We start from the raw sequence: 72,089 nt of genomic DNA on the forward strand, positions 1-72,089 counted from the left end.
ATAGCAGACGAACATGTAGATGGAAAAAATTAAATGAAGATGATATTGGAGTATATAAAACAATTAACAGAAAATCTAGGATGTAATAATCATGTGTAGATTACAACACTAGAACACATCAGAAAGAATAACACAAAATCAATTAAATGATTATATATAACTGGATTTTTTGGCATATAAAACACTTAACACCACACAAAAAAAATCATACATCTGATAAAAGTATTAAATTGAAAAAACATAATACCGCTAATGTTTTCTGATATTTCTGTCCTGTATCTGTCAATTATATCCTCCAGCAATAGGTGTGAAGATGATGCGGTCAAAATCTTTTGGGAAAAAAAAAGGTTAATTAAAATTTCCAGTTCAAATTTTTGTCAATATGTACGATTTTTAGTTCAGTTTTATTAACGTAGGAAATGAAATTATCGTAGATTTAGTTGAGACGTTATTAAAGGAAAAATTGTTGTATTATTGGTACCAGATGTATTGACAATTTAATATTTCGTTAAAACGTTTGGGCCTAGACTAACTTTGGAATCAACCTATTTCTTAGAATATTATTTAGATTCAATCTTGTGGTAATAAAAATATACATTGTTTATCATACCTTAATTCATTATATTAGTTAAGATTGGGTAAAACATTTCAGCTTTCTACTTAGCAGTATAGATGAATTATTAAATGTTCTCTTATTGTTTTATTAGAAAAAATATTCGTATGTTTTTAATCAAAAAATCGATACCGAGATCGCTACTTGATAAGAAATAACTGTTACTGGTAATAGATAACATTAAAATGGGGAAAATACGGGAAGTGTCATTAAAAAAAGATCGCTTTAATTTTATGTTATATTAATTTCATATGCTTTACCTTCAAAGTTCTATAAATTGAAGTAAACCACCTAAAAGTTACATTTTTCAGAGGAATAATGTACTTTATGCAGCCACATTTAATGGTAAATAACGTGAAATTGTTTTCACGTTATTTAAAAACGTTGAAAACGTTGTTTTCACGTTTTCAAGAGCTGAATGTTATTTGATTTGATGGCCATGGCACGCTTATTTGTTGTAGTACGAGTATATTATATGGTATATTAAGTATGATAACGGAAACCTCTCATTACACTCTTCATTTTTCGGTACTTTTATCTTCTTTTATCAAAATAATAACGGGGCCAATGGATATTTTTAAAAATATTTACTTTATTTCTTAATGTATATTTTTTAATAATATAGGAATCCTATTTGATTAAATGGCTTGAACAGAAAGGATAACATAAGAGTAAATTTCATTATCGCAATGACGTAAACTGAACTCGGTTTCTGCAGTTAATGTATTGCGTTTGTCATGAAAGCAGTTTAATTTCGCTACTAACGTTTAACATGAATGTTTGTCGACTAACGAACACGATGTCATTGAGTTTCTGTAACTGCGTGACATTCTACCTGGAGCCAAAACATGTCGCAGGGGACACTTTATGAAACTGACGTATGCGATGTATGGCAAATTTGCAAAAGAGATGTTATACGGAACTGAAAGCTTGTGGTGATAGCTGAAATGGGGAATAAAAAAGTAGGGCAATAGCTAGGTACCAATGAATCCTTTTGCCACATGAATCCTTCTTTGCCGAATTCATGTGGCGAAATAAAAGACCAGAACCCTTTCAGAAAATACTCGATGCAATAAGGGGCATCTGGCCACCTGAAGTCGTTATGTAGTAGTAAGTAACTCAAATTTCTGCTATATTTAAGTTTCTTTTTGAGTTCATCAGTTTTATCCCCCCTCCCACTGAAGCCAGACCCGAAACCAAGCATGAACTCAGCTCCAGGGGATGCCACATCGCCTCAAACTGCCTAGTCGAGAACTGCTGACCTCGTAGAGATCCCCCACCGGGTCTCCGGTCTTAACGCCACGCCTCAAATGAGGAACCCCAAAGGGATCCTCTACCGGGACAGCGGTCTTTCTTTGCCCCCCTCATCGAAGTTTGATCAGAACACTAAGGGAGTCCCTGCTCAATCACCGGCACCGGGACACTTAAGCGGCTCACCCCTCCTGGACAGGGCTGTCCCAACCCACGTCTTGCGCAAAATAAAGTACCCCATCTTTAAGTTGAAATAATGTAACAGCATGTAAATTAACAACGAATGAAGAAATTTGTTCGAAAAAGCCAACGATTTGAAGTAAACAAGTGGTGGCGCCAGTATTCAATAAAAATCAAATTTTCCTAATATGCTTGGCGCTTGGGATTTTTGATTTTGACCATCATTGCCACTTTTTTTATGAATTGTGTCTCGTGTTAGGCCGTCCCCGAGAAAATTGTAGTTACTAAAATGCAAATAAACATTAACTTCAATAATGAGGATATATAAACTTTAAAACAAGATGTACAGAACTTATCAGAGCTATGAGAGCACAATATCAAAATTTATTAACCATGTCCTGCATAAGAAAAGTCATTACTTAGAAAAAAATTAGATATTGTGCATAAAACATCATCGCATCTTAATACAATTATAGGTCCTATTTTAACTATTTTTCTAGTAAATAATGAAATTCAAAGGATGAATAAAATATGCTGTTTAACTACGCAAACTATAAGGAGAAAGCAAAGGAGAGATCAACAGTACATAGATGTGAAAGGAAGAATTTAGATTTGATTGGAATTGAAGCCATTTATTCAATTTTAAAATTAAATTTATCACTATGATTATTTTATTTTTATTTAATAAATGTAATAATAAAATCGAATTTAAAATTAGATTTTCACTATAATTATTATACTGTTATTTAATAATAAACAAAACGTATAATCAATTATAGTGTATATGATAAAAGCGATCTTAAATTGCTGTGGCTACTTATTTAAATTAAGCCTAAGGATGTTTTGCATCCTTCATCCCCTTCAGCCAAATCGAAGTAAAATTGGAAGGCGGCACAACGCAGTCAAGACCACCAGACAAGAAATAGCCTTAAGGGCTATGTAACCCCCTAATTGAACCCCGTTTTTCTTAACTGCCTCTAACCCGCCCATATTCACTTCCGTATTCTAGTTACACTCTCGTCTATAGCAATTATAACTCCAATCTGATATTTCCCCTTCATTAAATTCTTATCCAAATATTGCTTCCATCTTCATTTATAACAAATTGTTTTATTGATACGTAAAAAAAAATATTTTGAAGGAAAAGATATATTCGTTTTGCATAACCATCTGATTAAAATTTGCAGTTTTCTTTAGAATTATAAAAGGATGTAACATTAGAGACTAGATTTAAATAAGCTAAAAATTAAATCTAAGTGTGAAAACTGCAGAAAATCTTTACAATTTTATTATTATAACAAAATAATACATATATAAAATAATTATACAGATATTATCCTATATGTAAATCTGTTTAAACGACCGTCGTTATTTTTATACACGCTAAAGAGAAGTTATAATATTTGATGTCATAAAAATGCCTTAACAAAATACATAAAACAGGAAGAAAACTATTTTCTCGTGTACCCTCTCTCAAAGAGTAATAATCTTAAAGTAAATGTGAATTTTATTTTTTTTTTAAATCATTGTTATCAGATGACATAAAAGAATGATATAAAGATAAATCTAATAAAAATTATAACTTTCAAAACAATAAAATATTTAACTGCCAATAAACAAAATAAATATGAAATTAAATCAAACTCACCATGTACATTCAAAGGGAACACTAAAATAATAATAATAATGCCCTGAGGTAGATAATCCCCACATCCGGAACATAAAATCTACGTTCTACGTCTAGGGTGGAAACAACTCTACATATATACTATTCATAATGCTGGCTAACGGGTCTCCGAGTGTTTTTCGTCGGAAATGGAATTTTCTTAGGTCTGATTCCATCTACAGGCCGTAACACGAGGACTGGAATTTCGGCCACCTGCAGGTATGAAAACTGTAATGATTAATAAAATAGATTCATACCACTTTTAGAGCTGGTGATGTGGCGGCCAGGGACGAAGTTATTGCAGGTTAATGGAGGCCCTTCCGCTGTCCACATGACCCTCCGATGGCAAGCATGTAGTTAAGGTGCCCATGTATGTCGGTACATTGGAGCCCTGAAAACTTTGGTGTGTATGGGCCTGGAGTCAGTGCAGAGATTGCAATTTCTACGAGAGAAATACCGCCATGTCTTTTACCAACGGTAAACATTAGACTGGATCTCTCTCGTGAAGAAATAAAAAAGAAGCCAGCAGTAATCATCCAACAGGAATTTTTATCAACCGTCAGTAGTTACGAAGAATATATTAAAACTTATACTGACGGATCTAAAACTGAACATGGTTTGGATGCTTCACATATGTAAATGGAATTTTTTTTGGAAACTGCCAGATATGACAAGTGTTTATACGGCAGAACTTATTGCCATACAGCAAGCTCTTCGTTACTTGGAACACTACTGCGAAGAGAGAGTGCTAATATGTTCTGACTCTCTAGTGCACTTACTCCAATTCGGTAAAAGAACATTAAGGACGTCCTTATTGAAAAACTCCTGTTCATTTTGTACGTTTTAAATCAACGAGGACATCGAAGTGTATTTGAATGGACTCCAGGGAATGCTGCTATTACAGGGAGTGAAATTGCAGACAAAGCTGCCAGAAAGGCAACAGTCAGCGATAACCTGGATGTAATTTCTGTACGAGTGGTAGATGTTAAAAATTGTCTAATACAATAAGAAACCGGTGAAGTAATGATTGGAGAAGATTAAATACCAAACTCAGTTAAAACTTCTCCATATGAATGGAAGAGCGTCGTGAAGCTGACTCGCCGAGAAAAAGTGGCGGTGACCAGACTTGGAATCGGTCACACGCGAATAACAAATTCATATTTCTTAACCGGCGAAGAAAGACTAATGTGAAGGGTTTGTAATAAAGCACTTACAGTCAAGCCTCTAATGGAAGAGAGAACTTTATGTGAGGATCTCAGAAAGAGGTTCGGTCTAAGAAATAGTATTGCTGCTGATTTGGGAAATGGAAGTGAAGAAAAAACAGTTATGTATCAGCATGACAGTGTACTATTAACAAGTCTGTAAGGAAATTCAAGCTGTGTAAGGAATCTCTAAGCGAAGTAGTTAATTCTATATATGTAAAAAGGAGAGTCTTGAAGCGTGGCACGTATAGGGACGGGAGGTAGCCCTCTGCCTAGGGCGCTCGGGCTCGCCTGCATGCAAGAGTGGGAGTCGGGGCTTATCCGATAACGGAATGGGGGACCATTGAAGGTAGACAGAGGGCGCGGGGCAAAGGGTATGCGAAAGGCATGCATGGAGCCACGTAGGTCAAGACCGGAATGGGCAGTCTCCCCGCCGAGGGGTTCTTTGGCAGTCCTGAACAGATGGTCGAATTGCTCCTATGACCCGGGGGGGGGGGGACTCCGATTGGTTAAGTTCTACAGTACAATTTCTAGGGGGTAGTCAACTGCCACGGCATCCTGAGGCGACTGATGTAATGGTTAACGGCGGTTCCAGTTGCCGCGGGGTGCTTAAAAATGTTGGTCTTGTAAATACATTCTTTACATTTTTAGTTTGCGTTTTACTTACTTTTTCATTTTAATATCGGAGCCCTTTACAACCTGTAATTGTTTTTAGTGTTTGTATTTAAATCTTCTTCTTCTTTATTTTCGTCATCTTTATTTTGGTGTTTTTGGCCCTTTACACCCTTACATGTGTAAAGGCCCTTTACACCCTTACATATAACGAAGCTGACGGTAATAAACTTATTTTAAAGAATGTAACGAGGACTAATGACCGTAGAAGTCGATGCTCATATAACCGAAAAAAAATACAGATCTTGCTTTGAAATTACGGAAATGTGGAGTCAAAAAGAGGTTTATATAATCCCAATAATTATTTCTGCGGAGGGAATAATACCAACTACTTTGCACAACAGTCTTGAAAAACTGAAGATCCCGTGGAAGACCCTCGCGCCAATGTAAAGGAGCGAGATAATTGACATCTGCCATGTTTTTCGGAAGGCACTTAGTCAGCAATAACAAACCTAATATACTCGTAGATTACTCCGAGTTTAGAGAATGTCACCGGCAAAAGGATGTGAAAGTGTGGGATAATAATAATAATTTTATTTCCTATTAAATCAAATATTACAAACTATAATTTTATTCTATCTTACGGTAAAATTAATTTAAATTTCTTAATAATTTAGTTTCTAAACTGAATTAACTGGAACGCTGCAGACAGCGTTCCAAATTATTGCAAATTAGGTATCTCTAGAGACAAGTCTGTTTCAGAGATTACCAGCAATATAATTAATTAATATAAGAGCAAAAATAAAATTCTATTTACTATTAACTTACTTGCAGACGGCAAGTGGTATTCACCATAAACTTAATGTATGACATATTTTCCATTAAATAAACACAGAATTCCACTGAATTAATATATTGATCTTTATTACTGTAATGAAATTCGAACAAACAGCCATTAAAATATAGAAAACAAATCATATCACGATCGATATCATCAGATCAGTTATCCATCACATGTAATAAACAACATGAAAAGCCAGAGCGATTAACATATATTCGTCAAATAACTCAAGTAATCCTGTAATAAAGTTACAAATCAATAAAACAACACACGCATGGCAATTGGTCAATCGATAGGAAGAAACAATCTTGATCATATATCTCGAATATTTTATTCAAAAGGGATCTTTTTCTCGCAGAATAAGTTCTAGCTTCCCGGATATCATCAGATATTATATTATAAATCTTAGGAGCCATATAATCATACGATTCGTTTGAAATGTTTACTTTAAGGAAAAGGAACTATAGTTTTTCCCTCATTTCTATCAAACTGTACAATATTATGAATTCCTTTTACACAGTCCTCTTCTTCAAATTGAAGTTATACATTAATCTAAAGATGTACAATTGTCTTAGAGGTAATATTAAAAAAAAAAATATTACCTCTAAAAATAGAGGTAAAAATAGATAACGATGAATTTAACCTAGACTCATTAACAATCAACCTCACAATATGTTTTTGGATTATAATTAAAGGCTGAATAACCGATTTATATGTACCTTCCCAACATGTTATTAGAGCGTATCAAAGTTATCCTCGCGTTGTTACTGAGCTGCAGGTGGTGGGGGATTCCCCACTACTCCGTGGGAGCAACTTTGTGTTGAAAAAGCCCAGCTAATATTGGGTAATCGTAGCCCATCGGGCTAGTCTAGTGGTGAAATCGTCATCGCAAATCAGCTGATTTTCGAAGACGAGAGTTCTAAGGTTCAAATTCTATTAAAGGCAGTTACTTTTATACAGATTTAAATACTAGATCGTGGATACCGGTGTTCTTTGGTGGTTGGGTTTCAATTAACCACAAAAATCTCAGGATTGGTCAACCTTAGTCTGTACAAGACTACACTTCTCTTACACTCATACTTATTATCCTCATTCATCCTCTGAAGTAATACCTTACGATTTTAAGCGTAAAACGCTTTAAAGAGTGTATACACGCTTTAGAAAGTGGATATACGCTTTAATGCGTATATCAAGCGTATATTAATTTTCTATTAAAAGTTATCTGTTGTCATATGTCCTTTTCCACTTAAAACCAACAACAAAAATTTTCCAATAACTAAAAAAAAATGTCAAATAGTTTTGAAAAATACTTTTAAAACGCATTATTAAAAAATACGGTTTAAAAACGTAGTATTAAAAAACTACTGTGAAAACATTTTTTATTGAAAAATACTGTTAAAAATATAGTAATGAAAAATATTGTTTAACATAAAAATTACCTTTAATTTACAGTGAGATTTGCTTACACAACCTAACTCTATTAAACAAACCGTAATCAACTACACTTCAACGTGACTGTCTCCCACGTGTACTACACGTGTCCCACGTGTATAAAGTACACTCCCACTACTCTGCTCCTCTCTCACCAGACGAACGAGTGCGTATCCAGTTACTAAGCGAAGTTAAATTTGTTGCATTACACATACTTGATACTGGACTGCACAAGAAAAAATAAAATTTTAATTATATAATTTGGACACATATTCATTAAATAATAAAACTTTTTTATATAAAAAACCAATGAGTCCTAAGAAAATGAATACGATTCTACCATGTCAATTGGCTATCTAAGGTCATTTCAAGATAATTTACCAGGTAAATTTTCGTAAGCGAATTGTCATAAAATCTGCAAAAGTAACAATTTCATCTTCAAATTTGTCATTACAAAAGTCGTTCCCATACATAAGAAATAGGACAGGAACAAGTACAGACCCTTGTGGAACTTCATGATAATTTACCTGGCCATTTTACATTACCAACTGAATTTTATTTTGCAAATCTGTAGAGAACCACTTACTAGCAATCCCTCTAATACCCATTTTTCCCCATTTTGTATGATAAAATTGATTGCTCCACCTTTTAAATAACCTTTACATGCCTAAGAAAAAGCCTACTACTTTTTCATTGTTGTTAATACCTTTATTTATAGCAGAAAAAAAATGATTGCCTTTTCCGAGCTACGATCTTTAAAAATATACGATTGTGACTTAAAATTCTATTTGAATAAGATAATTCATATCTTATTTTTACTATTTTTTCGAATACTTTTGAAATTGATGGCAAAAGAACAGCTGGTTTGTAGTTAGAAATCCATTTACAATCATCCTTTTTTTGAATAGGTACAACTGATTGTTTTAAATCATTCATACCCTTTGTTATGATTTAAAACAATTTTTTTGTTATGGAAAAATTTCCTTTTCGAATTACAGATTAATTAAAAAGGCTTATATATCCGAAATCAGACAATTTCTTTTAGGTTTTTGTTATCTATACCGTCAAACCCAACAAAATATTTATCAGTCATTGATAGAATTATTTTATATACACAGTCCGTTCCACAGGAAAGGTACTCATGTGAAATAAAATACAAAACATTGTTTATTTTTAGTTTGTATGACTTTTTATTCAAAACAGGCTCCTTGTGAGTCAATACACAACTGGAAGCGTTGAAAACTTCTTCCAAAAAATTCTGATACTCAACCTTTTAAACTGCTTGCAGTTCCATGCTCGTAGCCCTCTGGATATCTGAAATCGTGTCGAAAGGATGAAAACACTCGAAATACTGAAAACACCATGTTTCATCACCCGTTACCGTTGCAAGACCTGAAGTCTAGGGGACCCTAGCGACCGATATTTTCATATTTCTGCAGTGTTCCACTCTGCAATATTTTTGATCGTCAGTGAGTGAGCGGGGCACAAAGCGAAAACAGATCATCTTTTCCCCCAAATTTTCAGTTAGAATGCGATGAAAAGTTGTTTTAGGAATTTCAGTGATCTTCTCAATTAACCTGATAGTGCTCCTTGACGTGGATCATCTTCAATGATCTCTTTACCATCAAGACCCTTAAAAACCTTTTCCAACTCATTGCTTCACTACCATAAACAGTTTGTATCATTTTAAAAGTATCTGTGGCATTTTTACACAGTTTAAAACAAAACTTAATATTTGCACGTGTCTCCTTTCACGACATAAGTTCAAAACATACTGTTAAATCTTTGGTTGTTACGAGCAGTCTGTAATTCCAGTGCTGTTAAATTTAAAATGGAAGGTAGTCGGAATACCGAGCTAGTTAATTCATGCATCCTTTCACAGATCGCATTAGTAGTAACACGAATATAAAATCAGTCACCGTTCCTGTGGGACGGACTGTGTACTTCAAAACAATTATTGGGTTTCAGAAGAATAAACTTTTAGAGTTTGGTTTAAAGTTTTTATTTACAACCGAAGACATTGGGTTTCAATCAACTATGACTTTTATTTATTTTTTTTTTTAATTTTCCTGTTATTTGTAAAATATATTTGTTGAAACGATTTGCATTATCAGTATCAAGCACAGATATTTTTCTTTCCCCCCGTTCCCATTATTTTGTTAATTTTTCAGATTTAGATGAATCACCAATCAGGTTACTGACAGTTTTCCATTGCAATTTAATATTATCTCTCTGCGTTAAAAATAATGATAATTCTTCCTGCTATTTCGTAAAGCATTTCGAAGTCCATTTTTATACCTATTATAATAATTTTTTAATTCAGTTGCCTACATGTTTTCTCGTTTAGAACCAAATGTACCGTTTTTTCGTTCCTCTTACCAAATGTATTTACTAATATCTCAGTTATCTGTGGTTTGCATTTAGCTATTCTGGTGCATTTTAATAATATTTAACTACACTTCTTAATGTTCATTTACTTTACTTACAAAAAAGTGAAAAGCTTCTTCAAAATTTTTAATTTCACACAGATTTTCCCAATTTGTAAATAAAAGGGCATCTTAATTTTTTATAGTTAACTCATACAATTGATTTCAACATCCCTTAGTTTTATTTTTAAATATCTTACAGATTAGTTTGTAACTCGCATAGTAAATAATCAGTAATATTCAAATCCGAATTTTACCGTAGACTTTTACATATTTATTTTTACCTCTAAAATTAAATTAAAAATATATATGATGAATAGATGTACCTGATAACGTTCTGGTAATACTATTAATGTTGGAATCAAATCAATAACTTTTTAATAAACAACTATACTCAAATATATAACTTCGTTAATTAAATAAATTAAGATTAATGTCTCCAATCAATATTATATTATCAGTATTTACAAATCAGATAATACATTGATTAATCTATGAATAAATATATAGTCTGAATAACGTTGGAATCTATAGAAAGCAATAATACAGCATTAAACCCATCCAAACAGAAATTTATTAATAGAACATTACCAGAAATCATATCAATAGATCTGGTTTTGCCCGTAACTTACTGTCAACAAAAACCATCATCCCACCTGGTCTTTTCATTATAACCAACAATTCTATAATTATTCAATTCACTTTCATAGATCCAAACTTCTGACAGAACAATAATGTTAGGAAGACAGCGTTACATTAAAATAATTAACTAATAGTTCAAAGTTTTTTCTTACATTTCTGATATGCTGATGTATTAAAAATACACTTCCCTTACTTTCCTACATCAAAGACATTACTTTAATTCGTAAACATACTTTACTGTTTTCAATATTATAATAGGTGAACAAACCGCCTTACATATAAGAATTTTTCCACTTCTTATCCACAAATACTTTAATTCTTTCACCTGGTTTGCCTTCCTAGATAATGAAAAAAAAAAAAATAATAATTCACCTTCCTAGACATAGTGATTCATTTATATATACAGGTTCATCCATAGTTAAATTCACGTCGAATAGAAAAATCCCTTTTCACTCGTTTTTTTTTTGCTGAATTTCTTCCTTAACATCTCGTTTTATAAATTTTACTATTATCGGTGTAGGACCTCTTGCTTCAGTTTTGATTTTCAGGCGACGACATGTTTCAATCATGTCTTTCTTAACAGCACATCCCAAAGCCTTGCCAAGCAAAAAAAATTTCTTCTTGTGGAACACCATGTATAACTACACAATTTTTACTATAATATCGATCAGAATCCATCAATTTATCTTCTAGTTCATAATTTTTTTCTTTCAGTATCTTAATTTTTATTTCGTACTCATTAATTTACTCATGGTAAACTTCAGTTAATCACTTTTGTTCTTCCACACCTTTGCTTATATCTTCCATGAATGAATGACAAAAATTAATAGACTCACCTAGATTTCTTTCCATTTTTTATTCTTTGCTTTGATATCATTAGCTTGACAATATCCTCTAGTGTAATTTTCCCTTCAGATGGAGCAGTCTCTAAGGACATGTTCTTTTTGCTGTCTCGTTGAGAAATGTTACATCTCAATTTCACAAGCCATTTCACTTGATTGATGATAGAAGGAAAAAACAACATTTACAATAAAAAATGACAATCGAGTGAAATCTGACATTGGTATAAATAAAATACATTAATATAAATTATTATAACAAATATAAACAGTAACTGATAATACAGTAAAATTACCTCGCGCACAACCACTCTACGAATACCATAACTAAATTCATAAGGGCATTACTTGTCTTCTTTAAATATTTATTATTTGATCAGTCTTTTTGCTATTTTATTTTAATAAACATAGCTGATGCTTTTTAAAACAAAAATGAAGTCGAACAGTACGTTTTTATTTAGCTGCAAATAATAACTTGTATAAATAAAATTCATGTATTATTAATTATTATCCAATAATTAGAAAAACAAAAATAATAATAGCCAAAATAACATTATAAAAAATATATAAAAACAAAAATCAAACAATGAGCAGAAAAGTAACTTCGCGCGCGCACGTGCATAAAATAGGAATAGGAATCCTCAAAAACCATTTACAAAGAGTAATAATCTCTTACTGGATATGAATATTACTATTGAATTATCATTATCATCAAAAAATAAAAAATAATCAGTAAAAGAGTCTTTACCAAATTAAGAAATGTACCACTGGTTGGAATGGTTTCGGATTTTGAGTGGCGATTTATCGTTTATCAGATCTGATAAAGGATAAAGGATAAATTAAAAATATTACATTTTCTAATAAACGGGAGATATCGTAGCAGTAAGTTTAAAATATTATTCTATTATTATTCTAAAATTGAAGTGATAATAGCTCAAAAATATTAAACTTTGCTTTAAAGTCATTGTTAATTAAAACCTTGATGAAAAAAAAAATTTATTTGTATTTTAACATTATTTTTAGCTACTCAAATATTATAATTTTTTTAAATATTTTTATTGATCTATTTAACACTTTCCACTATTACATTAAAAAAACAAACTTTTTTGAAAAACGACTACAATTTTCTATTATTTGTCAACCACCAACTTTACCTAAATATTAAAAGCGATTTTTTTTGTGAATTTTTTATGAAATTCAGTAAAAAGAAGGTTTTGTTCGACCATAATATATTATTTTTTAATGTATCTTTAACACTTATTGTTTACCAAATGAACCGATTTAGATGTCATTTTTAATAAAAATTACTCGTGTAATTTCTTTATAAGTTTTCTCAACTTAGAAAGAAAATTATGCTGCCTACGTATATTGTTTAAGGGAGATATTTTTAATTTTTTTTATTATTTCTACATATTACTGGATTTCATTTTAATCGTTAGTGTATTATAACGTGATAGCATTCTCAGATTCAGCGTATTTTCAGAAAAAATTAAAAAAGTTACTAGAAAAGTTTATTGTAAAACAATAATAATACATTTTTAATTCTATCAATCAACTCGTGATCGTTTACATTATTTTTATATCGTTTTTCTGCATTTCTCTTCTAGATTTTATCAAGACTTAGGTTTTCTCTTTAATATTTTTTACGAGTAGACTTTTTTTTTAGAACGGGATGCTCTTTTTGGAGGTCTATCCATATTTAAAATAAAAAAAATAATAATAATAAGAGTTCTGCCCAAAGGCAGATTTTCACATGGCCGCCCTCCATTCTGCTCGATTCCGTGCCATCCGTTTCATTTTATAGTAATTCTTCCCTTTTTATATTATCTATGTAAATATGTTATTTATATTAACACTATCGAAAAAATATTGTGTTTTTCGACTCCAATCTTTTGTCTTTTACGCCATATTTCTCAAAAACTATTAAAAATATAGTACTGGAACCTATTTTTCTCAATTTTTCATGTCAGATTTCATGTGAAACTACTGAATTTCCCAATAACATTCCAAGAATGACAGCCTGGCTTAATTTTACCAAGGGACAGAAATCACAGCGAAACCTTTCGCCAGTCATTAACGAAGTCGATCCGAATCTATGTTTATTTGAACTTTCTTCTTTATTAGCATCGTTAAAGCATATTCTAAAATTTTGTTACATTCTTTTTAAATCACTGTTTTTAATAAAAGGAACAATATTCAAATTAATCACCTTTATAACAGTAATTTACAATGTATTTTATTGTTTACATGTTGTATTAATACTATTGCGCAAAATTTAACGAAGTACATAAAAATATAAAACACAATATAAATAGTAGCAATAACTGTATTTAATTTATAAGTACAAATATTCTTTCTCTTATTGATTTGAACAAAATTATATTTATAGGCCATTAAGGACGAGTCATATATATTTTTTAATTATGTGAACAAGTTTATACAAACCAATGTATTAAGTTTATTATAAAATTATGAGTAAGGAGTAAGAAAAACAAAAAGAAGTTTAATTTATATACAATTCTCATTTCACAAATTTGGAGTTTATTTTCTACTAAAAAACTACAATAAGCTAAACTTTCAGTACAAAAATTAGTTAGTTGGACATTACTGAAGCAGACTGAATTATAAAAATATTATAAAGCAGTCTATTGTTCAATTCATCAGTTGTTTTTACAAACAGTAATAATGGTTTTCGAAGTAACTCATTATGTTATAAAATAAAAAAAGTTTTCAAAAATAAAGTAACATAAATTACCATCTATATAAATGTTAAAATTATGGGTTTTATACTATGAGACAAATACTGACGTTTATATATAAAAATCTGACCTTTATGAAATTGTTAAAAACGTAAAAATCAGTGGGTGTAAAAATGAATGAGTTCCATAATTATAATACAAAAAATTAAGAAAATTATTATTTGTAATTCAAGATCCAACATCAAAAAAATATAACTGAAACAACTCATCTATACTGTTATAATTTTATATTAAAGTTCATAATACATTTTCCATCCCTTGTCAAGTAGGATTTTTATTTTTTATTTTTATCTTTAAATTTGTAAACCCTATGATTTATGAAAAAAAATCTCGGAGTGGAAAAAATAATCATAATAAACTAGTATCCACTTATTTTTAATTTTTGAGATCCAATGCAGAGGTATCGTGGTTCGCACGGAACGAAGAAATTCACGACTACCTAGAATTACTTTACGTTCGCGAAGAGGTCAAACGGCGATCCGGTATATAGACGTGGTTAGATAATGGCATGAAATTTCCAGCAGCTAATCTGCTGGACAACAGCGGGGATGTCCGGCGATTGAAACGCCTAAATATTTTGAAGTTGGAGAAATTTGAATGGCTCTTAAGCTGGTTCAGTATCACGTATGTGGTGAATATCTTTCTACTCGTAGGTTTTGATGAGAAGCATAGCCTCTTTCTATATATCTCCTTGAACTTGTTACTATTTTTTTTTTTGTCTTTGCCTACTGTTTAATAATGTTATAAATTTTTGTTTGATTGTTTTTCATTTGATCTTTGTGAAATCTTTTACCTAAGCGGTCTCATTCAGTGCGAGTGTTTTTATATTATATATGTATGTATATCTTACTTTAAGTGTATATGTACTTTATGTAAATGTACATTTACATTTTATTGAGGTGTTTGTTGGAAACTGCTCATCATGTGTTTTTTGTAATATGATTTACTTGTGGTTCTTCAAATGAAACCAGATTGTGAGGCAAAAAAATGTTTATTACAATTCTTGCATTCATTACAAATCATGACATTCTAGTTAAAGTTATAAATGTAAGAAAAAAAAAATTAGATTCATAAAAAAACTATAAAATAGACAATAAAAAATACTTAAAACATGTTATGAAAAGTAAAGAATATTAGGTTGAAAAAAAGTATCAATAACTGACCCTAAAATGGCGTTGACTTTAAGAAGATAAAATTTAAAGAACTGAAAAGATATTTCTGATATACATACATAAAACATTTTTTCTTTAAAATACGAAAGGGTTAGAAAACGCTGGTCGTATGAAAAAGCCGTTCACAAAAAACGCAAACAATGAACATATTGTCTTGATAATAAGAAAAAGAGCGCAGTGAAAAGAAGAGTACAGTGAAATTTAAAGAGACTTTAAATAACCATAAGTTAATGTTCTCTAGAATGCCACAGTATAAATTTAGGATTAAATAAGTTGTTAATGACACAGAAGAAAAAGGTTTTAATTTGATGCAAGAGCGTCTATTACATGAAACCACTGAGAAGTTTTTCATAACTCAGCTTAATACTGGTGAGATTAACAAGTAAATCAATCTACGGAATGTTTGCGTCAATTGGGTGTCTTACACAAAACACTTTATCGATTAAGATCCTTTTTCAACATTCAGTATGTTCGGTAATTTACATTAAATTTTCAGCAAAGGTTCATAAGTACGGTAAACAAACAAATGAAATAATCTTCAATGTAACATTTTCTCCAAAAATGTGTTTTAATGTCTTCTATATAAGGTACACGAAAGAAGAGTCTCATTAAGAGATGACCGGAAGCTGGAAAAACCAAGTAAAATTTGGAAATCATGTCTATGGCCTACAGTATTATAACAACCTGATAAAGTATAACTTCAAAATCTATATTAACTACATTTTAGAATAGCTTTATTTCTCAAAGTAAAGCCTATTCCTTTCACAAGTAATTATTCAAACGTAGATGTGTTTTTGGTTGCGATTTCATGTTTCTATTACACTATGTAAAAATGATTAAAATTTATTGAAAAGCCATCATGCAGTGAAAAAAAAGGGTCAATGTATTATTTAGTTTAAAGCGAATTCTAGAGAAAAAGGGTAATTTTAATCAAATTTTAATTACCAATACTGGTTTAATGAATAATTACAATTGCAGATTACTTAACATTTAACCATAATTAAAATTTAGGTACCACTCACAATTTGTAATTTTTTAATTAAAATCTGACAATCTGTTATTAAACTTATTCCATTAATTCCATTCAAAAAAGACAGAACTAATTAGTATTACTGATTTTTACTCAAATTAGTTAGTGCATTAAAAATTAATTACAAAAAGTAAATAAATAAAAAATTCACAATAAATAAATATTTAATGTATAATCAGAGATTGTTTAAAACAGCGATAACGGAAATATAAATAAATAAAAATTTCAGTATTGAGTTTTCCGAGAATTTCAAAAAAATAATTTTTTTCAGTTATTAAATAAAAAAAGGTAAAATATATGAAATATGAATTATAATCATTCGCAATTATACAGAGCGTTTTATACTTCTCTTATAATCACAGAACTATACCAAACAAATATTAATTATGGATTTGCTAGGAAAATTAATCGCTATAAAATTATTTTTTTCCTATAGTATCAAACTATTATATAAATCTGAAAGTTTTTTTTTTATTTGTTCCTAAATCACGTAAAAACTGCTGCAGCGATTTCGATGAACTTTTTAAAAATTTTCTTTCTTTTTTATATAAAAGCATATTACCTACAAAACGTATGATATTACCGATGTCATAAGTTAATTTTTCGAGAAATGAAGAATTTATACAATTTTGAAAAAATCAGTTGCGATACGTGTAAATTTCTTAATTCGTACTAACTACAGCGATTTCTATGATTTTTAAAAAAAATTTTCTTCCCTTTCTTTTATATAGAAACATATAGGCTCTAGAAAAATTCACAAGTTGAATTTTAATATATATCCAGATTTGCCCTTTTTTTTTTTCCACTCAACTCCCCTGGGCCGGTCCGAACGGTTGGTATTGCGCCACCCAGAGGAGTGTCTGTTAAACTCTAACGGGCCTCCCCGCGTACCGGCTGAACGTCAGGTCGGCTCGCCGGTGTCAGCTCTTTTGAGTGATTTTCTGTTTGCCCATTGGGTAACCACGACATACCTCGAATACCCGTAACGTGGCACCGGGTCTTTTCTTACTCTTCTTCTTCATCGGAACCTATCTAAACCCTTGGAGTCCTCAGTGGATCATTGAGAACGACACACCTCAGCATGCCGTCTCTCACCACTGAGGCTCTCCACCCTACCCGATTCTACACTAGTAACCTAGTCGCCTTTCATCTATATCCTTCTCTATTAATACTGCTACTATAAATTCCGTAACCTTCTTCCAGTTTATTTCGCTCCTCAACATGTGCTCTAGGACCTCTGCTGGGCTCATACCTATTATGCCACAGTTCCTCCTTTTAATTGCCCACCTCTCACAGCAGAAAAATGTGTGTTCTGCATTGTCAATTCTCTCACAGTACATACATTCTGGACCTGGCCTTCTTCCAACACGATGGAGGTACTCATTGAAATTGCCATGGCCTGTAAAAAATTGCGTGATATGATAATTTAACTCACCATGTTTCCTGTCTAACCATAGTGCCAGATCTGGAATCAGCTCCTTCGTGCGTCTGGCTGGTCCATCCTCCTGCCATCTATTTTGCCATGTATGTCTACGTCTATCTTTTGCTTCATTTGCTTCGAGGCCTTGCGCCCTCTCGACTCTGTTTTGGGCTATTAAGTCTATTGGTGGCACCCCAGACAACACGCACAACGCCTCATAGGAGACCGTCCTGTAAGCTGAAACAACCCCCAGCAACAGCCTCCTATGAGTACTAACCAGTCTGTTCAAATTTCTTTTAACCCTGACTGAGTGCCACCACAACGGTACTGCATATAACATCATGGATGTCACTGTGGAAGCTATCGCCCTTCGCTTAGAGGGTCTTGGAGCTCTCTGTGAAGACATTATTATATTCAAATTCTTAGTTATCTGTTCACCTTTGTCACATATGTCTATTATATGCTGGGTGAACCGGCAATTCCTCTCATAAGTCACACCCAGGTATTTAATCTTTTCGACCTATGTTATTTGTTGGTTTCCAATTTGGATGGCCGGACGGTCTAAAATCCTCTTCCCTGTGAACATAATATATTTACATTTCTCTATTGCCAGCTGGAGTCCCCTCTCTTTCAACCAATTATCTATCGTCCATAACGTGTTGTTAGCACTCTCTTGTACATCGACAGTTGTACTCGACAGTTGACTCCTGTCCCCAGGGGTCTCCGTCTAACTCCTCGCAGAGTCTGTGCCATTGTTTTTTCCTAGACATACGAATAGCTTTGTTTAAGGCCCGTCTGGTCTCTATATAAGCCAGAGATGCCTCCTCGTACTCCTGTCCGCCTCGCATTCTGAGTCTCTGCTTCCTTCTTCTGCGCGATTGTAGGAGCCCTCTCAGTGTTTCAATCTCCATATTCCACCAATATACTGAGTGTCTATTAGCTCTTCTGTGAGCTACTCTGCCCATTTCTTGTCTTATAACGTTAGTCAGAGCAACTGGTGTCAGATTCTCTATGTTGATAATCCTTTCGGCCGTTCTATCGATTATGATCTCGATCTGTTCCGTTGTAAAACTACTATAGGGCATTTTCTCTCTAGTCACATAGTCTGAGCCTTTTATGGTAATCATAGTGGCATGATGGTCACTAGCTACATCATGTGGTAACACTCGCCAGTTCCAGTGTTTCCTACTCCATCTATCGTCTATGATTGTTAAGTCCAAGACTGACGAGTGTCCTCTCGCCTCATATGTAGGGGTGCCATCATTTACACAATGGCAGCTAACTGCCCCCATCATATCCGTAAGGATCTCACCTCTGCGATTGGTGTATGCGCTCACTGCTGCAATCGCTTTACTATTGAAATCACCTACAATAATGACTTTCTTCCTAGCGTTATTTACATAAAAATATTAAGTATTTATTTATTTAGAAATAAGATTAAATTTAGATCCAGGATTAATCAATGGTTTAAATTTAGAGACACTGCTAGACCTAGATATGAGACTAACTATTCTAAACTTACCACTTTTCGAAGGCAACTGAACTATATAAGCTCAAAATTAATATCCTTCCGGAAAAATTATTGGATGAAATTAATACTAAAAATTATGGACAATTGGAACAGAACAAATATGTTTTTTTTAGTTAGAATTTTTGAAACTGATATTATTTTACTGTTTTTGTGTTTTACTGAGTTTTGTATTATTTTTTGTTGAGATAACGGTGCATCTTTATTACTTTGATTTATATGAACATTTTTGACTCTCGCTGCCAGCGTTCAGGATTTTCTTCTGTTGGCAGTTTCAACTCTAAGTTCAAATAATGAGCGTCGAAAATCTCAACCTATACCTCAAGTTCAAGTGCAAAGCCTTGGGTAACCGCTTGTTTTATATATAAATGATATATTAAAGACTTTTATATGACTTTCTGACTTGTAGAACCTTCAAAATTGCAGTTAATTTTAGTTTAGGCTATGTAACTGACCGATTACAGTCTAATTTTTTGCAGTTCTTCTCCTTAAATTTTGATATTTTAATATAATTGTTTATTAACTTCTAAATTTTTCTTACTTCGTGCGTTACCTTTTTCTTTTAATTTGGTTTTGACATTTCGTCTACTTTCAACAGATATCTGACATATATTAGGTAAATTTTTTATCTGTTTTTAATTAATATATATTACGCAACTTCATGATTCCAGTAATATTCTCAGAAATTTAGCTGCTGGTAATTCAGAACTCACAAAGTTTCTATGACGATATCTGGATTTCATTATATTTTAAATACAGTAAAAATAATCTAATCTTTTGTGAAATTGTGGATGAAATTAGTATTTGGTAATTAGAGGCGCCTTGAAACATTTAAAAGAGTATTATAAATATTTATATTTCATTATTGTAATAGGTCCCTGCTCTGTTAAAATGAACATTGGGGATGCTTATACAAATTCCACTAAACAAGCCATAAAGAAGGTACTAAAGATAAGGGAAAATATGAACAAATAGGAATTAACCTGAAAGAGACAAACAGTAATCTACCCAATGAATATTTGAAGACGTCACCAAGTAATAAATATTAATCGCATCCATAATTAAACAAAAAATTAAAATATTTTTATTGAAAATACGAGCAGCGCAGTGCTGATCAATTATTTTGCGTTGAACGGATCAGGTATATGATTATTCTGTTATAATCGCTTTGGATTCAGTAAGAATCGTATGAGAACAAACTCAGAAATGAGTACTGTAACATTCATTAAATCTCATCAGTTGACTTCGTTAAATTTCAAGATTGGTCCACTCCTAAAACAATTCTGTTAATTTGAATTCAAAAATAAAAGTAGAGGTAATTTCAGAATTAATTAATATTAACTTGGCTTACTAATCGATAACAATGTTGTCCAATGAAAATTTGCGTTGGAATGAGAAATTAGGAATTACTATACTGTCATCGCTGTTTATTTATTAATTAAGAGTACAACATCTATGTATCACTGAATTATTAATAACCTGCACATACGAAATTACGATATGTTTCCAGTACGGCATTTTTTTATGCGTTAACTGCAACAGTATTTTACCTTCTTCTGAAATGTTGACCGGTACTATATACCCTTTATTATTAAATGGAGATTTTATACAATAAGCGGATTAATTATCTATCTAAATAGAATCAACATTATTACAAAACCAATCAAAATCTATGCGTTATAAAGGGAGCCAATCAAAGATTTTTTTTTTGTTGATAATTTATTATAATTTTAATATATTTGGGAACAACATTTCATTATAAAAAAAAAAACTGATAACTTCTCATAAAATATTATTAACTGGTATTACCTTACATGGCTCATTATAATAGATTATTAGAGGTGTCTTCTTAAAGATGGAATTAAAATTGCCATTTTTTAATCAGATTATTTAAGCAAGATAATTTGCATGATTATATATCCATTTTTTTTCAAGAGAAGTAATAGATTTAGAAAAAGGGTGTTAATCACAGATTTAAAACAACACAATAGTTTTGAAATTTGAACAAACTCTAGGTATTCAAAGTTGTGTTTAAATAAAAGGTAGAGGAAAAGGAGCGTAAAAAAAAATTTAATGAAGCTATATCGAAATTTATACTTGGTGTAAGTCTAAGGACTTTACTCGCTAACCTTTTACATACATTGGATACAGGATTGAGTAGGTTGAGGTTGAACAATAAGATTTTCATGTGATTGATACAAGAACTATCTTTCCGTATGTGAAAATGATTATGGGCATGAAAAAATTAGTGAAAGAGGGGAAAAACAAATATTCTTTGAAATAGCATTTTATATTTTAAAATATTCAATGCTTGAATTCACTTATCTTCCTCTTCTTCATATTCAAATAACTAATAACTGAAAAAGTGGAAAATATAAAATTGAAAAAAAAAGTGAATACTGTTTGTTTTTCTTTGAGAAAACTTTAATTTATTACATTTATAATATTAAAAAGATAGTCTTAGAAAAAACTAAAGTTACTTATTAATAATATTTTTAAAAAAAGGGATAAAATTATCGTCTTCAAACTATTTCAGCTGATATTTTTTATAAATATTATTTGCAGGAAAGTAAAATAATAGGTGGTAATATTAATTGGAAGGATACAGTATACAAAGGACGAGACAACATGATAAGTTAGGAGAGAACAGGCAATTATGTTGAAAGTGAATGATAAAGGAGGAAGGAAATGTTCAAAGCAATTGAAAGATGCAAAAAGCTGTCAAGAGGCGACCGGACCTCTGAACTCACTCGATTGTGACCGCTTAATTGCCAAGACCGTCCACAACTACCACTTCAGTACCATTCAATGTGGTTCAAAACCCATACAATACAGTTTCAGATCCACAAATGATAATGTAATATTAACTCGGCCGTTTAGCTTCAATGACCGTATTTCTAGTCCGAAAATTACACACAGAACAGAAACGTAGCACAAACTGTAATACCTTTAACTAAAGGATTAGCTTCAGGCCTATGAGAGATCGTATTTTGTGAGCTCTCCTTAATTATTTTTATCGTTTAAATTTATTCTTTGAATTTAAATATATACTCGGGAAAAAATTTATATATTTGAATTTTACTGTCACTTGTTTTCTGCGATTATAAAGTAATTTAATTACATACTAATACAATTTGTATCACGAATTAAAGAATAAAATAAATTTAGTAAAATTGAGGAATAATAGCAGTCTATAACACATTGAAATCAATATCTTGATTGAATAAGAATTTGACAAAAAGTAAAATTCGTAGGTCTTGCAAAAATATTACGGGCTGTATGTACTACTAAACCTTGCTTCCTAGAAGGTTATTTAATATATTAAAAAGATTAATATATTTACTAATATATTAATATTAGTAATAATATTTCATTATAGTAGATTAACATCTCATAAAAATAATCTGTTTATTACGTATGTGGATGTGGTAAAGCAATACACGTCATTTAACGTATGAATTTGAACACACTGAAATAATTCATGCAATAATTTACATGAAGATACACATGAATTTACACAAGATATTAGCTATGTATAACATAGCCAATGTAAGCTTCAAATTTAGTTAATTTTATTTATACTTTAGTCTACTTTATTTAACGTAAAATGTTTTTATTATGTTCTTAAAAACATACGCAAAATGGTACAGAGAAATTGATTGTGAACCATCTCTAAAAATTAAAACTTTATAACTAAAAGTAGGGTTGAAAGAGTTTGGTGTTAGATCTGAACAATCAAATCTTTCTACGCTAGTAGTGATATAAAATGGTGCTGAAGTTCATAAGGTTATACGATTTCTATAAACATTATTTTTAAAATAAAAAATATTATAGATCGTTTCCTACGAGTGACGATGGAAGGAGGTATGTTATTTCCCTCCACAGGTGCCATTAACAGTGGTCATTGCAGCGGTAAATAATTACAGAAAAGGGTAATTCTCTTCTAATGCTGGTTATCTCATTAGAGACTTGAACATCATTCTTTCATTAGCTGGTTGTTTTCATGATTCTCACATAAATCGCATCTAGTTATTAAAAGCATAAAAGCTGTGGGAATTTTTTTTGTAAACAATCAAAATAAAAAAAACTCAAGTTTTTAGTGTTATTTTATTGATTCAATAACCATTAACCTAGTTAATTTTCATGAAGAAACTAGCAAAATATTAAAGTACCAAGATAAATGAACATCATTGAATAGACTGAATGAAATGCATGTTGATAACTCAGATGAAAGATAACAATAACGATACACAATTTATTAAGAGTGAATATACTGAGGATAAATAACAAGCATTTATTAATATCAGTTCTCGATAACTGTGTCCTAGTTGAGATGAACGTCAATTTTGCCCGCAGTTAATATACTCGTAAAACCTCTGTGATTGGCTAGTTCACTACGGATACCGATAATAAAAAGTTGCATTTTTCTATGTAGAGCAATGTATTTAATAAACCGTAAGATTAGAAATCGAGTAATACTCAACACGTGACTATAAATTTTCCGAGCTGAAAGCGAAAATAAAATAAAATTCATTTACACATTTATAAATAACTGTAGTTTAATATTAATGTTTAATATTAATACCATTCAAAAAACCGGTTTCAAAAGATTCATAATTTAATGAAAAAAATAAATAAGGTTTATCAATAAATTTTTGCACAAACAACTTTTTCATGGAATGTTAGATTTGTTATAAACCTAATCTAAATTATTTAAACTAAAATTCACTAAACTATAATCTGTTAAATAATCCATACTGTTGAAGGCATTGACGAATAAGCCAAAACAATTTATAGAGCCCAAAAATATGAATCATGCAATTTTTGGAAAGTACAAAAAATTTAATTGATTTTTCATTAACAAAATTCAAGAAAAGGTAAAATTAAAATCCTCTTTAAGAGAATTTTAAATTTTCTGAATCTTTTATTAAGACATTAATCAATAATTAATAAGATAAATGACTTTTAATAGTTAGTGAAATATAATTTCCAACAATCAGTAATATTATTGATTTACACTTTTGTTTTTATTAGGATCAATTATCTCCGTGCGCGATTAGTTGACCAGATTTATTTAAAATATGAAAAGAAAAACAATTTAATTAAATTAAAAGACTAGGATTTGATATTACGTTTGTGAAATATGTAGCGTTATTATACACCTCACTCACATTGAGATCGTAAATGCCATCCACATTGTGTACTCCACAAGTCTAACATTAAACATTTTATGTAATATTATTTTTTTTATTTTTATTTTTTTTAATCTTTGCGACCATCGTTAGATATTGCTTCAGAGGATGAGATGAATGATTTGTAACGTGTGTGAAAAAGCCATGCTTGACCGGGATTCGAACCTGGGACCTCCAGATGAAAGGCCGGACGCAACCACCCGCACCACGGAGACCGGCAATCAATAATATTTAAATATTTGGTTTTTAACGTTTTCATTTTTAAACAGCGCTAAGTCGATAGACATGTCACTGAAACTTAATTTATAATAATTAATATAAATCCAGGAAAAAAATTTCAAAAATTTATAAATAAATGAAAGAACTATTCATAAATATATCTTTACAGAAATTAGGTATTAAGTGGAAAATCGAGTAGAGAAAATGAATGGAAGGAAGATATTACAGTGGGTTACTCTATCAATTTTATAAAGTTAATTCTGGGTTATATTATTTTTCCTTATGTTTCCTACTTGTTTCTATTCTTAGTTAAATTATTATAGCTCCCTCACTCAGACTGCAGACCAATAAACAGTTACCAGGAATAACAGATGGTTTTTTAAATATTGTGTGTACATTTTACTTCCTTGTACGAAGTAAAGGATGTATTGTAATCTCGAAAAATTTCGGTTTTCAGATTTCAATAGAAATATCAATTTTGACCATCCCTGAATCCATCTTGACTAGTTCGGCGTGACGTCTGTACGTACATATGTGTATCGCATAATTAAAAAACGATTAGCCGTAGAATGTTGAAATTTTGGATTTAGAACTATTATAACATCTATTCGTGCACCTCCTCTTTTGATTGAAATCGACTAAACCAAAAGTGTCCAAAAAAGCCCAAAATCCAAAAAAAATGGGATTTTGGGTTTTTTGTTAATTACAGTAATAAGCCCTTATTGAGAGCTTTTCAATAATGTATCATAAGTGATACTTATTTTCATTGATTCCAGGGTTATACCCAAATAAGTTTTTATTAATGAAATATTTGGATCTTACAAGGGGAAGGCACATCGGTTTGAATCAGGACTTCATCTCCTTTTTTTAAATTTAACTCATTGATCTGTTAATAATTTATTAACCTCAGATTGTAATTTAAAATTTCGATAAATAATAAATCAATAATAAAAATAAAAAAAGAATATGAAAAAATATCGTTAGTTATTAACGAAATTAAATTTTATGTAGTTTTTTGTTTATAAACAAATGTGTATATTAATTTAATAGACGTACAAGGAAGTCATGTGGTGTCCACATCAGATTTTTTTCTTTTCATTAATCCATTTTCAACCAATTACAAAACAGTTTAATATTAATCATATAAAATTTGTTACTTCAGCTTATGTTTTATTCGGCATATGTAGAAATATTTTGTTTTTATCTTTTCTTTTTTCTTATTTTTTAAAGAAATCATCAAGATCTACAATTACTACTAAATTTGGTATTTTTTATTTTTCATAAATTTTAAATTACCTATGTTATATTATTTTCCATAGAATGAATGAAAATAAAAAAAATTACCTTAAATAAATTTTATTGAATTTAAAATTTTCCTTTAACTATGATTTCCTCAAAGCCTCCTTTGTATGAAAATACATAAGTAACAGAACAGAGTACAGCTAATAAAATTTTCATAAAATCAAAAAAGACATGTAAACGTTATTTTTTTAAATAAATTTTGATAAAATAGAATTGGATTATTTAAGAATGCTATCAGGATCGTAGTTTTGCATCCGAATCATATCTTTCAACTGAAGCAGCTTTTCTGCTTCAATTATGTAAATTGTGTTTTAGTAAAGTTTAGTGAATTTTTCTTTATTCAATAATTACTTTTTCATATATTTTATAAATATTGTTCAGAATAATGCTTTTAAACTAGCAGGACGTAGATACAGTATACTATAGTATTTCTACGAATACTATTACTACTAAAAAAAAAAAAAACTACTGAATTTCAGTAAACGGTTTAATATTGAAAGACATATTTTAAGCTTGCTATTCATTTGTTTAAGTTTAATAATAATGCAAGAAGCCCATTATTCCCAAACTACCGACTTAAATTACTTATTCTATTATAAAATTTAGAGATTAATTTTAGTACATTCATTCTTGAATTTATTCAACCCCACACTCCCTCGGCAGCTTAATCATTAACACTGCTGTTTTATTACTGCCGTTTTACAACGTTACATCGTATTATTACTGACTGAATTATTGAAATTTCAATAATAATTTAATTGCTATACGATTCTGTTCAGCTGTTATTCTCGTTTCTCATTTTGTTGACAACAGCATATGAATGCATCATTATATACGTGAGTGATTTGGAACTGTAAATGTATAAATGTGAATATATAGGTTATATGTGTGGTATAGGGTGATATTTAATTAATTTTGAAATACCATTGAAAATCTCTTTTCGGTCAGTGGTCATGAAGTTTGGTTCAAAATTAAATTTTGGTCTCAGTTTTATGATAGGATTATAACTGAGTTATTGCATCAAATTTTATTAACGTATATATAAAATTCTTACATTAAGCGAGCAACTTTTTATAACTTTAGCAAAATGATTGTTATCAACTTTATAAGGTTTACTTTGGTTCTACAAGAATTCCAATTTCAGTGTTGTTCTTTGAAGATTAAAGAAACTATGTAATTACTTCTAAAAATGCTATTTTTTGTTAAGACTATTTCTAAGAAAGTATATTAGACGCGAGTATGGTTAAGTAATTAAATTAATACCGAACGTCTTTCTTGTTTGATTGAATGATGAGCAAGTGCACTTCTTAACACGTCCTATTTTTCCTATAAGAAAGAGGTAATAAATTCGATACTAAATTTAATTTTTTAAACGTTTTTTAATGATTGTATTTTTAAAAATTTATTTTGTAATATTTTTTGTAAAGTGACAATAATAATCATTATTATTATTTTCCGCTTTAATTCATTCTGTTAAAAATAATTCTAATTAATAAAAATCACTAAATAATCCTAATTACACTAGACATTAAGAATAAATAAAAGGTTTCTATCATCAAGAATAAATCTCGGAATATTTTAAAAATATTAATATATATTTTAGAAATATATTTTCATAATGTTCACTTCACCGAAAATGGATGATAGAGAAGCAAAAAGAAATAAAGAATTTTTAAAGAGATTTCGAAAATAAGTATAAAGAACAATGTCGAAAATTAGGTAATCAACATAAAAACAGTAAGTTTTATTAAACTGAAAAAGGGAGAAGATTCTGGTGAATATTGTAAATGGAATAAAACATTGTAAAATTAAACAGAGTTCATCAAACCAACTAAACGATTGATGACAAAATGTCGAAAGAAAGTAATTTAGTTTATAGTTGAAAATCTGTAAAATATTATACTATATTGTATTTTTCAAAAGATCTTTACTTGTCTAATGTATACCATAAAACATACTTAAATAGAATCAACTGTTTTTAAACATTACTAATTAAAAAAAAAAATTTTTTTTAAATAAAAATGTTTAAATAAATTTTTTTGTTACTTTTAATCTTAAAAATAAAAAAAAAAATTAGAAAACTTTACCTTTCTAAAAAAGGTATGCCTCTTAAACAGACACAATACTGAACGAAAAAAATTACGCAAAGTAAAAGAGGGTACAAAATTTTTTATTGCGAAGAAATATATATATTAATATATGGCAAATAATTCCTATAAAGTATTAATTTACTTATTTTTTATTTCATGAAAAAAGAGGAGAATTATGAAGTAAATTACGCAATATGTACGTCTCGTCTTTCAAAGGAAACTGATAACCAATCGTGAAAACGTGATTCTATCAAATAGAAAAGAGAGATAATGCTACTTAATATATTGATGAAATATTTCACATTTGTGGTGAAAAAGTTACGAGTGAAAGCAGTTACGATAGTCAGTAAGCAGTTTTAATAAAATAAACTTTTTTTTACACTGATTGAGCTTCGTTAAGATTCCAAGAAACGTACGAATAAAGGTAAAATCCTAGTTGGATTACAGATAAAAACACGATTGGTAGGAGTCGTGAGTGAAATTCAGTTTTTTTTAATCTTGTGATAAAATTGATATTGTGAACAATTATACGTTTTAACTTACTGGTTAACTTCTTAGCTAATTTAGATGTAATTTTTTATCTTCACTAGCAAAGAAACATTTTATTTTTAAAATAAGTATTAGGATTTACTATTTTATATATTTTGCTATATCATTTAGTCCAACAAATTAAGACCAGAAATTTGTAAATACAATATGAAAAAAAATTAGATAGAAATAATGAAATGTAACAAAACCGGTATAGCGGACCTGAGTAACGGATTCCTGCCAATTAAGAAGAAAGTTGTAGAAAATATAATAATGGAAGGACTCCAGAAAGGGGCTAAAAGAAACCTTTTAGTAAAGGTAACAGGTCAACAATCGTCTTTTCTAATATTGCCACTGACACACTAAACACATGTCGTTCCGTGAGAAGAGTTACTGGACCAAGGTTTGGAATTTCATGGAGAAATATGAGGCGGTCGATCATACTCACGCTTCGAGTTGGGTTCGGTCCAGTTATTTCGGGGAAGACCAGTTAAAAATTAGTTCTGCAAATCAATCTAAGCAAGGCGTTATGATGTCAGTCTGCGAGATGAAAGTGCTACGACAAAGGAGTTATGTGAATTCAACAAAATTACAGTGATGTTACAAGTAATTCCAGTACATGAAAACAAGAAATGGTAAAGTGAATGTAGACTGTAAGACTATAAGTGAAAGAGATAATGTACTAAATTTCAGTCATAAACCGTTAGGGCAGTTTTATTTGTAAACAGAAAAAGTATTTGTAGTGAAAGAACTTTATACTTGTCTTATATATTGTACTATTGTTGGAAATTCAAGACTGTTGGTTAAAAAGTGTTAAGACTAGCGTTCATGCTAATATCTTTAGTCAATGGGACTGAGTTTTGATTTTCATTGTTTATCTACCGCTGAATAAATCCTTTAAATTGACAATTACTTTAAATTTTGTTTTGTATGTAGTAACTGTTATTATTATTATTGATTATTATTATTCCTACTATTATAGTGTCTTTTTTCTTTTTTTTAATGTTTTTAGAGGTATCAACTGCTTTGGTCATTAACCCTTTTCCACTTCAAAAAGAGAAAAAAAACTTTAAACCTTTTACACTTCTAATGAAGTTAGAACTATTAATTCTTTCTTCCTTACAAAGTCTAACAATACAGAAACCCAATCACGATAAAACTTGATTCTTCAACACATCACATTTACTTATTTAACGCCTAGGCTTTTCTTTAGGCCATCCTTTCTTACAGCGTTTTTCCATCTTCCTTACAGCTTCTATTTCTGATGACAATGTGACTGAAGCCTCGGACATGTTACCTTCCTCCCTTTCAGATACCAACGATACTCTGCGGCTGACATCATGTGATGATAACTTAGATGGATCGATCAGCTTGGAAGTTACTGAATCCAAACACGATTCAATCTCCAATTGTATATTTTCGGCAGCTAAAGCACTTGATTCAATTTCCAATGGGACGGCTGAAGTACTTGCCCTCTCGATAGATATCCTCTGGGATTTTGGAAGTTTCATAGGAGCTGGTATTATAACGTCTATATCCGGTGCTTTCTCTATTGTTAGTTGCACCTCCATCGCACAAATTTCAGGATTTTTCTGCACCCTTGCACATCCTGCTTTGCCTTATGATTGGTAGAGGAGTGATGTTTTTGACTTTTTAGATGTCTCCTTTTTCTTACTCACAACCAGATTAGTGGTGTCATCATCGCAGGTTTTGATGCTTTCCGTTGAGAAGGCTCGATCCTAGTGTCAATGATGTCCATCTGAGGATGAGTCCTCATGGGTTTAATTGTTTCCTTTCGCTTACTAGATTCAATCTTAGAGTCAATGATGTTTTTAATCATAGTAGCAAGAATTGGCGCAAGCGCAGAAAGAAACTGCTCCACGTTAACTTACGTTAACTCCGTCAGATCACGGGGGGGCAGCAGCAGCATCTGCATAGGTCGTTGTCAGTCGAAATGTTCTACTGCTAACAATTTTCCGCGCTTTAGTATAGCTTATCCTTTGCAATGTATAGACTTTCTGAATGGTCGTTTCCAATTTTTACACCGAGCAGTTTCTTGAACGGCAGTTAACGCAAGCTGGAGGATCTTTACACGGATCGCCTTCATTAGTTTCAACTCTGCACACACAAATTTCTTGCCTTACACATCTGAACGCAGTATGTTCGAAACGTTGGCACTTAAAAAATTGCATAAGTTGCAGAATAAATGCACGTACATCTAGACGATGTATTCCAGCACGTATGTTTTCAGGCAGATTAGGTCTATTGACGGTCAACACATGTAACGCTGAAGAAAGAACCTCGCCTTTTCACCTTATGGTAAACCTGCAGCATTGAATCACTCCTTGACTCAACATTTCCTCTACTATTTCTTGTTCAGTGCAATTAAGAAAATCACGGCAACCAACGACTCCTTTCGATGAGTTAAGCGTACTATGAGGTTGTACAGATACCAGGAATTTACCGATCTTCTTCAAAGATTGCACTTTTTGCCTTTGACTATCGTTTAAGGTTTCGACGTACATCCATTAAAAGTTTTACGAATTTCCTTGACACAATTGTAAGCACAGTTTCCTAAGCACAATTTGTAATTTTTCGAGTGAATAAGAATGGACCGACTTTCTGGAAGTTTCTATTCTCTCTCGTTATCATTAGGTATCTTGGTCTGGGCGCATTGTTGTTAAACAATGCTTTCCGAAAATCTTTTCTAATTCTGTCAGTATCTTTTCTAATACTTTCAGATTCTTTTCTGCACTTCCTCGTCGATTCTGGCGAATCAGTTGTTTCTAAACGAGGGTGTTTATGTGCACCCTCTGCCACGTTGAATTGTTAAAAATGTTACATTAACTTTCGTCTCTTCTGTAGCAAAGCTAACCGCCGAGTATACCCCCACTCCAGGGCTACTAACATTGGAAGTCCGATCTGGTACTCCGGTGGAATCGGCGTATGTTCTGACAGAGAGCGGATGCGGAATCTCTGCTCTGATTCCAAGCCCTTACTCACCGAAGCTTTCAGGGCTCCCATGCCTTGACATATATGGGCACCTTCCCACATGCTTGCCATCGCATGGGGCATGTGGATAACGGAAGGGTCTCCGTTTCAACTGCAATAAAAAAATTGATCCTGGCCGCCACACCGCCAGCTCTAAATAAATCCATTTTCAAATCATCTTCTAAGTACATGATCTGCAGGTGACCGAGAAAATCCAATCCAACTCAGTGACCTGCAGGTGGAAGCCAAAATAGTGAGATTTCGAGGAAAATACTCGGAGCCCCGTTAGCCATATATGAATTGTACGATGTACGGCTGTTTGCCCCCTGAACGTGGAACGTAGGTGGTGTGATCCGGACATGGGGATTATCTACCTCGGGGCATTATTATTGTTGTTGTGGTTGTGATTACTACAATCGTTATTTGTTTATTTATTATTCTCATTATTCTAATTACTATTGTAGGTTGTTTATTATTGTCGCTTGTTATTATTATAATTATTACTATTGTCATTATTATTTATTCGTATTGCTTTACTTATGTTCTTTAACTAATAAATTGTAATTATCTAAAAATTTTAAACTGTCAATCTCTCAACGTTCTAATCGAGCCGCGAACACGCGACAAAATTTTAACGAAAAAATTAAAAAAATAGATCCATAATTAGATTCTAAATCTAGATCCATAATCAATTCCCCTTTACTGATATTAATTAAACAACTTTTATGAAAATAAAAATTAATTAAACAAAGAATGCAATAAGTTTTTTGGTGAAAAATAAATGAAGATATAAAGCCATTGTTTGAAGGAACAAGTAAGATTATTACAGTCGAAGAAGGAGAAGATTGGTGCGGAGATGTAGCGGAAAAGAATTTTAGATTTCTATATGAAGCACGAAGACAGCCAATTCGAGTGTAAGAGAAATCTGGTGATTAGTCTAGCAAGTTTCACCGTGATTGAGTGTTCAGTCGTCAGTGTGAAGATTAGAAGTCAACTTTTATAATAAAAGGGTGGGAAGGAAGAAGATAGGAAGTGTTGAGAAGTCTTGATTTCCCCGTGGCAGGATTCACCGTTGGAGTATCTAAAACACCCTTCTTCACCGGCTTGCTTTTACGAAACCATATCCTGCAAAATTTATACGGTAGGGATGACAGTCTACTGTTAATAGGTTCATCTTTTACCGACAAGATCGAACTGCCTGCAAAACTCACTCGCACTTCTCATGAAATTCTAAATTTATCAAAGGAATGGTATTACTCATAGGTAGAGAAGCTGTCATGGATAAAATTTCTGCTTATTTTATTAAATTTAATGGTTTTACTTCAAGATATATTTTTTCCTTTGATTAACCAATCGCGAAAGGTTATATTTTAAAAATAATTTTAAAACGGTCAAAAACGAACTTTCTCTAAAAAAAATAAACATCCTTAAGGTATTATAAATAACAAATAATTAATTACAACTATTCAATTTTTGTTTAATTAATTAATTTGGATGTCTTAGCCTACAAAGAATAAACATAACATTTTTTGGAAAACCTCTCGGCTTTGTTCTTCTATTATGAGTTTATATGAGTTTTCTATTTTTATAAAGAGTAACGGAGATAATAAAAATATTAGTTTAAAATTCAAAACAATTCTAAAAATTAAAACTATTAAGAAAAAAGACTAATTAAAATATTTATTTAAAAAATACTGTAATTATTAATAAATTGAGCTGATGTATTATTTTCTTTAACCTGTAACAAATTTCCGCTAAAATTCGTTTGTAGTGTTTATGATAATGTTTCCTATTAAAGAATGTAACAGAGTATCTTATTAAATTCTGTAATTAAGTTAAAGAAGTTAATAAGTTTTGATTTAACGATGAAAAAGAAAAGTGAAACAACAATTAGAATAATGAAAACTAAACAACTGAGGATATTAACATTGAACTACATTGAAGGTTATTAAATAACATTCGATGTTAGTTAGTTAATTGTGTATTGAACAGAGTTTAACTAACTGCATACTCGTAATATATAATTATATATAACTATGTACATATAACTAACTACATTAATATCATTAGGGAAACAAATATGAACAAACAGAACAGCATAAACAAACAAGCAAATCGAAATAAAATAATTGAAAATATCATCCAGGCAACTGTAATTTTTTTTTTTATTAAAAAATAATTTAACGTAAAGATTAAGAAAATTAGTTTCCAGATTTATGTTTAAGAATCATACTTTAAAAATTAATGTATTTACTTCGATACAGGTAAAATATATTGATGAAAATACATAAAAATTATTTTTTCTTTCCATCATTTCCATTTTTCGAAATTTCATAACCCAGGGACCCTAAAAAACCAAAAAAAAGGTGGGTAATGTTCGTACGTATATACGTAACTATTGGTATGTACGTGTGTTGACGAGTTTGAAGATTAATAACTTTTGACTTGATAAAGCGATTTTTATCTTTGTATTTATTACATATTTTGTAACCGAAATCTTTTATGTCTTCCTAGTACTACAAACAGCTCTAAAGTAATAGTTTGGGGAAATATTGGGGATTGAGAAGCCCAGCAAAGTTTAAAATAAAATAGGTTTTTCGAATTTTTAAAAAAATGTTTTGTTTATTTAAAATTTTAAACATTTTATTAAAAGTTTAAATGACTTTTAATAATAATATTACAATAAAATTTCATCATAATTCATCCCCATCCCTAAAAACGAATTTTAGTTAACGTTTTGTTAGTTGTACATTTTTCAGTGGCATTTTTTTTAGTTTCTTCTATTTAGCGTGGTTGGAAGTTGATTTTGGAGGTGAGGACAGAAAAAATTCCAATTTTTTAATGTTTTTAACTATTTTTGGTTTATTTAAACATATAATGATAATTTTTCAATTAAGACTTCATCTTATATTTCCCCTCCCTCAAAAATAGTAATCTTAGGCAACCTTTTTCATGAATCATTATTTAAGAACAAATAAACAATATCAAGAAAGTATTACGACAACCGTGTTAGACATGTTTTGTGATTTGATTAGTCTGATGCTATTTTCTATTGTAATCGTTCTCTGCTTAAATTTAACAACATTTTTTATTAAAAATTATATCCACAGTAATCTGTTTTACACGTTAAATTATTTTACTTCCCCTACAACTTTTACATTTTATATGCATCTAATTCTAAATAAACTAAATTTGAATATTTTAGTAAATGTCTCATACACTTAGTTTGTCATTTAATAATGCTTTACCATACATTTTTTTGTTCTATTCCTCTCAAAACATTTTCATTTCAAACTTAATTTCGTTTTTTGAAAACAATTTCCAAAATTCTCCAGTAATATCAAGTACCAAAAGTTTATATTCTTTTCTTTTAGATAGATTTCATAAGAAAGCTACCTATTGTAATAGGTACCATGATTCGACTCCTGGAAAATTTCGAATATCTTCGCGTTTCACATCCCCCAGACCCTAAAACCACATAGTTCAAAAGTTTAATTTCACTTTCTTTTGAACACGATAACTGCAGTAATTTTGTACCGATCACATTCAAATTGATCCATAAGATATAACGACCCAAAATCCCGGTCGATGAAAAAAATCAGATCATGGAGGTGGAAATGGGAAGAGGCTTTTTCGAAAAAAACAAAATATCACTATAAATTTCTTATTAAGTAAAATATTGAACTTGTTTAGAGTTCCTGTTATTCTTTTGATAAGGGCCTAAAACTTATCTACGTAAAGTTCTTCGATATCACCACTGGCCCATGGGGTAGAAAAATGGGTTTCAATGACAAAAAAATCATACATCCCTTAATAGGCACAGTATCGAATCGGTTTTTGAGTGGTCGTTAATCCTCTAAAAATTACCTAAAACTTCTGTCTGTTACGGCAAGGGATGACCAAAATGTTGCTGGAATTGTAAGAAAATGGAGCTTATCGTATGCTAAACATGAGAATCTTCTTTACACATGCAACCATTGTCGTATTGAGTAAATTTGAAGTTTTTTTTAACTTTAAGGTTGAAATCTTATACCCTACTTAGCACCGGTTAAATCTACCTCCGCCTTTCAGCGTGCCGAAAGGGATTTTTTATATTTTTTATTAACAATGTTTTACTACTATAAAATAACTAAAATTAAAAAAAAAACTTTGTTCCAAATCAAATCATATTTTGTTAAGTATTAATCATGAGCCAAGTTGTATTTATGTAGAATTATAACGTCGTTGTTTTAAATATTGCTTATATTTTAATCTACATAATGATACAGTTTAACATTATAATAAATTATCTATTCGTGTTTTTTTAGACAACGAATTTTTAAATTCTTTGTATTTTTATTTTAATTATTATTTTTAACATTTTCATATACATTCTCAATACGTAATATCTTATGAAATAACTATTTTTCATGCATCATATTTTTATGGGCTCTAAGATAAAAATATATTTTAATTCCATTTTTCTCTTTTATTTTAGCATCAAATTAGAACATTTGAAGCAATTTCAGCTTTTCCGCCTGGAATAGTGCAACACAAAAGTTCTCAATTTTGGGAAATCGATATGGGGTTTTATTTACAATCTCATGACAAATTGACTGATACTCATTTCATAAAAATTGGTGCAAATAGTTCAGTTTTAGAGAAATAAAAAATGCAGCATCCAACTTGAAACATTCTTTCATTGAAACAGTCAAATAAAAGGAAAAATATATTAGATTTATTTAAGCGACGTAAGGTGTGATTAAAGTGTACTTCTTTAACGAATGTTATTGATTTAGTAAACTTCATAATCTTATCATTTCTAAATTTTTTCATACGTTGTTCCTTTTTAATAAAATTTCAAAAAAATAAATAACTTTTCAAAGATAGCAGAAGAAGAATTTACTTTTTCTGCCTCTTATAACTATGTACAGTAAAGGGATTGCATATCGCTTGTTCAGCATATGAAAAGCAAGTAGAATAATAGAATGACCCTTTGAAGTCGGGTCGAAGCACTGGACACTCTGATGCTATACATCACATTAGGAGGCATCTGGCCATTCCACGCCATTAGCAGAACTGCGAGTGAGGATGCATGATTAACGTCTCCGTTACTACACGAGTCCCTTGATTTATTATCTGATAAGCCTAACCTGATTGATCCATTCACTTTATACATACTCTATTTCACTCATTCTCTATTCTCTCTCTTTCGTTCTCTTTCACATTTCTCTTGAATTGTGCTTTTGTGCCTTTTACAATTCAGTTGTGCTATTTCATACAAGAAGTGATGGCTTCAGAGCATTAAAGGTTGATAACATTAATTCATGTCTACGTGCAGCTTGCAAATCTATATAAAAAAAAGCGTTCATATTTATTTATGCGTATTATATAATAACTGCAGTTACATATCCAATTAACGATTATATAATATTGTATAATTATATAATATTTATAATATATAATTATATAATAATTATATAATATAATTATATATATATATATATACATATAAATTATTATACATTACTTTAAAATATATACTATTTAGTATATATAGTATTGTTTATACTGCAGTTAGTATATAAATAACTGTTAAATCTTATATATATATATATATATATATATAAATCTCGTGTCACGATGTACGGGATAAACTCCGAAACTACTGAACCGATTTTGATCAAATTTCGTAACTATCTGTAATTTGGTCCAACTTAAAAGATAGGATAGTTTTTATCTGAATTATTGACCTCAATATTTGCTATTGCAAATTAAATGTTTATTATACGACAATAGTGTGTATTTATTGGTTAGTTCTATGAATTCCTAATAGAGGGCGGTGTAAGTTAATTCATCGCTACAACTCTCGCAACATCGTTTGACATCTAGGTTGCGTAGACATCCGGTAGATAGCGTTGTTTCGATTTCTAGATAGTACATTCTATTCCACGTCATATTTGTTTATGTTCACGACATAACCGTACTATTTTAATTTTTCGTGAATGATTTTTATAATTATACTGTGTATCGTGTTATAATTGTGCAGTGTATCGTTAGGATATTATTATTTTTAACAGAAAAATAATAATAACATAAAACTTTATAGATAACTATTTTTGTCTATTAATCTTCATACCACCTTAAAAACGTGCAAGTATTTCTTGCTTGCTTTTTATTTTATTTTTTTTTGTATTTTATTTTGACTTTTTAATCTGTTAATTGTTAATTAATTAATTCATTAATTTTGATCTAATTTATGTATTTAAATAATAAATATTATCAATTTTTTTTTCAATTTCAGTATAATGCCGCGGAAAAAAATCTTAACAATGCGTGTAGCAAAGATGCTCGACGCATGCGTGTTAAGAGAGCTCATGAATCGGAAGAACAAATTGCGGCAAGAAACGCAGCTCAACGAATCAAAACAGCAGAAATTCGTAGACAAGAATCTCGAGAACAGCGTGATGAACGTCTGCGACAAAATATCTAAAATCTGTATTCGGGTTTTACTTTATTAAGAAGTGCGACAATGACACTATCAACACAGCCCCTGCCATTATTACTGTATATGTGATATATAAAGAAATATATATATATATATATATATATATATATATAATAGCACTCCCGTCGCTGCTTCGCCTGCGCTAATGGTTACTAGCGTTTCCGGTCAGGTGATGTTTAACCGGTCAGGCTTAACAGGTTCCCATGTGGACCCCCCTGTGTTCATTAAACACAAATTATTGTGAGAATAATAATGATAAATAACAAATTATGCCTGTTCAATTTATAAATTAAATTACAATACACTATCAGTAAAGTGTAATTTCTTCAGAGCAATAGTTTTGTCAGTACAGGACCCAGGACCCTTCGAATGATGTGAAGAATGAGGGTTTCAAAATAGTCGGTCTCCATCTTAAAAATAGTTTTAGCTGATTACTCGTCCTTCGTATAGGAAAAAATGTATTTTGCCCGGTTCTTAGCGATGACCGTACTTCGTTTCTCCCTTTTTTTAAAATTTGTTTTATTTTAGTATTTTTGTCAAGTAAACGGAGGCAGGTGCAGCCACTCGCGTCGCACATACATTAACAGTGATAGGGGCTGTGTTGGTTGAGCTGCCGTGCGGTATACTATAGCACCCCTTAAGAAACCGAATTTCCAAAAAACCCGAAAACGGTTTTTGGATATTTATCTGAAGAGCATTTGCAGACTCAAATCGAATGAATATCTCGTTTACTATAGATGAACAAGAGGAAAATTTTCAATATTGTTTAAAATTTTTTACCCTTTTTCACCCCTTTCGTGGTCAAATTTCAAAAAATCTAGAAATTTTTTTTAGATATTTACATGAAAATTAAATTACACACACCAAAAATGAAGATGATATCTTCATTTGTTAATTCATTTTTTTGATTAAAAAAAAAAAAAAATAGCTGGGTTTTAAAAATAAAAAAAATCCATTTTAACCCTTTAAACTCGGAATTTCAAAAAATCTAGAAATTCGTTTTTAGATATTCACGTGAAGATTACACACACCAAAAATCAACTCAATGTCCTTTTCTCCAACATTTGAGCTGTTAAAATTACAAAATTTTATACGAAGTTAAATAATTACAAAATGTTTAATATATTTTATATGTTATATAATTTCTAATAATAAGCATATAAAAGTAAAACAAATACGTATCACAAAACTCAGAAAACTGAATACTATTCCAGGATATATGAAATCTGAAAAGAGATGTTTAAGAAGAATTTTTAAATTAGATTAATAAAATATTCAAATGAAAAAAAAATAACAAACAGAAAAAAATAATTAAATTATGAAAAGATTTCTAAATTGTAAGAAAGAATTATCATCTAACTCTGAATGATACAGTGCGCATTGCAACTGGTTGTCTGAAACCAATAGCAGGTTCACAGGATTAACCCTTCAGCTGGTACAACACTTAATATAAGACGGAAAATTGTAGAAGAAATGGAAAGGAAAACAGGTGATAAGCACTAAACACCATATGTGTAGCATGTGGCTGTAAGTCTTCGGTCTAAATTTATAAATAACTTAATTTAAAGAACCTAAGATGGTCCCAACTGAAATCTAGTACGAATTATCGTGGAAGGAGACATTATCAGATGAAACGGGTTTTATACCTACAGAGATACAGAGATACAGAGATTTCGTCCCTAGAGATTACAGAGATTACAGAGATTTCGTCCCTAGAGGATATCAACTACCATATAGTACTTGGCGGTCGCTGAATCGAGTTAGGACTGGAGAGGTACAGGTCAAAATGATATGAGGAGATGGGGTGTGCAGAGAGAGGTGATTGTGGAGAGATTACGGTACATCTATTCCTTTTCCCAATTAAGGGAGATGTTTGCATACATAGGAACAGCTAGTACCAAGTGACAAGGCGATCAGATCTGTTAAGTACTGGAAGCAGACTACACAATGGTGGTTTTTATTCCCAGTCAAGGAAAAGTAAAAGTACAATTAAATTTATGTTAAACCTTTGAAAAAAGTTGTTTGCAAAATAATCAGGATCTTTTTATGAATATATGATGAGAAAATAGTAATGAAATAGAAAAGAAATGAAAACAAATGAATAACTGAAATCGAAAAAAAACAACGAGAATGGAATACAGCTGCTGAAAAACTGTTAGGTAAAACTTGCAAAGATAAATATTTGTGTGAATAGTTCAAAGTTTTAGTTAATGGATCATTAGGTCAATTAAAAAAGGTTGTTAAATTAAATGTTGAATTTTACGAATTAAAATGCTCATATTATTACTGTTTATGAAAAAATTATTTTTTGTAAAACAGTAGATTTGCTGATACTTAACTTTTGTTAAGGTGAGATTTTTTCCAGTGATATAATATAAATATAAATTTTTCAAGTGATATGAGGGAATATTTTGTAGACAGAATGCTTGAAGTTAAAAAGTAAAACGAGTCTAAGAATTTTATCTTTAGAATAAAATATACAGAATCTTGTAAATTAACTTCAAAAAGTATAACGTTATCACTTCTTATACGCTTTTAAAGTATGATTTATATTAAAAATAACTTGATTTTATCTTTTACTGTTAAAACACTAGGTTTATGCCTTCCATATGATAAAGTCAGATGATATTTATCGAGCAAAGAAAGTATGTAAGAACAATTCCTTTATAGATACATAAATATTTTATTCAGATATTATATTTTATTCAAATCCTAATTTGAATAAGATGTTTATTCATACTTAATTAAAGCTTCAAAATTAGCTTAGGCTAACTTAAATTATATAAATTTAGTTCACCACTAGACCAACCCGTGGTGAACTCGTCATCGCAAATCAGCTAATTTCGAAATCAAGAGTTCTAAGGTTGAAATCCTAGTAAAGATGCTTAAAAGATTACTTTTATACGAATTTGAATAGTAGATCGTGAATACCGATGTTCTTTGGTGATTGGGTTTCAATTAACCACACATGTCAGGAACGGAGACAAGACTACATTTCATTTATATTCATATATATCATCCTCTGAAGTAATACCTTCGAGGATGGCGGTGGTTCCAGAGGCTAAACAGAAAAAAAAGAAAGGGAATTATACAAATTACACCAGGCATTCTTGATTTAGTATATAATATGTAGAAAAAAGATCTGTTTCGGCATTTTCTATTACGTATTTCTAGTAGGCCGAAATACTGATGTATGACGTGGAAAAGTTGTGTTGTCCCGTTTAGTAAAAGTGATTACTTAAATTTTTGTTTTATATTTAGCAATGCTCATTGGTATTTTTTTTAAATTTCATAATTATAAATTTCCGTATTCATAAAACTAAATGCATGGAAATAATAAAATTTCTATTTTTCTTAAAAAAATCAGTCTACATGTATCATATTATGGTACCAAAAAATATTAATGAACTTGTCATCTTTCAATACTTTTTTTAATACTGAAATTTTTTTTTTTTTTTTTTTTTTTTTTTTTTTTTTTTAGAATAATGACAAGTTTAGTTACGGGTTAGGATACTTTAAAGAGGAAAAGTAAATCTGTTTTTAATGGAAAGGAAAATCAGTTTGGATATTTCACAAATATTTTGCGCCTAAGAAGACACCAAAAAATGCACTTTTTGGGTGAAAAATACTACTCAATTTAATTAATTACAGAAATTATCCAACTTAAATTTTGCGTTTACTGAATAATGTATTTATGTAGAAATATTTTATTATTATACGTATATTAGTTGATCCGACAGACGTTGTCCTGACGCGGCATTATTCTGTAATAAATGCACACACATAAATATAAGTAACTTAATTAAGTTAAAATTAGCAGGAATGTGTTCTAAATTTCATTAAAATGACTATTAGTATGATATTATCAGTTTGTGATTGTTCTATTATTGTAATGGGTTTATTGATTAATTATGTGTAGTATGGTTAGTATTTATTTTCACTAAATATTGAGATGTCCGATGAAAATTGAATTAAATATGGAAACGTCGTAAAATTAATAATTAGTGCAATTAATAAATTTTCATCCACACTACTACTAATTTTCACTTAACATCATTCTAAAAAGGTACCTCCTACATATATTTTTTTTTATTTAATAATTTTGATGTTTCATAACCATGTAACAGCTTAATTAATCAATTAATAAAAAAATTAAAGCACTGTAAAAAAGCAACGTAGTTAAAATTTTAGCAGAAAGTTTTATCATGTATCTCATTCTTTATTTTAACATCTATTTTACCAAATTTTAGATAATTGTAAATTAAAAATAATTTTAGAAAACTTTTTATAAAATTAATCAGCTAAAACATTATAAATTCAATTTTTTAAATATACTTTAAACTAACTATATTATAAGTAACTTATATTTTAATTTTATAAATGTTATAATTTATTTTACAAACTTAAATTTTTATTTTCAAAGAGCCGTTCAATACTTCATAAGTTGCATAGAATCAAATGAGAACTGACAATTTAAATTTGTAGGTTAAGTTGATTGTTATTGAATGCCCGTGTATACATCATTAAAATTCATGAAAAATCATGTAAAATACTCACTTCAATACTGCACCTTACAAATTTGCACAATGTACATTTTTTTAATTAAACTTTAAAACGTTATTTCAATAAATAATAATATAATATAATATTCTCAATAAGCACGCAATTCTAGCAGACTCGGCAATGCTTCGCTATTGCTAGATCTGAGTATATATATAGATTAAATGACAACAATTGAAAGTTTCATAAAACCTTAAAAAACTGAACATTAGCAATTTAACAAAATTTAACCTTTCACTTTATAAAAGTTAGAATGTAAATAAATCCAAATGGCAAAACAACAGCACCTATCGGATTTAATTTACACTACTCTCTAATCACGGTATGCGGTGGAAAATAATTTTTTAACGAAAAGTGTTGTGGCTGCAAAATCATTACAATTAATACTGAACATTAAGAAACTTACAAAACATTACGGAACCTTATAAAATTTCACCTTTAACTTTATAAAATTCAGAATGTAAATAAATCCAATTGTCAGAACAGCACTACCTATCGGATTTAATTCAAACTATTCTCTAAATACGAATTTTAATGTAAGAACAACACTAAGCTACGAGGCAAGTAACTGATATGCGAAATAGCAACAAAATAAAAAAATTCCTAGAATCCGATCGCACAACCAACTACCGGGTTTGACTGATAAACCAGAAATTAAAAAAAAACTTCTAAAACACGATCGCAGCTCTGCCTACCGGACCCACACGCTGCCTACCGGACCCAATTGTGAACCTTAACCATCCCAAGATCAACAACACAAATAAATTAAAAAAACATTTTCACTTCAATACTGTACCTTACAAATTTGAACAATGTATATTTTTTAATTACACTTTAAAACGTTGTTTCAATAAATAATAATACAATATAATATTTCTCAATACGCGCACAATTCTAAACGCAATCGCAGTGCTGCCTACTTGTTACTTAATCAGTTGTGATTTTGTTTACATTGGCAACGGCCATACGGGCTCTTTGTGATTGGTCGTTGTGTTTGACAGCGGCCATCTTGCATTGTCTGATTGGTTTTCCTTTGTTTACATTTCCATCTGAATTATTAGCCTCTTATTTATTAAAAAACTGTTTTCTCGCGATTTTTTGTATCACAATAGTAACACAAAATTACGAAATATTTTTCTCAATTTGATCGCAGCACCAACTGTCGGGAAAACTAAAATTTTAATAGAATATTATTGAATATTCGATACTGCGATGGTAGTGCAGTCTGCCGGATCCAATGTAAAACATTCCAAAATCAACAACTACTTATAAATAAACAATTAATTAAAAAAACATCCAGTGGACCAAATTGTGAATCTAAATCATTCTCGAATCCCCTTGAACACACACACACGCACACACAAAATTTCATCAAAATCAGTCCAGCCGTTTAGGAGGAGTTCACTTTCATACACACGCACACAAGAAATATATACATAAAGATGTGAATATTAATATTATTTAAAAGATTTATAATTAGCTAATATTTGTTAAAATCTTTTATTAATAAAAGTAAGCGGGTAGCCAAAATAAATCAAGATTTAAATCATTGTTTTTTTTCCTAAAAAAAAGTTAGTTTTGTTCGATGCTTGGTTCTTATGTTTTAAGTATTGAGTGATATGTTATTTGTAACAGACAATGTTATATCTACATTTTATAGATTTTTATATATAAATAAAATACAGATCCAAATAAAACAAATACTTAATTACAATTGAATACATCCTAATGAATATAAAAGAAAAAAAAATTGAAATCACATTTATTATTAGTAATGAAAAAATATTATATTGTTAAAATTTATAAGGTCAATGTATCATAAAAGATTATTTTTTTAAAACGAGGAAAGACTTCAGAAAAAAAGCAGTAAGTACCAATTATCTTAAGTCAGGGAAACAACAAGACTCACATGTAAAGACCACATAATAAGAAAAAAAGCAATTTTAGAAAAAAAATAAAAAATAAGAGAAATTTATACATAAACAGGGATAAATTGAGAACGGGAAAACTAAGTAGTAGAGGAAATTAAAGTAAAGAAAAAAATAAGCTAAAATGATTGTTGGAATGAAATATGAGAAATCGTGATGCAATACTCAGGAATAATACTAGTATAAAAAGCGAAAAGTTAACTCTGCAGTAATAAATAGTCATCGATTTTTTTTTAATACAAAGAAAACAAATTAGACACTTTAAGTTGAAAATTATATACGAAGAATAAATAACTTAGTAGTAATATAAAATATTCTATTTTATGAATAAATTGAAGATTTTTTCACATATATATATGTAAATATTAAGTACACGTCAGCTTTTCATTTTATTATAGAAGTAAGTTTTATTTATTATTCTATATATATATATATATATATATATATATATATATATATAAAGTAAAAGACACATTTGTAAAGCATGTTAGAGAATTTTGTGTGATGTGTGTATGAATGTGACACTGGACGAGAACACGTTAACCGACCATCGTATAATCTCATTCAAGATTGCCAGCAACACTCCGGAAGTGCTGATAAATTTCAGGAGATCACGTTTCCAGAAAAGAAGAGCAGGGCAGTTCAGGTCAGCTATTCAGGCTGAGATTGAAAGCATGGCGGACATTGATCTGAATTTGTTGACTGAAACAGTCTATAGGATAGGCAAGGACACGGGTCCCATTAAAGAAGTGGCCGCAGAACGTAAAGGGTTTACTGGTGGACTAATGAACTCACGGCACTAAGGAAATTCTGTGTGGCCAGAAGACGATGCCTTGAAAGAGCACATCGACGGGGTAATGACGGGGCGGTTGGCAAGAAGGGAGTATAGAAGAGAAATTGCGATAACCAAAAACCGTAAGTGGAGGCAGTTATGTACGGCATTGGACGACGATCCGTGGGGTGACGCCTTTCGGATAGTATCGGAGAAGTTCGGTAGGAGGCTATCACTCCTAAACAAGAGAAGAATTGGTAACCAGTGTAGGGGAGCTGTTCCCGAGGGGAAGGGATTTTTGGAGGGAGGAAGTAGTCACCGAAGATATAGTTCCTTTCACGCTATAGGACATATGTTGTGCAGCTAAGAAGATCCAAGGTGGTAAGAGTCCGGGGCTGAACGAAGTTCCCGCGGAAGTCATTAAAATCATGGCTGAGGTGGTGCAAGATGTAGTACTGCGAGCTATGAACGTGGTGATAAAATATGAATGGATACTCGATGGTAGGAGGGATGGGAGGGTGGCATTGTTAAATAAGAAGGACTGGCTAATGGGGCACTCGACAAAGTATAGACCACTTTGCTTATTGAGCTGTATGGCGAAATTATTCGAGAAAATGCTTCTCAAACGAATAAATGGAGTTTTACGAGGATCAATACGACTTTCTGGCCGATCTTCAGCGTTAGACACATTGGAGCGGTAATGGGCATAGTCCGGAATGCATTCCAAGGACGAGGAAGTTAGCTGCAGTTACGCTTATAGATATACGTAATGCATACAATGAGATCTCGTGGGATGAGATTTTTCGCGACCTCAGGGCTAGACAAATCTCGGCATATTTGATAAGAGTAATCCAAGAATATTTTAAGGATATTTGTAGTAGGCAACTGTGAGGAATGTGAGGTGAAGTTCTCTGTAGAGAGAGGTGTTCCACAGGGCTCGGTATTAGGTCCTACCTTGTAGAACATAGCTTTTGACGCGGTGCTCAGGGAGAGGTATCCGGAGGGCGCCACACCGAGGCATATGCTGACGATTTGGCCCTGGTGTTAGTAGGAAAAACTGAAGATGAGCTGAAGACTGCCGGAGAGGAAGCTACCAGGGTAGTACGGAGTACCAGGTAGCTGTCCACCAATGGTCTTCACCTCACGGAGGAGAAGATGAAGGTGGTGTTGATGTTCCAGCCGGCGGAGGCTGAATCCCATCAGTTTCTGTGTAGGCGACAGTATAATTTACCTCAGTACAGCCATAAAATACCTGTGAGTGTGGCTGGACAGGAATAGAACAGTCTCCATACATGTGAAAGAGGCAGCCAGAAAGGGCAAGTGGGTGGTTGTCATTGAATTGAATCATGACTAACAAAGGAGGCCCAAGGACATGAAAAGGAGGCTGCTGGCAAGTGTACTCTCGTCAGTGGTTTTATATGGAGTGCATATGATTTCTTTCCAGAGCTCGAAATGTGGGTCAACTAATGAGGCTGCAACGCAGACTTAACCTTCGGATAATCACTGGATACAGCACCATAAGCACAAAGGCGGCATCGATGATGGCGGGAGTTCATCCGGTGGATTTGCAAGCTAGGTAGAGACAGAAGGTCAGCAGTAGATGAGCTGTACACGGAGCGGAACGGAAGGTGGCAAACGATACCTAAGGTAGATGGACATACGAGCTCATCGGAGATGTCAGAAGTTGAGTAGAAAGGAGCTATGGAGACACAAACTTCGATTTTACCCTATTCCTGTCTGGCCGCGGGTGTTCTCGTGATTACTTACAACGGATAGGTAGGAGCATCACCAACAAATGCCATGGTTGCGGGGAACAGGTCCGCGGAATATTTCCTATTCTTCTGCCCAAGATGGCTAGGTTTGAGAGTCGGACTGGTAGAGCAAGGAATAGTGGACGCGAGCAATATAATAAGAGTAATGCTTAGCAGCAAGGACAAGTGGGATAAAGTAATAACGGCGATCTTCGCCATGATATATGGAAAGGCGCGAGAGGAGAGAATTTTGACAAAATATGGATCAACGGAGGAACCGGGGCATGGAGTCCGAAGACAAATGATCGTGGGGCCAGCTTCTGGGAGCGGACAGCGAGGACTCCCCGGAGTCGCCATCCTTCAATCGCCCCCAGGGAACGCTACAGGGTCATTTAGAATCGAATAGAAGAGAGCCTGTGTGATCACGCGGGAGTTGAGTATATGACATAGGAATTGGTTCCGGCCCCTGCGTGATTAGATGGGGAGGTTTTTTAGTGGATGAGAGCCTTGCACTGCCTTCAGAGCGGGCCTGGTGGCTGCTGGCAGAGTTTTTTCCTCTCCTACGGAAAAAAAGTTTTTATAGTTGATTGGTTAACCCAAGAAATTAATAAAGGTAATATTTTTAAATAAAATTTATCTTATTATTGTATTTAATTCTATCCAATCAAGAGGAGTATAAACTTACATAAATTACATTGGAGTAAATATTCATATATATATATATATATATATATAGTGTGTGTATGTGTGTTCGCGTGTGTATGACTATGTAGAAGGGCTGTTAGTACATAAAAGAGAATTATTAAACATTAAAGAAGGAAAAATGTTCATTAGACGGAAAATCAATATAACTCGGCACGTGTAAACTCAACGAGGGCACAATAAAAAAAAATCCAAGTTTTTCAATATATTAACTAAATGAAAGATATAATATTATATAAATCTCAATAATTTTTCAACAAATGTTGATAAATAGGAAACTTAAAAATATTATTTTTACGGTTATCTAATCTTTATTTACTTATAATTATTTTTTTTTCTAGTTGTTACATTTGCAATATTTATTTTGTTAATATAAATTATTTCTTCATCATTCCAATTATTTTTTTAATTTCATTTTAATAAAACGAATCACGAAAACATTTTTATTAACATTTTTACTGAATTTAAATTAATTTGAAATGCAAATAAAAACTTGTATGATGGTCATATTAGTACAGTCAAAGTGGGTAATCGGTTGTCATTTGGGTCCAATCCCACTAGAGGTCTCATCAACGTTGTTGCTTATCCCCGACATTTTTAAAATATGTATTGATAAGATTTTGAAGGAGTGGCAAGCAAAATGTGTAGGTGTGAGGGTAGAGGTGGGCGATGATTATACACATTCACTATTTTTTTACGGATGATCAGGTGAGTACAGCTTCGGATGATTATAATATTAAATATATAATGAGGAAGCTGGTGGAAGTATATGAGAAATGGGGTCTGATAATAAATTTTGACTAGACCAGATATATAGATGTGAGGGAAACTGGAAGATTTAAATGTCACTAGCAATATTATTGATACTATTGATTATTATGAAGATTTTAAATACCAAGAAGCTATTCTGCCTAAGAATGGAACAAGTAAGGCTGATGTACACAGCACAGTGGCTCAGGACGTTTGGCTGAGCAGAAATAAAACTGGGTATGATGTCTGATATTTTGAGAAAGGATACAAAGATGCGGATTTATGACTCGGTAGTTAAGAGTATATTGCTGTATGTAGCGGAAATGTGGGAATTGGGAAAGAGAGATGAGGAGGATGATGGTGGTGGAAAATGGATTTTTTGCGAAGAAGCAACGTATACGGAATGAAGAAATCAGACAGAGGGTTCCACTGACGAGTACTGTTTTGGCGGATATAGAGGTGAGAAAATTGAGGTGGTAGGACATGTTCGTACAATGGAGCAGTTCATGTGGCCTCGAACATTTTTGGAGTGGGTACCTTAGGGGAAACGGAGAGGGAGACGTTCGATCTTGGATGGAGGGCATGAAGGAATCAATTAATAGACAAGAATTGGATTTGGGTGCTTGGAGTGATCGTGAGGCTTGAAGAATGGGATGTGAAAGACGGCAATTAACATAATGTTGTAAAAAATCGCAATTAAAAAAATTTAATTTGGATTTTAATCTATTGATAATTTAATTATTTATTATCTTTAGTTTAAATTTTACTATTTTTGTGCGTGAGTGTCTCTAACACACATACACACGCATGCACGCCCAGAGAGAGAGAGAGAGAGAGCGTTGGAGAGTGTTCGAGAGAGGGGGGGGAAACGAGAGGTTTAAACAGACATATAAACGCACAACCAATCAACCAACCACCCAAACACACACACACACACACACACACACACACACACACACACACACACACACACACACACACACACACACACACACACACACACACACACACACACACACACACACACACACACACAGAGAGAGAGAGAGAGAGAGAGAGAGAGAGAGAGAGAGAGAGAGAGAGAGAGAGAGAGAGAGAGAGAGAGAGAGAGAGAGAGAGAGAGAGAGAGAGAGAATTTGACCGTGTTAAATAGAAAATGACAATGGAAATACTCTGAAGTAAAGGATTAATTTGAAGAAATAGAAAATTAATTACAGATTGATTCAGAATCTGATTCAGGTTACAGTTATGAAAATAGTTGTTTGACTTCCTGAAAGGAAATTGAACTGAAAGGGTTGTAAGGCAAGGGTGTTGGATATCTAAAATATTGTTTAATCTTTTCTGAATATGTTTGCTGAAGATAAAATTAAAGATGTTCCAGAAGAGTATGATGGAATATCCTTACAGATAAAAAAAAAAATTAGTAGATACAAGGGAAACAATTCATCAAAGCATAACAAGAGATAATTTCAAAACTGGAAGATATTTTTAGAGAATACGATATGAAAATGAATTTTAAGAAAAAAAATGAGAATAGATATCAATATCACGATTGCCCAATAGATAAAAGAAACGAAGAAATGAATAGTAAATCAGTAAAGGTACTTAGACAGCACACTTCAATGAACATTGTAAAAGAGAAAAGGAATAAAAGACGATTTGGAATCTGAGAATATTGGAGAAAGTTTAGTAGACAGATAACATAAAAAATCAACAAGTAATTAGAAGAATTAATTAAAATAAAATTTTTAATCAGAATAAGAAACCCGACTGGTTAAGAATATCAGGAAAGGAAAAATGTAGATCAATCCATATTTTCGATCCTGTCATATTTTTATTTCGTTTTTTGTGATTTCGTAATTTGAAATTACAATTCACTAAGATTTGTACACCGAGTCCTATTCCAAAACTTGACCTCAAAAACTAAAGTTTTTATACAAACGAGAAGTAATTTTTAATCGACCCTTCCAGAAGTTTTTTTGTGTATATTACGTTCATAAAAACGCTCAATTAATTAGTCAGAAGGTCAAGCAATCATTTAAGAAAAATTCAAACAAAAATCTTTTAAAAACTTTAAATGCAAGTTTTTCAAATCAATGTAGAAAAACAAAACATTAAACAGAATTCTTAATATTAACGAAATGTATAAAGGACATGAAAAAAAAACATTATGGAAATTTCTTTTACTTGATTAAAAACATCAAAGAGAATATAAAACAGAAAAAATTATTAATTATAACTAGTATTCTTCGAATTAAAAATGACTATGTCATTTTTCACGAACTGAAAAATGACACTCGAAGATTACGAAAATGCTGATAAATTGTAAAAATTAAGAAAAGTAAAAAATATATCGACACTTACATACACTGAATGAACATGTAAAATGTCTTTATCTATAATACCGTTTTGTTTTTAACTTTTTAAGTTTCAGGAGAAGTAAATTAAGTTTGACTTACTAAGTGAGTACGGATGTTAAACCACGTAAATGTGACTCAATGGATATAACAGTAGATGAGGGGATTTACTTCTCCACAACAATGCCATTTTGACCCCAGTTCCTGCTTTACCAACTTATCTCTCAATTAGTTCCAGACTGCGAACATCACTATCTTTACTCTCTGTTTCCTTGTGTTTATATATCTCTATCTGTTTTATACAAACATTCGTGTATATATATCCACACATTTAAAAGCCTTATAGTTCGGCTTTTTCTCTTCACTTAACAATAATTTAAAAAAAATTACTTAGCAGTTTTAATTTTAACATGAATTGTTTAAAAAGAAAAAAAAATATTTTAAACATTAATTAAACCACTCTTAATTTTTTTTTAAAAGTAAATTACTAAACTAATGAGCCTTGATTATTAACTAGTGATTATTGATCGAAACAGAACTATTACCTTAACTGATTAATTTAAACTACTTCTAAGGTACATCTTGGAAACAAAATGTTGTAATTCATGTTAAACAAGTCTACAAAAAATAACATTTTTATTCACTTTTCATCTGTTTGGCATAGAGATTTTTGAATTGAGATAAGGAATGTAACAGAAAGTACCTTTTATCAAATCCAGAAGAAACATTTTAACAAATGATAATGAGCAAAGGCAAACTATAAAATTGAAAAAAAGTAATTATAAATGGTGTATGTAACCAAAATATCCTAATAAAAAAATGAAATAATAATAGTACACAAATTAATTTTGTAGTTTTTAATAAAATAGAGTGTAAATTATTAATACCCATACATTTATTAATTTATTTCCATTACCAATATTTTAATTTTATTTAAATAGGTTACCACTAACAGCATAGATTGGAAGCAGCATCCAGATTGGTCCAACGTATACTGGAAAAACTAGACTGGGCATCGTGACCACTTAGTTTAATATAAGAATCTATTAAAAGTATCTATCCTAACATTTTTTTTCCAGATCTATTTAATTTTTTTTTCCTGAGATGATTATATGTTTCTATTTTATTTCTATGCATGGATTACCTTTATACCATTGATTATGATATTGGTCAAAATTAATAGTTGCAAATGCGGATGTATTCATGCTTTATTTTCTACTTGTTAGCTCCCAGTTCAGGCAAGTCAAATATCTCTATTTTTAGATAATCTCTCTGATTATCTAGAAAACAGTATTAGCATACAGGTTGCACAGTCAATCAGAGTTTTTAAAATATGAAACATGTTAAACACAAAATTAAACCACGACTAAAAATTGTGTATGCAGTATTTACAAGTCTCTCTACACAACACATCCAACAATAATTAGCATATTACTTAATATAGTGTAATTGTAAATAAATAAATGTATTTAAAAATAAAAGTTTAATAAAGTTTAAAAGTGTGTTTAAAAAATTAAATTCTTATTTATTTTAAATAAAAACAAAAAAAAATGTAAGTTTTTGGGAATTGTTCTTCAACTTTGGTGTACTGATGAAAAGGTAAAGATAGACTTTCTCATATTTTAACAGACGAACATAAGGTTATTATTATTATTTGCATATTGTATTTTCCTGTTTTAGATGAATTATTATTGAAGAAATAGTTTACTCTGACTGCCAGAATATTAAACTACAAATTACTATTAACGTCTCTTGGTTGGGGAATACATAGGAAAAAAACAATATTTACATATCCCATTAAAATAGATGTGATATCAGCGGTGGTAAAGTGTAGCATATTTATTTTAATAGGTTATGTAAATTCCCAGTTTTATTAATCCAAAGCTGCACCGCTTATGCAATTAAACCATTATAAAAAAAAAAAAATGTGTCCATCAAATCTAATTTCACAAAAAAAATAAAAAAAAGGTTTTAATACTGAATTAGATAATTTTGTGGAATCACGCAAAAAAATGGATCTACCTAAATTTAGATATCTAATTTAATACTTTTATTGAATATATGGATGAAAGTGATATACGATGTTCTAGCCTCGTAGAAGAGGCTTAAGGAATTAGGGATAGAAGAAAGAAAATAAATTATAAAGTTTACAGGTGTTTAAAGGTAAAATACGGGATTTTCAAAAATGAATTTTTAATTAAAAAATTATTATAGAATGAGGTATACAATTAATCTTTATATAAAAAAAAAAAAAAAAAAAAAAAAAAAAATATTGTGGGTAGGAAAGGTAATAACTGAATTTCTTCCCAAAATAGGAAAAGCTAAATAAAAATACAGAATTTAATAGCAATAGCAACAACTACGTGTTCTTGTATTGTTAAAAGCTGTAAAAATACTAGAATCATGTTAACAGTACAATATACAAATGAAAAAGAAATAAACGTAAAATAGCAATCGTTAAACAAATATTTTATTAAAAATTAACAGTTTTTATATAATAAGATGATATTAGACTTGAAGAAGCATCATGTGAATTGTTATGTTTATTGTAAATTTCAGTATATGCGTGAAAGTTAAGTCTAAGTAAAAAGAACAAATAAAAGCAAAAGATATGTTAATGGAAAATGTTAAAAGAGGATTAGGTGAACAGGCAAAATAAAAATGAAGTAAAAACTCTAAATAATAATAATTTCAGAATAAGAAACGGTTGTTTGATACAATGTTAGAAGAATTAGTAAAAAGTGCAGAGAAGAGTTAAAATGAGGATGATAAATAGTTATAAACTACCCAGAAAGAAACAGGGTCTGTTATGAACTCTCAAATATTTTGCTTTAAGTGGAAAAAAAAAGATGCAATGCAAATAGTGCAAGAAGCCGTAAGCTGATAACCTGAGGTAAATTGGATGATTTTGAACAGAATTGAAAAGAAAATGAACGTAATTTAGGATTATGAACAAAGTAGAATTTCAAGGAAAAAAATATGAAATTTTCTTTCTATGGTAATCCTTTCTTTTCGTCGGGAGGAGGAACCTTTTATAGGCACCATGTAATCTCTACTCGAACTCCATTCCATGGTTTGTGGAACTCTCCTTTGGAGAACTATCTACTAAAACTCCTTCCCATACTTGGGATGCCGCGGCCATCTTATTTATTATCACAGTACTTCACGTGCCTTGTCGCCATCCACACTCCCCAATTCACCACGCCTCGAACCCATCGGGATCCTGCGTTTTTTTTTATTTATGACAGTCAGTGCTTTTCTTAAGCGCACTTCTTTATAGTAATGTAGACTAATAATATTATTTTATAATAGACAAATCTTTACAGACTTTTGTCTAATATTATTTTTTATTGGGAAAGTCAATAATGCATTTTTCAAGTATAAGTTCTAAATGTAATTAATTAATTTAATTAAATTTATATAGCTTCTAGTTCATTTACTAAAATTAATTCAGATATAATAATTTCAATGTGATTTTTTTATTATACTTTATAATGAAATTTGCTGCTAATAAAGAATAATGAGAACAGGAATAATTAAAATTATGTAGTAATATTTTAATATATCTTAATTATAACATGACTGATCTTTAAAAAAAAAAATTATTAAACTGACTTGAAAGTAAATTAACCGTAAATCTGTATTTATGTTATCATATAAAACAAAATTTTTAACTAATTTTCATCACGTCTGATACGAAAGAAAATGTATATTTTTGTTAATTGAACTTAATATTCGAATGAATAAAAATATAACGACTAAACCAATGAAAATAAAGTAATTAGCATAAAAAGTAATGAAAACTTTCTCTAAAATTGTAGAAATTTACGAGTAGTTTACAACTTTACAGCTATACTAATCGCATTTCGTATTTGCTCTATTAACGAATAGCTTTTTAAATTATTACAAATTAATGTCGTAATTGCTATTTGTTAAATCCTTTTTGTTTTAAATTACTGCATTACTTTTTCTCTCATAATCTCGTTTATACAATTAATGTCGATTATTCTACGTTACTGCTTCGCTTAATTATTTTTATTTGGATGCACTACAATAATACGTGACTTCAATTTTTTATATTTTTTCTAATTTTCAATCCTGCCTTTTTCTGATTAATTAACTGGAACAGAAAATATGTTTGCTATCGCCTCTCGGCTCCATTTTTTATGTTTTTACTTTTACACTTCTTATTTTATTTCTTCTTTTAAAATACGTGAAGTAATTCAGTGTTTTAACTTGTGAAAAAACACAAGCTAGAGTGCAAAATTGCACTGATCTACCAGTAAGTAATTTTTTTTTTATAATTATATAACAAAAAACATTCTTAAAATGAATTTAAGGTGACATTCTTTTTCTTTTTTTTTTTTTTTAGATATTTTAAATAAATAAATATAGAATTTTTTGTCTCAAAAATTTGTGACTGTTCAACATACCAACATATTAGTGATAACACGTGTTTAAAAAAAACTAAATGTTATATTGTACTATAATTTTACTAATTATAGTAAGTTAACCATAGTTACTTTTTCAAAATTCTAATTTCAGATTAGAAGGAACAAGTACAGGAACTACATGCCACAGAATCGACTTTTTCAAATTTCCTTATGGAACCAGAAACCAGAACACAAATGCTGTTAGTGTTTTAAACACAAAATGCAAATTTTATACAAGTAGTAAGTGTATAGTACATACAAAACAAGATTTCAACACATTTGAAAAACAGGGAAATTTATAATCACACTAAATAATTCAATAAAAGTCAATGTATTAAACAAAAAAAACATATGTAACCTACTATTTGATTACCTAGTAAATAAATTTCTTAAACTTTATAAGAACAGTATTCCTTCTAACTAGAAGTGCTGATCTTTTCGAAAGATCCACTAGAAGAATTTCAATTTAATTTGAAACACTGTACTCATAATCTTTGTAATATATTTGTAATATTTATAACATAAATCACGTTTTACTTAGCTGGCCCACAATTTTTTACTTAATAGTAAATTTTTTACAAATTTTTACTTGTAATAGTGTAGCATTTTATGATGGTCCTTAAATATTTGCAAATATGCAAAAAAAAAATAAAGCTTTCATTTTTAACTACTACGTAATTTATATATATATATATATATAAATGAAATTAGTAAATCCATAAATTCTTTTTAAACAATGTCAGTATTACGATGTGTCAGCCCACATGCAAAGAAAGAACACTCATTTTCCATTTATAAAAATGTTAATGACTGCAACCAAAATAAATTAAAAAAAAAACATTTAACTGTATAAAATAAATAAAAATAAGTGAAAAAGAAAAGTTATCTACATTCTACTAGTTGTTAATTTATCATTTAATTAATCTTATTTCTATTACATTCACACTTACTCGTTCTTTCTCTATGTAATTAGATTAGATATATATAAAGATATGTAGGATATAATGTATAACATATAAATTTTATACACAATTTCATTTTACATGTAACAGTACAGGTCAACAATATATAAGCTTGCTGTTTGAAAGATGTTACGAGAATGTTAATTAAATAAAAACAATCCCTAATCGTTTAGTTAATCCAAATTGGTGCTTGCCACAAAATAACTTTCCACAGGTATTTTTTTAATTTCTTACATTTTTTATGTTATAAAGCCATAAAAAAACTATCTAGTGATTTAATTTTAAGCATTTTATTATATTTTAATGTCTTATAATAAATGATATGAAATTAGTAATATATAAAAAAATACGAAACATTTTTTATTATAGATTTACTCAAGTGCTTAGTGCATTGCATTATTTTATCGTGTTACTTTTTTAAGTTAAAATTTTCAACTTTATTGTTGTTATTAAATAGCGTGATGTCAGATTTTTGTTGATATTATTTGAAGTGAATTTATTTCCATTCAAAATCTGAAGTTTTTCGTAAAACATAAAAAACACTGAAGTTTCTTTTTTATAGTACTAAATATCTTTCGTTTAGAGCACCTTGCTTAATAAAACGAGGGAAGTCTACAATAAACTCGTAAACTGAGACAGACCAGGGAGATAATTATACTCACCGGGTTGGTCTAGTGCTGAACGCGTCTTCCCAAATCAGCTGATTTGGAAGTCGAGAGTTCCAGAGTTCAATTACTAGGAAAGACAGTTACTTTTTATACGTTACTTTTTTTGAATACTAGCTCGTGGATATCAGTGTTTGGTGGCTGGGTTTCAATTAACCACACATCTCAGAAATGGCCAACCTGAGACTATACAAGACTAATCTTCATTTACACTCATACATATCATCTACTCATCATTCATCCTCTGAAGTAATATTTTTTTTTTTTAAGAGGTGGAGGAACCCCATTTACGGGCGCCGGAACAGTGTCAGACTCGCTAGAAGGTTCCGCCCCTCCTGGAAATAGCTGGTAAATCATTACAACAGAAGGGGGGTAAGCGCCCAACACACATTCAGAACGAAACAAATAGCAAGGCACATACACACAAAAACAGATCCACAAATAACTAAAAAACCAGCAAAAAACAACACGTAACACACTAGAACCAAATATACCAATACGTATACATCACTCGAGCACAGACACACGCTCACCAACAACTCTCGCAACACTCATTCTTACCATACGCATACTTACATGCCATCAGCTTTAGCTCGGAAGTGGGGGAAGCCCCCGGGACCCCAGCAAGTGGAGTGACCGCGACTTCATTGCGCCCAGCCGACCCCCACAAGATCGGGGGGGGGGGGGGACTCTAGACACCCACTCGCTGTCCTGTTCCCCGCACCGGGACCCCAGGACTTCTATTTAACCTGCGGCTTTCTTCGGTAGAACGTAATTTCTCCATAATTGCATTAGCATATCGGGCAACAGCCGCCCAGTGATTCTCACTGGTTACATAATTTCCTGGAGGTCCTCAGGTGCAAACATTTCCTCTTTGTCAGTAGCATTCACGATCTCCTCACGCTGAAGTAATACCTGAACGGCAATTCCCGGAGTCTAAAACAGAATAAAGAAAGAAAAGGGAGATAATTAACAATTTTTACGAATTACGAAACATACTAATTAGTTATACGCAATCTTGCCCAACCAACTGAATGTTAAGCTAAAACGGTAGTATAGTACTACCGCTGGTCTGAGCTGTGTAGCAGCAAGCACGAATATTAGTGGGGCTGCCTAGGCTTTGTATTTTAATTTTACCTTTATCTACTTTGACTTATTTTACAATATTATTTAGTAATGGTAATTGCATAATTAGCTGAAGTTTATGACATTAAATCGCTGTTTGCAATATATTTGAAATATTTATTTTTAAAATTAATTAATTTATATCCTACATTTATTACACTTATCACTCACTCACTCTCTCTCTCTCCGTACTCTCTAAAAAATTAATTTCGATTTATCGGAATCTGGTGACTGTGTAAATTGCTTAATAGATATAAAAAAAATATATTATTTTAGACATTATTATTTTAACAACAAGAGTTATGAAACATTATTACGATTTATTTGTGCGTTTTTTATGACTCATTGAAAAAAAATCAACACACAAATATAAGAATCATAAACAATTATATCGTTATGAATTGATGTTACAATTTCAAACAATCACAGTTGTAAATATATATATAAATTTACCACGTCAAACAGCACAGCAGTAAAATATGGCTAGCCAACTAACTATAACTTTTGCTAATACCAAAAATACATTAAACATAAATATTTGTTTTTGCTTTCGGCAGTATTACCGAATACATACTGTTCCACATAAATGTTATTAACAATAGTAAATAAAATATTAATATTTCTATAGGCTTCTGAATGAAATAATGAAATTCTATTACGGTTCAAAAAGCAAAGTATTTATCTTTTTTCACCATAGCATATATAGCCTTATAGTGTTATTACTCAGTTTACAGTATTTAATACTCAGTTAAACATCCAGGGAATGCATTTGTTTCACGCATCCAATGGAAAATATACCAGAATCTAAACGAAAATTTCTTTATAAATAAAATTCTTGAATCAAAAATTTTTTTTGAAAAATTGTTTACTGATGTCAAGAAATTATTTTGATGCGATTAATGGAATTCGCATAAAATGAAATCGCAAACGCGATTAATAATAATTTTTTTTTTTTTTTTTTTTTTTTTGTGGAGGGAGGTGGAAATGCAATTACGCAAGGAGTGTCGGGCTCCCGTTGATGGTATTATCCAATCACTATCAGCAGACTACCGACTAAAACCACCCCCCTTTCTTCCAGGACTCGACCCGGACCGTTTAACACATTACTTCCGGTCGAGTCCTCCTATACTAGGTGCTACCCAATTTTCAGGACTATCCAGGTCAACCTTTTTGGCCTGAGAATGTTGCCGACGAATCGGGCTACACTTTCCCAGCTGCTCAGGTCACGGAGCATCATCGCAACCACGTTGTGGGGACTCAGTGACCGTAATCCGTAGTCCCTCGATCTGCCGCCCACCAAGCACATTTGAAAAAGGTGTTGCTCAACGTCGTCCCGTACACCGGGGCAATACAGGCAGTCGGGGGGGGCAGTCGCCTTCCCTATGACATGGAGGTAAGCGCGGAAGTACCCGTGACCCGTTAAAAATTGGGTCATGTAATACTCCACTTCTCCATGCCGTCGCTCCGTCCACGGTCTGACCAGAGGGATAAGCCTTGCAGTCCATCGTCCTCTGGTCTCGTGGTCCCAGGCCTCTTGCGATGCGAGGAGCGTGCGAGTGCGTTCCACGTTGGCAATGGTCACCTGATCTTCGCCTGCCCGTCGCCTCCTGTAGATCACCTGGCGCTCCCTTGCTAAAGTAGTAATGGGTATGACGCCGGCGATCACAAGTACTGCAGGCTCGGAGATCGTCCGATACGCGAAAGCGACGCGCAAAGCTGGGGTGCGTTGCACCTGCGAGAGCCGCTTCCAGTTTCTCGCAACTCTTAATGCCTGGGCCCATACTTCCGATCCGTATAACAGGATGGAATGCACCGTGGACATCAGCAATCCCTGTCTGCTGGCCTTCGCTCCGCCGACATTCGCCATAAGCCGGCTGAGAGCAGTTACAGCTCTCGTAGCTTTGTCGGCAGCTGTACGAAGCTGCTCAGTAAAGCTGAATTTCCAGTCAATCATCATACCGAGGTACTTTGCGGCCGGCTTGGTCTCGACAACCTCCACCCCGACCCGCAGGGAGAGAAGGGTGTCGATACGCTAGTTCGGGAGAACTACGATCTCCGTTTTGCTGAGGGCTAGAGAAAATTCATGATCGTCCAGCCAGGCACCGACTCTGTGCATGGCTCGACTGAGCCTCAGTTGGGCGCGCTCCACGTCGCTGTCTACGACAAGTAGCGCAACGTCGTCAGCGTACCCAACCAAGGCAGCTTCTTTAGGCATCTCCAGCCTCAGCAAGCCATCGTAGACGGCGTTCCAAAGGTCGGGGCCTAGAATCGACCCCTGCGCCGCCCCTGATGTGATCGTAGTCCTACGTCAGCCTGCTGCAGTCTCGTAAATGAGACCGCAATAATAATAATAATGCCTCGAGGAAGGTAATCCCCACGTCCGGAACACAACATCTACGTTCCACGTCCAGGGCGGCAACAGCTGTACTTATGTATAATACATATAGCTGGCCAACGGGGCTCCGAGTAAATTCCTCGGATATATTACTTTTTTGGACCTGTTTGCATCTTCAGGTCACCAGACGGATTGGATTTTTCGGCTACCTGCAGGATACGAACAATTAAACGATTAGGAAGTGGGCACATACCATATTTAGAGCTGGCGATGTGGCGGCCAGGGTCAATGTTATTGCAGGTATAACGGAGACCCTTCCGTTGTCCACATGCCCCCTGCGATGGCAAGCATGTAGCAATGGTGCCCATGTATGTCGGTGCATGGGGACTCTGAAAGCTTCGGTGAGTAGGAGCCTGAAGTCAGTACAGAGATTGTGCATCCGCTCTCTGCCGGTTCCACCGGACATATGGACATATGCCGGTTCCACCGGAGTACCGGATCGGACCTCCAAGGTTAGTAGCCCTAGAGTGGGGGTGTACCCCGGCGGCTAGCCTTGCTACAGAAGGGACCAACTCAAATGAACATACTTGAACAAACAAACGTGGCAGAGGGTGCACGTAAACACCCTCGGTTAGAATCCTCCGATTCGCCATAAGCGAAGAGGAAAAAAGTAAGGAGTCTGATAAGATTAAGAAGATGCTGATAGAATCAGTAAAGACTTAAGGAAAAGTTTATTTGGTTATAACGTACCTAAGCCAAGATTATTAATTATTACAAAGGAGAATGGAAACTTCCAAAAAGTTATTCCATTCTTAATCGCTAGAGAGATTACTAATTGTGCTGGTGGTCCTGTCAAGGAAATCCGGAAGACTTTTAATGGATTGCATGTCGAAACTATCAACGACATGCAAAGCCAGAAAGTCCAGGCATTGAAGAAGATCGGTGAATTTGCGGTATCAGTGCAACCGCATAGCACCCTTAATACATCAAGAGGAGTTGTTGTTTGTCGCGATCTTCTAAATTGTACAGAAGAAGAAATTGTACAAAAAATGTCGAGTCAGGGAGTGACTCAGTGTCGCAGACTAACCATGGGAAGAAATGGTGAAGTTGTTCCTTCGGCCTCGCATGTTTTGACATTCAATAGGCCTAACCTTCCTGAAACGGTTCGAGCTGGCATCTATCGACTTGATGTACGAGCTGTTATTCCGCAGCCTATGAGATGCTTGTGTCAACGATTCGGACACACTGCAGCTAGATGTGAAGCGCAGGAAATATGCATATGTGGAATGAAAACACATGAGGGTGATCCATGTAAAGACCCTCCAAGCTGCATTAATTGTAAAGGGCACCATAACTGCCGCTTAAGGAACTGCCCTATATATAAATTGGAAACGGCCATTCAAAAAATTAAAACCCTTCAAAAAGTTAGTTACCCTGAAGCGAAGAAAATTGTCAACTCACGAACACCTCGACCATCGACTACATATGCAGAAGCAACTACTGCTCCTTCCACATCTAAAATTAATGTGGAGCAGTTACTTAATACGATGGCATCTAGTCTTGTGACAATGATTGAAAGAACCAGCGCAGCCTAAAAAAAACTAGCAAAACCTGCGATTGTAACGCCACCAACTGATGTAATAAATAAAAGTTTTGAAAAAGGAAAAAAGATCACTCCGTCATCTAGTAATAAGGCTAAAGAAATTGTCCCGAGAATACAGGAAAAGTCTGAATCTACCGAAATGGAGGTGCAAGTCATTATTGAAAAAGCACCAGACATAGACGATAATAAAACTGTACGCATAGAGCCTCCAAAAGCTCAGAGAGCAGCTACGGTGAGAGCGTCTATATCAGCCGGCCCCAGCACAGCCTTAGAGATTGAATCCAGTTCATCAGCCGCCAAAAATGCATCGCTTGCGAGTTTAGATTCCATAGCAACGATGCTAACTGCACCAACCAAGCTTTCATCACCTGATGTAACCCGGCGAACGTCTTTGGCATCAGAAAGAGAAGAAGATGCCATGTCCGAGGCCTCAGACACACTGTCATCGGAAGTTGAGGCCGTTCGATGAATTGGAAAACGGTGTAAGAAAGGATGGCCGAAAGGAAAGCCTAGGCGGTAAATTTTGGATTTGAAGTTATAGCAGAATGTGAATTTGTAAACCGTTTTTTTTAAATTTTTTTTTTTTTGAAGTGGAATGGGGCTAATAACCAAAGTAGTCGATGCCCCTAAAAACCTAAAAAAAAAAAAATAATTACATCAAAATAAATTCTATTAATCAAGTGCATTACGTGTCAAAATGAAATGTTTAGAAATGTCCATGAATGTAACAGATTATTAATAACATATTTAGTAAACATAATTAACAATAATAACATAAATATAAACATAATATAACATTACTAAGCATTTTTTACATGTCATCTGGAGGACTACTAATCTTTATGTACTATATTGCCACGCATTTTAATTGCTTATCTAATGAAACGTGCAGAGTTGCCGGATAACCCAACGGGTTGGTCTAGTGGTTAACGCGTATTCCCAAATCAGCAGATTTGGAAGTCGAGAGTTACAGCGTTCAGTCCTAGAAAAGCCAGATATTTTTACATGGATTTGAATACTAGATCGTGGATACCGGTGTTCTTTGGTGGTTGGGTTTCAATTAACCACACATCTCAGGAATGGTCGAACTGAGAATGTACAAGACTACACTTCATTTATACTCATACATATCATCCTCATTCATCCTTTTTTTTTTCTCAGCTCCCCTGGGCCGGACTCCATGTGGTATTACGCCACCCAGGGTCTTTATACTCAAATAGGCCTTCCCGCCTACCAGCTATATACTGGCATGGCAGGTCGGCCTACCGGTAGCTCTTTTTGAGAGTAATCTTTTATTTTATATGCCCCTTTCAGACACCACGCAATACCTGGAATGTCGTGACGTGGTGTCGAGGTCTTTTCTCTATATCTTGTGTTTTATTATTCTATTATTCCCTAAACTATATCCCCAGGAGTCCCCAGCGGCTCATTGGAACCGACACTCCTCGGCATGCCTGCCCTCCCCGCTGAGGCTGTCCTCCCTTCCCTAACCTAAATAAAAAAACCCAGTCTCCTTTCGTCGATGTTTTTCTGCGATAAGATCTGTCTGCTGTAACACGCTATTTTCTTCCAGTTGGATTCCCGACTAGTCATAAAAGGTACTATAGCTTTGGGAGTCATCCCGTCGATCGCCATGTCAAATCTGAGGGCGGCCCATCTTTCACATATGAAGAAAGTATGTTCTGCATCGTCAATCTCTTAGCAATACATGCAGATTGCCTCTATTCTCCTTCCTACTTTATTTAAGTAATTATTAAATGAGCCATGCCCGGTGAAAAATTGCGTTAAAAAGTGATCCATCTCGCCAAAACCTCTTCTTATCCGCGGTTCGATCTCCGGGATGAGTTGTCTTGTCCAGCGACCCACACCGCTATTAGTCCACCTCTCCTGCCAGGTAGTATTGACCATCTTTGGCCTCTTGATCTGCTCTGCCCTTCGATCTTTCGACTCTATATCTCGCGATGAGGTCTATCGGCAGTACTCCGGCGAGAACACAAAGGGCTTCATAGGACAATGTCCTATACGCGGCCACCATACCTAGGAGCCCTCTCCTATGCACCCTCGCTAACTTCTCCTTGTTATGCCTGATATCTATAGCGTGACTCCATGCGGGAACAGCATACATCAACGAGGATATTATCGTTGACACCAACAATCTGCGTTTTGATGCTCTAGGGCCATTCTGCGTTGCCATTATAATGTTAAGACTCTTTAGCATTGCTTCAGCCTTCCTACATATGTTACTTATATGGTCAGTGTATCAACAATTCCTCTGGAAGGTAACTCCTAAGTATTTCAAACTATGCACCTCTTCTATAACTTTACCATTGATGAAAATAGTAATAGGATCCAGTACTCTTACAACTAAGCGATACTTCCAGTGAAGGCGATACAACTACATTTTTCCAGTGACAACTGCAGACCCCTAGAAATCATCCACTCATTAATGGGTGGATGGATAACTGAGTGGCCGCGTTCACCCTTTCTTGGACCTCAATTACCTTCCTGCCCTCAACTAGTACAGCGAGATCATCTGCATATGCCAAAACCTCAACTCCAGCAGGGAACATTCTGTGCAGGAGATCATCTATAACTAGCAACCATAGCAGCGGCCCCAGAACCGATCCCTGTGGCACCCCACCTTGCATCTCAAAATGAATTCTTCCTTCCTGGGCTTCAATCAAACATCTTCTATCAGAAAGATAGTCCTCGATTTGCCTCATATATAAGGACTCAATCCCTTTGTGGCCATTGCTCTGTTTATGTGACTCCAACTGATTGAGCCAAAGGCATTCTTTATATCAAGTGAAATCATTAATGGAATGCGTCTTGTGCGCCATGTGCCTCTTCTGACTTCATTAGCCCAGTCCGAAATCCTACAGATGACCTTCACAGTGGACTGCCCCCGCCAGAAACCCCATACTGGTTTGGGCTAATCCTGACTCCCTGTTCTAGTTCCCGAAAAATATGGCCCGCCAGCATTTTTCCCATGAGTTTTCCCATGGTATTCAATAGGGTCAGGGGTCTGTAAGTGGCGTCCTCCTTCATGGGTGCACCTTTAGGAAGGAGCACCACCCTGGCCTCTTTCCAACACGCGGGGAAAACTCTTCTCTCCAAACCGTAACTGGCAACCTCTAATATTTCCCAAGGAGTCTTCTGGACTAAACCTTTGATCACCGCTGCAGGGATTCTGTCCGGTCCAGGGCTCTTCTTTAACGCCAGACTTTTGGCCGCTAGTTGCAGTTCATCTATAGTAAATCTCCTGCTCTCACATGGTGTGGGTCCACTATCATCGGCTATCATGCTAGGGAACAATCTCGCCACATGCATTTCAGCATTAGCCTTATCCAAAATAGGTAATCGTCTGCCGAACTTCTTAGTTACTATACGATAAGCTTGGTCCCATGGGTCAGTATCGAGCTCACTGCAGAGATTATTCCAGCACTCTCTTTTCCTTTTCTTAATTGCTCCTCATTCACCCTCTGAAGAATTATCTAAACGGTAGTTACCGGAGGCTAAACAGGAAAAAAGAAAGAGTTGCCGGATGGTATGGTAACGACGATATACAAAATATTGTAGTTAGACTGTAACAGTAATTTATTTAGTCTGAAAACATGTTAATTGTACTGTATTCAGTTAGCTTGTGAACTTAGCTTGTGAGTGAAGAATAAACAAACATTGCGTTTATTTATTAATCATTTGAGAATAAAGTATGTTTGTGATTTCGGCATGTTTCCGCTGAGAAACATGCCGATTCACAACGTCCCTTATACCAGTGCCGATTCACAACGCGGCCTATATCTATATAAAAAACAATAATTTATTAGTCCCTATATAATTAATTAGTCATGCAGTACTCAAATACGTTTATAAATTTATAATATTATGTCCTTCAGATCTATTAAAACCCTTGATCTTTTCATACTATTATTTCGATACCATGTCTGTTACCGACACCGACAACTTCTAGCTAATAAAAAAATTTGATACATCGTTTATATTTAGATTAGTTTATATTTAGTTTAGTTTAGTTTTAGATTTAGTTACCTTTAGGAAAATATTTTTGAAAGTATATGTTTGGAGCGTAGCTTTATATGGAAGTGAAACTTGAACGATTGGAGTACCTGAGAAGAAAAGATTAGAAGCTTTTGAAATGTGGTGCAATAGGAGAATGTTAAAAATCAGATGGGTAGATAAAGTGACAAATAAAGAGGCGTTGCGGCAAATAGATGAAGAAAAAAGCATTTGGAAAAATATAGCTAAAAGAAGAGACAGACTTATAGGCCACATATTAAGGCATCCTGGAGTAGTCGCTTTAATATTGGAGGGACGGGTAGCAGGACAAAATTATGCAGGCAGGCAACGTTTGGAGTATGTAAAACAAATTGTTAGGGATGTAGTATGTAGGGGGTACACCGAAATGAAACGACTAGCACTAAATAGGTAATCTTGGAGAACTGCATCAAACCAATCAAATGATCTGAAAACAAAAAAAATATATTTACCATTAAATTACTAATAAAACCATGTTAACTCTCTGGTGAATCGTTAGAGACTAAATAATGAAAAATATATTCATTATTATTGTGTTAAAAAAATAATAAGTTAGAAGATCACAGGACTCTTTACAAAATAAAGAAAAAATCGTTACATTATTTCTTGATTTTATGTGTGACCTAATAATTTCAGTTATTGATTGTTTTACTGAACAGGAAAGAGAAGTCAAAGAGTTATTGTAGAACTTCTGGAAGTAATTATTCAAAGTAAACGATGAGCCTGTGGTTAGAATTGGATTTATGGATAACAGAAATGGACGTGTCAGAAGCAAACGAGATCAGGATCTGACAGCGATGGGGATGAAAAGATGGAAAGAGGAGAAGAATCGTGTAGGAGGCCAAAACCCACGTGGGGCAGTAAGGCCAGGATGCATAAAAAAATAGAAGATAAAAAATAATACAGGAACATAACATCATTTTTTTTATAATCCATTTTCAATAGTACTTTTGTACTAAAAAAATAAGTGATTTATAAGTAGTTTTTAAAATCATTAAGATGTGAATTGTTTTACCTGTTAAAAGAATTAAATGTACAAAAATAAATATGAAACATGAAGCTTGATATAAATCTGGGTAAAGATTTTAAAAACGTAGTGGTATAAAAGTTTACAGAGAATTAAAAAACAACATTTATTACATAGAATATACATATAAATACAAACAGAATATTATAAAATAATATCCTATAACAAAATCAGCCAATAAATCAGTACGTAATCTTATTATAGAGGATTATTTAAAGAACAATATAATTCATTCAAGTGTTCCTGAAATTTCTAAATCTAAGTCAATATGACAAATTCAGTTTTATTTTATTTTTATATACAATATGGGAATCCTATTTTCATTTAAAAAAAATTAAATCATAATCATTATAATAAATTTTAAAACTCTTGTTTTTATAGTTATTTTTCAGCAACTTGAAAAAAGCAATTAAAATTCTGTAAATATAAAAGTATATGTAGTATAATGATATGCCGTATATTATTAATCTTTCCTTAATGTGTAATGAGGTCTATACATTAGACAAACCTGAAATATAAATATACATATATATATATATATATATATATAACGATGTAGATTTCAAAAATATATATATATGTACATACATATATATTTAAAATAATAATCGATGTTTTCAGTAGTACTCAGCAAGAGTAGGCTGATTTAGCACGCTATTGACTTAAGATTGCTGATAAGTCATTAATATTTCCTAGGTTTTTTGTAATAGTTGATATCATTAGCAAGGAAATACACAGAGATAAAAGTAACTTTTAAACACAATTTATCAGGAGTGCGATTTAACAATGCTTAGTATAAAATTGTAGTTCAAGTCCTTGTAAAGACAGCTACTTTTATACGGATTTGAATACTAGATCGTGGATATCGGTGTTCTTTGGTGGTGGGGTTTCAATTAACCACACACATAAGGAATTGTCGATCTGAGACTGTACAAGACTACACTTCACTTACACTCACACATATCACCCTCATTCATCTCTGAAGTAATACCTTCAGTGATTCCCGGAGGCTGAACAAGAAAAGGGAAGGAAGTATAAAGTTGTAGGCTCTTGGAATATAAAATTATATTTAGGAAGTCTAGAAATTCGCCCTATTTGACTTATGAATATAGAGTATTAAACTTTGAACTAAACAAATAAGTATTTGTAAAACATTTATAAAAATGATTTACAGTATCCTCAGTTAGATCTTTTTTTCAAATTTTAAAATCAATCTACATCAAACTTCATTAGCTTTAAGTTTCACCTGTAAACTATCCGAAGAAAACTTCATCCGGTGTAATTTAACTATTTTGAATATCGAAAATTGCTTTATCAAATATCAATTGCTCAAATCAAAATAATTTCAAGAAGCTATTAATTTTTTTTCTTAAGTCTTATACTTTATTGGTTTCAAGGAGGTAGCGATTTCCCTCACAACTCATCTTTGTATTCATTAGGCAGCAATCGAAAGGGAAACATTTTTAGTAAATAATAAACTAGAAAAGCGATTATTAGCAACAACCAGGATCGTTTTAAAAGTACCTTATTTATTCAGCAATAGTAAGTAGATTACAATTAATTTACAGAATAGAGATTTATCAGAATAATTTTGCAAAATTATTCAGCTTTATGCTGACAATCTATAAGAAAAGTTAAGTTACGAGCTAAAATAATTACTAGTACAATTCGAATTGAAACGTACTCTTCCTTTTAAAGTCTGTTAAAAACAAAAGAAGAGTGTTCTTACAAAAAAAATTAACAATTTAAACAAAATTATCATTAAATTTTTGCTTTGCAAAGATAATCTTTAATTGCAAAAATTATTCAATTTAAATTAATTAATTATATAATTATTAAATATTATATATATTTAATTATTTAAATTTGTATTTTTATTTATACTACAACTGCATTTTTCAGGTGTTTGATTTTTAGAAGGCAAACTTATTGCTAATTTTAATTTACTAAAATATAATATTAAATTACTTTGATTTGGAGATTTATACGTTTAGAAATATAAACATTTATAAATAACTCTTTGAAAATATGTTAAAATATTTTTGGTTTTGTACCTAACTGAATTATGGGCAATATTTTTTTAATTTTTTTAATTAATGCTATTCTTCCCTGATATCAATGGAATGGAATGCAAAAGTGGCGGGAGTTTCACAAATTCTCCCTTCGAATCGCAGAGCCTAGACAGTGTTCCTTGCTGCTGTATGATTCTGTAATCGGGCGTTTTTAAGGGTTTATTTTAATGACGGGTCTAAGTTTCAAGTTTAGTTATATTTTATGGACGGATTTATGATTAGCATTCCATATCCGTTTGGACCAGCGGAATTATATAATATATACTGGATAATTATTTTTTAATTAATAAAATCATTTTTATATTTCAATAATATTGACGAAATTGGTACTTCTCTCTGTGTGTATATATATATATATATATATATATATATATATATATATATGTTTCATTGGAATATTATACGATAGAAATAAAAGTTTGGTAGAACATAAAAAAGGAAAATATATGAGAGGAGCCGAATGAGAGAGGAAACAGTGATTATATGTTTGAAGATTATGAAGAATGTATAGAAAGGAGCCATGATGTCAGGAACGAAGGAAATAGTTTAATTAGGGAATGCTAGTTAGCGTGTCAGATTATTACTGAAGCACCTAGCTATTACTGACGGCCAGTTTCACTGTTTATAATGGTTCACAGAACTGCAATTAACAGTTTACCAGTCACCGAACTCTAATAACATTTTAATCCTCTTTAAATTTTCAACAGATACAGTACACAGTAACTTTAACTATATTCCATGATGTGATATTTTCACTCATTAAATATAATTCCTAATCTATAACGGCACTTTCATCTTTACTTTTCCGCCTCATCAGTTTTTGTTAATTTTAATACCATTTCATTTAATTCAATGTTTATTTTTGCAAAAAACTTCAAAATCATAAAAAAAATGATTGAATGTTAATTAATAAAAGTAAAATTAACTTGGGTCAGTTTTTAATCTTTAGTTTACCTAATATTCTTTATATTATTTAGATTACAAAATTTCAAAGTAGGAGGAATACTGACAACTTTATTACATTTCTAAAAATTACTTCTGTAGATGTCAGTATAATACACCATTATGTTTAGGTGTGATTTTGCTACAGTGTTTGAAAAATCTATATTCTATAAAAAGATAATACACGATTTATAGACGAAAGAACAATCTATAAACATGAAATCATATATAATTGTTGTTTCTCGAAATTTTCTCGTGTCAGGCTAAACAGGAAAAACTTCCTTGTCCTTCCAGTCCTAAACAGGACTGCAGACCTTGGAATTTTTTTTTGTGGCAGGATATTTAATTTTAAATTGCGGTTATATATTTTCATGACGGGTATTCATAATAATTGAATGTGGAAGTTAAAAAAAAAAATAAATAAATAAAATTACCGCTTCCGACAGGATTTGAACCTTTTTTCTTTCTTTTTCTGTTTAGCCTCCGGGAATTACCGTTCGGATATTATTTCAGAGGATTAATGAGGATGATATGTATGAGTGTAAATGAAATGTAGTCTTGTTCATTCTCAGTTCGACCATTCCTGAGATATGTGGTTAGTTGAAAGCCAACCAACAAAGAACATCGGTATCCACGATCTAGTATTCAAGTCCGTATAAAAGTAACTGCCTTTACTGGGACTTGAACGCTGAAACTTTCGACTTCCAAATCAGCTGATTTGGGAAGACACGTTCATCACTAGACCAACCCGGTGGGTTAGAATCTGAACCTGTGCGGATATAATCCACTGGATTTCAAAAACTTCTTAACCACTTTGAACACCGAATAACTATAATCAAGTTTGAGCAAGTTCCAGAGCTTTAGATGCTGGAGTCCAGGCCAGAGGGCCAAGTTCTGTAATGGCGCAGATAGAAGTGGCCATTGTTTTGCGCTGATAGAAGTGGCCTTACGTGTGATAAGGGTGCCCATATACGTAAGTAGGAGCCTCGATGTACATCCTGCAAGTTGTACGGTCATGCGCCCGGAAGTCGAGGATGCAAGACGGGTCCATCTGAGTCTGGAGTTGTGTCTTCACAGTAACGTCATGGTGTCTTTGAGGGACAGCTCCCCCTTGGAGGGGTGGGAGATGTATAAATAAAAATTTATACAATGTATAAAAAAAAAGTTTCAGAGCAGAAATGGAAGATAATAGGATATAATCCATCTCCAATCTTCCAGATTAATTAGAAAAATAAATAAAGTGTGGTTACCAATCCAAAGAGAGATTCGATGATATTTTTAGCTGAAAAAAACTAGAAGAATTATTGACTCAATGGCAGAAGAGAGATTTAATTAAAGACTTTAATAAGTCTCTCTAAGCAAATGCAATGAAAAGTAGTATAAAAGTAGATAATAATGGGATGAATACTAAAATGATATTATTTACCAGAAGTCAAATATTATTGTTATTTAGGTAGTAAAATTATAAAGAATAAACAATGTAACGAAGAATTAAAAGTAGTAAAATGAAGAAAAGATAGAGTTCAAGCAGAGGAGAAATTTTCCGGTAAAAAAGAGTATTCATTCATTACTGAAAATGAAAGACTGAAAATTATTTACAGAATGTTGCGCTTCATAGAAGCAAAATATGG

This window comes from Lycorma delicatula, chromosome 5 (genome assembly GCF_047948215.1).
Source record: "Lycorma delicatula isolate Av1 chromosome 5, ASM4794821v1, whole genome shotgun sequence".
NCBI classification, from domain to species: domain Eukaryota; kingdom Metazoa; phylum Arthropoda; class Insecta; order Hemiptera; family Fulgoridae; genus Lycorma; species Lycorma delicatula.